Here is a 70,596-nt window from a genome sequence, read left to right as displayed (position 1 = left end):
CACTGATTGTGGCAAAGAATTCTCTAAGAAGTTCTTAATTTAAAGAATAACGAATCCTTCGTTTTTATGAAGAAAATGCCATTACGATAACTCCAATTCATGGGGCTAAACTAGGCCAAACGAAGGGAACTCTAGCCTCTTCTACATGTTGCCTCGCTTTACAATAAAACGTCTATATTTGCATAAATTATACATAATTGATTATAACTCTAACTATGAAGTATAACTCTAAATTAAGTATGATTATGCATGATCATACATAATTATGCAATACATAACCTACCATACACAATCGTTGGAAGCTGAATGAGCGAAATTCTTCAAATGTGTGAAGCAACCCTCCGTCCTGGAGTTAGAGTGCATGCGTAACTATTACTTCGTTCCATTCACATGCTCAACCCACAGACGGAGGGGTGCCTTGCTTATTTATAGACTTCTCTTGCTTGCCTCCCCAACAAAAGCTAACATGAAATAATTGTAAGACTCCTTTTTTTCAAACTCACCGATTTGGCGACTTTTCCTGGTTTCATTCCTTCAACTAATCGTCCAACTATTTCACCAAGTTGATCTTTGCTATTTAGCACAAAAAGAAAATTACTAAAAATTCGTAACCATTTAAAGATGACATAAATATTTTGCTACTTTTTTCAAAGCCCAATCAATGAGATAAAAGTTGCATTAGAAGTTTAAAAGAATTTGAAGATAATTTTTGCTCGAAAAATCTGTGCTCCTCTTAGAAATCCGCTAGGAAGTCTTGGATATTCCTGCAGAGGATCACAGAATCAACGGGTCTGAGAAAGCAAAGTACAATTATTATATAAAGTGTACTTAAAAACATAAAATGAATAATCTTGTTCTCAGGATTTACCCCCGAAATGCTCGCATCCCCTCCCCCTCCCCCCTTAAAAATCTTTATAAGCTTAACAGTTTATTCTTAGATCCAAAGCGATAGGCAACAAGACTATAAGAAATTTTTATTATTAAGCAGCTAAATTCTCAAACCTTATACTGTGCATGTCCCAATTATTTTTAATCAGTTTCCAGGCAAAGTTTTGTTTGTTTGGTTTCGTTGATAACTCCTTTATTATGGAAGAAAGTTCCGAGCTTGTGTTTCCAAACTTGAATGAGTTTACTAAGAAGCTGGATAAAAAAGAATAGGCAAGGATAATTAGTACATTTTTACATTAGTACATTTAGTACAAATTTTGAATAAATAGCTTTGATTGATATATTTCCCCCAGAAATACTGGATGATATTTAGAAGTGGTTCTTGGTTGACAAAGAAAGTTATGTGATTCTTTCTTATGGAACGTACGTAATGAATTGAAAGAGAAATAGGGGCACCATAGAGATAGTAGAACGGAGGGGTACGAGGGTAATGGGGCAGTGGAAGAAGGGTAATGGGGAAATGAGATGAAGAAGATAATGTGTGATGGTGGCAGAAGGAGGTACATTCAAAGGTAATTAGGGTGCTCTTAGCAAAAATTGTAATGGACGGTGAGGGCTTTAGGAATGACTTAGGTGATGGGCGGAGTGTGGAGGGGGGGGGGGGGGGGTTGTTGGGTCTTTGGAAATAATTAAATGCTACCTTTCGACAGCGTCAGTTGACTTTGATGAAGCAATAGCTGACAAATACAGTCTCTTGTCCTCCTTTGAAAATTGCGATTTGTACAGATCAACTACAGCGTTCCATTCCTTTTGGCCACCGAATTCAATCGCAGTTTTGAAAACTAAACATTTCAATCCATATGGAAGACTTAATCTATGATAAAATATGATAAAATATAATGAAATTATGACAATGCATTTATGTTTTGCAACTTTTAGCAATAAAATGTCAGTGTAATCAATTCCTATCACAAATTAATGGTAGCAAGGTAAAATGATAAAGAAATCCCATCTTTCTGCAGCATTTTAAAACCAAGTCCTCCTAGTGGGCGGGACACTTCAAAGTTAAAAAAAGCTGGGCTTGCTCAAAGGTTATTTGGCAAAACTACCAGATAATCTATCCAAAAAGCAAAAGAGATAGTTCGTCAAACGTTTACCCTTTAAATATTCTCTAAATAAACTATATCCTCAGTCATCCATACGAATTATTCTAGCCAGCAAACAGCTATCGTCTAGATTAATATTATTGAAGAAAAAAAATGTTTTCACAGCCAAAATTTCTGACCCAGAGTTATCGAGTAAGCCTTTCGTGCTTTTAGACCAAGAGTGCGTGCGACCTTGGGATTTATGTCATGTAGTGAACACATTTTCCAACATTAATTCAATTTTACCTTTCTTTCGAGTTCAGTATTCTGTAGAACAGTTTTTTACTTTCTGCAATTGTTCTTTTGTCTCCAACTTCAACCGCAAATGATAAAATTTTATCTCTAAGCATCCTTAAGTAAAAGAGAAAATATTTAAGATGTCAAGTAAGAATAATTTTTCTAGATTTCAGATAAAACTATGCATGGACTTCGGTTTTTTGATGGATAAAATGGGACGGTTCTAAACTGCAACTCCGAGACTGCGCTTAATGCGATCATCAGATTACAATAGCAACTTAGAACCGTCCTGTTTAATACACTTCTCATTTTCTTTAAACTTTAAGGCAATCAGAACAGGAAACACCGAAAATCATAAGCCTTTACGAAACAAATACACGCAGCTAAATTCTCTATGTACTTTGAATTAAGAAATTGCCCTCGAAGTCATTCATTATTTTGCTGTGTTAATGATTCAATGATCAGGTGATTCACTAGAATAATACTTAAGTGATTCGATTAATCAGTGCTTCAGTGATTCATTAGTTCTTTGATACTTCGCCTCTGTAGTTCATTGATTCAATGATTAAGGGACTGTATCTTTTGATGGACCAGTGATTCAATGATTCGATTAATCGGCGAATCAATGAACAACAGTGAATCAATTAATGATCAGTGAATCAACGGTTTAGTGATTCTTTGATTCAGTGATTCAGCGACTAAACAAACTCATCGCTTTAACGATTCATTGATTAAGTGATTAAGTAAATGATTTCAAATCAAATTCTACATTACCTTTCAAGTAGACTGCCTTGGTTTAGCCAGCCAACAGAATTTGTCATGTGTATTGCTTGTCCAAAGAGATATTTCTGATGCGATCATAAATAAATAAACAAATTGATAAATAAACAAATAAAAAGAAAACCAATCATTTAATCAAAGGCATGTCAATTCCAAAGTACCTCTTGTAAAAATACGAATCTAATTTTTTCTTTCACAAAGATGAGAATTCACTGCCCCTTACAGATTATTTAGGACTTAAAGACACGTCTCCCAGGTTCTCAGCAAGATCACTTAGTAATTCGACTAAATTCGACGGGAATATGTTAGGGGAGGGGTAATATTTTGACAACATATATTTTGTGACTTAATCCTATTATTTTGAAACTGCATTTACGTTACCAAAAATTGGTGATTGATGTTTCTTTCAGGTAAAATTGGCGTTTCTTGTTGGTAAAGGGGCGTTTTCCGCCAGCAAAAATGGCATGGCCTAAAAAATCTTGTGTCCCTTCCCCCCTCTCGCAGAGTCTAGCTTTTCTGACAGCAAAAGGGACGTGTCTTAACAATTTTTGTTTTGTCAAAGAAAGCCTCATGGTTTGTGCCACCCATTTAGCAAATGCAATGCGAATGGCTCACCTTCACGCAATTAATTTGCTTATGGCCATGAAAGAGCTTCAAAAGATACTCAAAGTGTTCCAAAGCAATTCTCCAGACGACAGAACTCTTTTCGTCGCGCAAATGTGACGTCAGATCGAGTGGAATTTTAAATGTCAATTTATTAGCCCTAGAAATAAACAAAGAAAAAATCTTTATCAGAAAAAGCTGGATATTCTAATTAGCAATGAATAAAAGATTTGGGTTGAGGCTGAGTTGGATCACAGCTTTTTAAACTCTCAAGAATTTCTGTAAAATTGATAAAAATGTCTCCAAGTAGAAACTGAGGGTATTTCCCCACTAAACCCCTTATTTTATACGTGCCCCTTTGGAACGTTAGAAAGATTTCTCGTTTTTTGAGGCATATTACCCCTTGTTATCTCTCCCCGTTAACAGCGAAATGCTCTAAAACTTCCTAACTGTTTTGGTTCAAATGGAGCGACAGAAATTATTTTGGGTATGTGGCTATGGAATCTTTCGACAATCTGCAGATGCTGAAGTTCGATCTTGCACAGCCCCTGGGGTTGCATTGAGGGGCTGTGCAAGCGTCACAAAGTTGTGACTTCCCTTGACCTCTGCATAAAAAACTCGATTTAATAAGTAATCAATGTTTTCGACATGTTTCTGGTTTTTTACAAACCATGAAATTTGCCCGAACGAGCCCAAATTTAAGTAAAGTTCTAGCAAAACATATTGTCATGTTTATATAAAAAATTAATGTAAAGAAGAAATTCTAACGTATTAAACATTCTTCCATCATGCTAGCAAAGTTACTTACCTCAATTCCCCTAAATGTGAGAATATCGAAATCACAACCAATGACGAGAAACGAAACTTAGGCCCATTTTGATCTTCACTTTGAAGGCTTTGTTAAAACCGAAGACTTTGAAAATGACGTCACAAGGTGAAAACGCACTTCAAATTCTCCCGAAGGAGTTAAAGCTTTCTCAGATTTCAATACGATGGGTTCTTTGAAATGCCAAAACATGGCCGAACGAGATTTCAAGACCTGCAGCGCCAATAATGACAGCCACTCAGTTTTTGAAAGTGAACTAAGGAAGTTGGAAGGAGTTAGGGGGGGGGGGGGGGTTATATCAAGAAAAAATTATAGAACTAATAGCTAGTTCCATCATTTTATCTTTTTAAAATCTAAAATGTATCCTCAACCTATATCTTTGAATCGAAAGAAAACTGCCAGTAAAGGGGGGTAGGTTTGAATTTAGTGACTCCCAGAAACCAGCTCGTCAGTGATCAAAATCATTGTTAAATTATTTTAACTAAATGTTTTATTTACCTAAAAGTATTCCTTTTTTATTTTCGTTCCAATGGTGGAAATTGGCCAGTAGACTGTTAATTTTAATTTGTTTATTTCAATTGACTTTCTTGGGCAAAATTTCATACTGAGCTTCCACGAATAACCGTCAAGGAAGAGGTTTTTAACCTCCTAAATCCTCAGAGGTTAACGGACAAACTTTTAACTAATCTTTTCTCTAAAAATTTTTACTTAAGAGAATAAAAAACCTAAGTACGTGGCTATTATACAAACTTTAATCTTAAATTTCTTACCTTGCAAGTCGGAATGCATCGTCAATTATTCCTGCTCGATCAAGCTCCCCAAAGCTCTAGGAAGTAAAAAAAATTGAATTGAAAACCCTCTACAAGGGTTGAAGCCATGTTGAGGGGGTGGGTGGCATAGAAGTCATAAAGGCTAAGATGGCGCCCTCGGCAAAATTTATCGCAGTTCATTCCTCATTCAGGTAATTCTATCTCAATAAATCAACTCCTTAAACTAAGTCAGATTTGTAGAAGAATAAGAACACTTTTAGGCTTAAAAAATATATTTAGGCTTAAAACAAAAGATTTCTTAAGAATATCGAGGTTGGATGAAATTCTTAACATTCTTAAAAAAATCTGTCTGTGCCCCCATAACAAGGAAGTTATAACTGATTTCCAAGAAATCGTGAAGCCCTTGATGTTTCATACGGCTTCATGCTTTCAATGGAATCTTCAGTTTTTTTCGTAGAATCTTGCATTGTTCGTTCGAATTCTAAAATTTTTATTTAGAAGTCAAAATTCTAAAAAAGAATTCTGCGTTCTATAAATCGAATCGCAGGTTCCATTTTCGAATATTCAGTTCTTTTAGGAATGACCTCAGGTTTGCAATTTGAAGCCTTGATTTTTTTGTTAAAAATTAAATCTTTGTCCATTCATTAAAAATAAAATGGCCTTAAACTGAATTAATATGAATTTCATACCGAATTGCTCCTGGAGAATTCGCGAATAATTTTCTTCCACATCAACGAATCGTAGTTTACACGATACAATCCTTTCTGTGCAACATTTGCTTTCAACCAGCCAAAGTTGGTTGGTAAATGAAAAGTTACTGAAATAAAAATAGAATATATAGTAAAGCTTTTTTGCTATTAAAAAAATGTTAAGGTTTTAGATCACGAATTGAAACTAATTTACAATATCGTCAAATTTGCGTAAAAGTTTAAAAAATATTCAAATTTACAGCAATTTTTTGCAAGAAGGATCTTTGGTAAATTCGACAGAAGTCTGAAAATGTAAATGTTCTTTCTCGTAGTTTCTCAAATTTATATTCATATTCCTCATAACTTATTTATAAGATCGTTACAAACTAAGTTATACTGTGTAATATATTATAGCAAGCGATATTTGTATAAGCAGACTCGAATTGAAATGCTAAATATTATTTGGATTTTATCAAATATTACAAAAAACATATCTTGCCTGTTCGTCTTGCCATTCTCAAAAGTCTCGTTCTTCGCTTTGGCAGTTTTATAGTCAACGGAATTTGCCAGATCGGACTAGAATATTAAATAATATAAGTTTACAATTTTCATAGATATTATTTTTGATATCTTAGCAGAAATATTTTTGTTTTGGTTTGACATTTTACCCAATTAGTAAAAGTTTACTTTTTTGATTTTTTTTAAGACAATTATTGATAAGAAAAATGTCTACTTGATAAAGCATAGAAGATTAATGGCATATATTTAGAATTGAAGGGATAACGTATTGAATGATTGATAACAAAAATTTCTATCTAAAAAATAAAAAAGGGCGGAGGGAATACTGATAAAACAGGCCTGATTTTCAAATCAATTCAATCTTGCAATTTATGAGATCGTAATTGTAGAAACATACTGTAAATAAATGGTATTTTTACTTATCGAAATAATCTGTAAAAAACAGGAGCTGAAAACTTGGTACCATAATCTAAAACTTACATATTTTTTGAGGCCTGGTTACACAAAAGAATATTGAACAGGAATAATACTATTTTGAGCACAAACGTTTATTCTTTGAATATTCTTCCTGGTATTTCGATGAAGAAATTTTTAACCAAATAATTCATTATCCAACATGATTCATAAAACATCATCCAATAGTTGGAATATTCTTTTCCAGGCTAATTTTACATTCGTTGAATTGTTTTGCTCCAAAATTCAAAATTTCAGAAGTGCTACTGAAATTTCTCGAATAATATTAACACAACAAGCAAATTTAAGAGTATAGGCCTACATACTTTTAGTAAGAAAAGGCTCAAAATTCAACGTCGACCCTCATTAAATATATCTTACGTACCTCAATAAATTTTTTTCTCCCACTTGATGGCGGATAGAAAAAAATCTTGACTGGGTAAAGTAGCATTTGTGCCTTCTTTTAGAATATTTCAGTCTGACATAAGGATAACCTGGCTCTTGAACCCAGGTTTTCATAAAAAGAGTCATATTCAGCGATTTTTTATGCTAGTGAGAAAAAAAGAATTAAAAATTGGTTTCCCGAGAAATCCGAGGAAGAATGTAGATTAAGTGGCTCAAAAAGGAAGTGAGAGGTAAAATGGCACGTTTTATTGGTTCATGTTTTTATTTCAATAAATGATAAAAAATCGAAATTTCTTACCTTTGGAAATGAATCAAAGAATTCCCCGATTGATACTGTTTTTCCATGGTAACTTTTCAAAAACGACTGAATGAAAATAAATAAAAAATTGCCTTTAGAGTATCATTTATTATCAAGTATTTATCTTAATTCAATATTTCTCTGAACGATAGGAAGCTTTCCTTTTTGCTTGTAAAGGTCTAAATTTAACTGAGTTAACCAATTTAACAAATGCCAAGGTCTAGGGACCCCATGATGCCCCTTGCACGCATTTGGCACCAATAACGTGGTGCTTGGGGGCTTAATCCCCCCTGGGAACTACTAAGAGGGGGTTCAGCGATGCTTCTACATGTAGAAAATCTTTTTGGAATATAAGACTAAAAAATAAATTAATAGTATATTTTCTCTATTTAAGAAACAGCAAATCAAAACTACGTTTAGAGATTTCCTATCAAAAGACCTTTTTGACATGGTTGTTTCTCAATTGCTAAGTTCGAGATGACACTGTGCATATAAAATGAGCCCTTGGTGTTTGCTGGCCCTTTTATTTTACTCAGGGTGGCAGCAAAAAATGAATCATTTTCTGTTTCATTCATAAATATTTGTCTATCTTTATGCTAAAGATCCCCTCTTCTCATCAAATCTGTCATTAATCTTGGTACGACATATGTAAGACTCCGTTTACACTGTCCCCTGTGCAAATATGGAACCGTGACAAAACTGTCCCTATTCTGTTTACACTGGCACTCTGGAACCGCGACGATTTTGCTCTGCTATTCAGAACAGTTTTTACCCTGCTATGAAAGAGAACGAACTTTGTACCGTCCATGGCTCCGCTTATGAACGGGACAGTGTAAGCGGGACTTTCTACGTTTACGAAAAAGCTTGGGAATATTTTGGGGTGCTTTGAGCTGTTACATTGGGGCCAATTGGCGGGCAACAGCCTAGTTAGTATCTTCAATGCAGCTTCACAGAAAATTTATAGTAAATGTCCAACTCTTTATGCTCACCTGCACAGTTTTGTAAAACATTTTTGTGCCAAAAAGTACCCTTACCATGCGAATCAAAGATGCACCCTAAAAAAGTAATTGAGTAAAAAGTCAATTTTCGAATCTAAACCTAAGATAAAAGAAAACTTGATTGCGTGTTGTGGAGTCACTAAAAAGAAAACACCTGCGAATATACGCAGGCATCTGCGGGTACCTGCGGGTACCCGCGGGAATCTGGGTATGACATGCTTGAGATAAAAGTCGATGTTTAGGGTCCGTTTACAAAAGTTTTAAGGAAAATTTTGTGCTGAGATTTTTATTTCAGTTTACTTATCAAGATCAATGTTTTTAGTTTAAGGCACTGTTAAGTATTCCAGTGTTTTTAGGTGTGGTATTGTTTCGTTTCGTGTCCTTTCGTGTCGTGTTATTTTCTGTTCTGTTGCATAAGGTATCGTATCGTATCGTATCAAATCGTATCGTATCGTATCGTATCGTATCGTATCGTATCGTATCGTATCTTATCGTATCGTATCGTATCGTATCGTATTGTATTGTATTGTATTGTATTGTATTGTATTGTATCATATCGTATTGTATCGTATCGTATCGTATCGGATCGTATCGTATCTTATCGTATCGTATCGTATCGTATCGTATCATATCGTATCGCATCGTATCGTATCTTATCGTATCGTATCGTATTGTATTGTATCGTATCGTATTATATTGCATTGTATCATATCGTAACGTATCGTATCGTATCTTATCGTATCGTATCGTATCGTATTGTATCGTATCGTATCGTATCGTATGGCATCGTATCGTATGGCATCGTATCGTATTGTATCGTATCGTATCGTATCGTATCGTATCGTATCGTATCATATCGTATCGTATCGTATCGTATCTTATCGTATCGTATCTTATCGTATTGTATCGTATCGTATCGTATCGTATCGTATCATATCGTATTGTATGGCATCGTATCGTATCGTATCTTATCGTATCGTATCGTATCGTATCGTATCGTATCGTATCGTATCGCATCGTATCTTATCGTATCGTATCGTATTGTATTGTATCGTATCGTATTATATTGCATCGTATCATATCGTAACGTAACGTATCGTATCGTATCGTATTGTATCGTATCGTATCGTATCGTATCGTATCGTATCGTATCGTATTGTATTGTATCGTATCGTATTATATTGCATCATATCGTATCGTATCGTATCGTATTGTAACGTATCGTATCGTATCGCATTGTATCGTATCGTATCGTATCGTATCGTGTCGTGTCGTGTCGTGTCGTATCGTATCGTATCGTATTGTATTGTATTGTATTGTATTGTATTGTATTGTATTGTATTGTATCGTATCGTATCGTATCGTATCGTATCGTATCGTATCGTATCGGATCGTATCGTATCGTATCGTATCGTATCGTATTGTATTGTATTGTATTGTATCGTTTCATGTCATGATGTGTCATATGGTGACGTGTTATTTAGTCTTGCGTCATGCCGTGTAGATTCATACCGTATCGTATCTTTTCATATCATGTACGATTGTATTGCAAGGATACATAATCGGATCAAATTGCTTAAAGTGATACCTTTTTCTCATAACAGCTATTCAAACTTTTCTCGATACTTTTAGTCGAGTTCAGGACATCATTCAAAGTGATAGCACCCATTATGTCCTGGCCTCGTTTTAACGTTGGATGGGTATACTCCATATAAAAGAAATGGCCAATATTTAGGCCAGGCTCCATATGCCTAAGCACTGCATGATGGGAAACGTGCACTGCGAGGCTCCTCATAAGCCAACCATCCGACCACCATTTCATGCCAACAATTCCTTGAAACCACTAAAAGAAAGGTCAACATAAAAATCATCAGAGAGACAGAATATCGAATGACTTTGAAGATATCGTTCACTCCTTTCCCGCTCAAAATGATGCAAAAAATCCATTCTCCTATTGTACAACAGTTTAGATGGCCCCGACGATATGTGACGCAACTTTATAGGCTTGCTAAAAATTGTTCAAAACTTCAAGTTTACAAGATTCAATGGCAACCGCTGAAACTTTGCCTCATTGCGGGGCCATAGGAAACTGGCCATCGGAGGCAGGAGCCCCCCTCCCCATAATTTTCAAACTGTACTATATTTCCTTTTTAACTGTGTACTGAATGGGAACAATACAATGGGCAGCCCCCCCCCCCTTCCAAATTAACTACGTTCCGACGGCATTGCTTTGGTTTGCCAATCCAATTCATATTATCCTAAAGTAACAGCATGACAAATGGTTTGGCTATTCTTTCTTTTTAAGTGTATTCTCCACGACTACTCTACCTTGAACAAAAATCTCTGTCTTGCTTTTTACTGTGATCTTAAAATACTACAATAGAATCGGTACTTACGCATTTCCCAAGCTGTTCTGCCAAACTTTGCAGAAATCGAAACTTCTGCAATGGTTCCCCGACATCGATGATAGGTAATATGACTTGACCAAAGCCATTCGTTTGACTTGAAGCGTGCTTTTCCATGAGGAAAATGTCTAGAATACACAAAATGAAACAATTATGTACGGGAACGAGAAAGGGAAACTAGATACGGCGAAAGTGGCCAAAAGATTTGAAGCTCATGCTACTGTAATTAGGAAATTTGAGTGATCAAAGACTTTCTTTGATGTAATTTGCAAGTACACATACCAACTTTTTGATAGAGAAAATTGATCAAAAATTATTTTCGGTGTAATTCGCAAATATACATGCCAACTTTTGTTAGAGAAAATTGATCAAAAATTATTTCGGTGTAATTTGCAAATATACGTACCAACTTTTGGAAGAGGAAACTTTATCTTTGACTCTCTTTCAATCAGCTGGATGGCTTTGTCGACAGCGCCATTTGCAAAAGTAGTAAGTTTTTTATCCGTTGCAGGAGAAAACGTATTGATCTTAAAAATAGAAAAATCCAGTATATGAAAAAGAAGAAATTAAGGCTGAAGTAAGGGCCAGAACAGCCATAAATTGAAAGTAGAACAACTAAGAAAAATACAATGAACGTTGCCAGCATGGAGGTTTTATTTTCCATTGCGAAGGAGTAGAAGTTCCGTCTTGGCACTCCTTCGCAACGGAAAGTAAAGTCTGTGCGCAGGCAAAAGTGAAAGAGGATTGAATCGATTTTTTTGTGTAAATAAACAGGAACAATTGGTAATATAGACGGTCGTGGTAGTACAAAAAAGATTTGTTAGAAAGATTATTTGATTATTCCGTTTGGCAATTTTTGAAGAACTTGGCTTTTGAAAAAGGCAGTTTTAAAAGGCCTGAGTCATGTTTTCTCAAGACCAATGTTGTTGTGTTCAAGGCGGTAGATGAGTAAATTCACTACCCCAAATTTTATCATGGTAGTAAAACATTGCAACAAAAATTTCATTTTGGGATTATACCAGCTAAAATCACTCAAGCAAGGATTCAATCAATTATCCATTTAAAAATTGATTTGATGTTTTGTCTTTTGGCTTCTCTATTCGAATGCTTTCTTCATTGAATATTCTAAGATATCCATGCAAGCAATACCCCCCTTTAAAACATTCTCCTGACAAAGTCTTTAGGTTTTAATTTTGACTTCCATTGCAAAGTTTCTAATTTTTTTTAATTCATAATATGTAAATGTGGCCCGGTTCGAGTGCAAATCAATTAGCTTCAAGTAATAAACATACAAAACACGACATAGTTTTCCAACGCAAACCTTTATAAAAACCAAATACTCTTTACAACTCCTCAACGTAATTCGAACAGTCCCTCTCTCCAACTAACTAAAAGTCCTCTTTTTCCCGGGGGTTAGTCAGTTCTTGTAATATGGTTAAAAGGGGGTCTTTGGAGAGGTCCTCACATAAATATTAATTAGATTTTACTGTGAAAAACTTAAGCATACCGAAATTCCTTGTTTCGAAACCAAACCAGTTCTTCGCATATTGCATATCACTAAGGAAAGTAAATAGGGTGGAATGGATGGCGTCTCTTGAAACTCAACCTCTCTCAGTCCATTTTTATCAATCACCTAAAAGTAAATCAATAAAACGTGAGGTCAGCAGTGAAAGATCCAGAATGGGCACTTGTGGGACACCTCCGAGTTACGTTGTTTTTTGCAGGTAGGTTCCCGTTGCAGGGAGAATTTTGTTTAAGAGAGGTCTCGGTAACAAGTATGTTTCCGTTTGAGAGAGATGTCAACTGCTACGGGGAAAACTGTTGTAAGGAAGTGTTCTCGGTAGAGAGGTGCATGGGCTTTTTCTTCCTGGCAGGCAAAAAAGAAAGTCAAGATTTCCTGCGAAGCTTCGACAACGTTTCCAGCCACTGAAAGTGATATTTTCAGTCGCTTGATTTTCTTAAACATTTGTTCAAAAATAAACTGCCATTCTAAAAACGAACTCATTGTTGGTCCTTGATTTTTGATCATAGCTATTCGAACAGCAATCATTTTTTTTACTCTATTAGATGATCAAGGAGAACGCGACCAAGCACAATACTCATAGTTAGTTTTCAAGGTTAAAACTAGCAGATCTTAAAATCGGTAATAACTTTGATTTATACTTAGGTTACCCGGTACATTTATAAACCATTATTTAAAAACACACATACACGATCAAAAATTCTAAGAGAAAAACAACCTTTTGATCGTGTATGTCTGTTTTTTAATTATGGTTTATAAATGTACCGAGTTACCTAAGTATAATTTGTCATACAACACACGGGATCGCTTAAAATCATTGGCCCAAAAATCCAGTGACCGAAAACATGAACTTTGATTTAAATTCATATCAGTACTAGCAAACTAGATACTATTACTAGCAAACTATCGTACATAATACTCTGGGATTCATGTTTCTTGCTCATTTTTATCATCAAAGCTAGTAGTTCATACAACATGGAAGAATACAATTTTATTTTTCAATGTTTCTGTAGGGATGTGTTCTTTTCAGGGAGACGTCTGTGGTAGGAGGGAGGGAGGTGTCTTTTGTAGGCAACTTTCCATTGTGTGGATATCACTTCTGCAATGAAACCACAAGATGTTGGACACCTTTTGGTCATCAGATGGAGTATGTGTAAAAAAATTAATAAGGTACTGCTAAAGGCAATTTAAATTAAGAATTAACAAGATTGGACCAAGGTACGATGCTTGGGGCATTCTCGATTGAAAGACAGGTAGTGGAACATATGGAAGAGGGAAGAGGGAATGATAGAACATATGTGCCAAAAATAAGGTGAAAGGTAGATGAAGAGACTCACAGATCTTGAGACAGGCATCGTGCTGCTTGACTTCCACGTGTCAGAATGTGTAACTTTGACCTTGAACTTTGACCTCATTGCTGGTTCGTCAAAACACGGAAAGAATCTTCTTGCGTACACAGGCTCAAGATTGGTCATGAAGAAGTTTCTAGAAAGACAAAGTGAAGGAAACGTCAAGAAGCTATCTCGCGGCATAAAATTATGTAAAATACTAGGTACACAGTACAGAAAAGCATATTAGATGGTAAACACTTTCATTTGTCACTATCGATTATGTAAAGGTAATTTTTGAGACACTGAAAAGCTATGCTTATCGAGTAGTGTCCTGGTCATTCTTCTCGATGTGGCCACATGTCGCGAGCAGGCCAGTCCCCTCACTATGGGTGAAAGTTAAGTCATGTCTGGACCCGAACCATTGACCCTTGGACCTAGTCTGTCACCCTAGCCATTAAACAAATGAAGACACCTCGTGATTCCTTTGTTTCTAATAACAGAGAGCTGATAACTCTCCTCGTTCTGAGTCAAAGTATGGTCATGGCGATAGACTTGAGCCTCCGATTTGTAATCCATAAGTCCAACCGCTAAGCCATCCTTGCTTATGCTCAGAGAATGCTGGTTCATTTTCGATCTATGTTCTGACGTTTTAAACTCTGAAAAGTGTCAGACAAAAAGCTTTAGTTTACTCAAATTTTTGCTTTTTTCAAAGCCATTTTCAAGTTTTGTACCACCAAAAGATTGAATGCTGGTTCCATAATTAAACTGGGGACCACAAAAGGTTTCCCAAGAAACAATACAAGAGGTAGGGAGTATTACTTTACAGAGGTTGGCAGAAGGCTGTTAACCTCTGGCATCCTTCTCGACTTCACTAAAGGCATCTTTTAATTATCAGACGTACCCTTTTTTTTCTCCTAAAGCCCTCTACAAACTCCTTTAATGATTCAGTTATTTTATTTGATAACTTTCATCTACTTTCTTACCTATCCTCTCCCTTCTTCGACACGTGCGTCATCCTGTAAAAACCACGCGGCTCGTTCGAAATTGTCCCATTAAATCCAATCTTTATTTCATATTTCTTTCCCACCAACAGTGGCTCCGCGAGATGCAAGATCAGAAATTCTTTCTCCGGGTCCATTTTTACATTTTTCAAAATTATATCTACAAAATGAAAATTTGCGTTAAGGAGAAATAAAATGAGCGAAAAATATTCTTGCTTCCACTTGTTACTTCAAAGTAAATTTTGAAGTAGCAGGAAATGATCTGGAAGACATATTTATTGCAAAGTATCTCATTAACGATCAAGGAATCTTCTTTCTAAAACAATACGTGACGTCATCGAAAATCAATCTTTAGAAGTTTCAAGATTTCGACCACACAAACTGAAAAAAATATCTTAAAATATGTAAATTTTGAATATTAAAATTTTGAATCTCTATTGTTACAGGGAGAGGGGGGGCCTTTCATATTTATGAAAAATATAATGCTTGTAATTGCAACAATATTCAGAAAAGCTTCCATTTGCAACAGGTCCAGCTTTAAATGAGTGGAGATAATTTTGCCTTCCCATTGAACCTTCCCCAATAGGCTCGAACCCCAAAAACAGTTTATGTTAGAGAAAGTTCGAGATTATTTGTAACCTGTGTGCAGACTCTATCTAAAAATAGAATGGGGGTAAAGAAAGTAGAATAATAGTTTTCCATTTTCTCCCTATTCAACTTTTTCCAACGATTCTGCACCAAGCTAAAAATAATCTCGAACTTTCTCTGACACAAACTGTTCTTGTATATTTCTTGAACCTCTCAAAAAACTTGAACTTTCGATAACTCGAGCTTTGTTTAACTCGAACAATTTTCATCGTTTCCATAAAGATTCGAGCAATCGTTATTTTAATTTAGGTTCTGCAAACTTTCAAACGAATTTAAGGAATCTTTTGGGCAATTTTATATAAAATATTTTCTGAGTATGTTTCCGGTATTGAAAAAGAAAAAGAGAAAAAGAAAAGCAACTTTTTTATCAGACGAATTAGATATCGAATTATATCAGTACCAGATGATGAGGCACCCCCGGCTAGAACTTCAAAATGCATATAAATAAATAAGAAAACAAATACCTTCACGGTGGTCAGATGTCCATACTCTCGTTGAATTTATTGTATTCTTTGAAGAGTGCAGTATAATTGTGTGAGTCGAGATTCTGCATAACGCTGTTATAACCACGTGACCTGTACATGTCAATCTTTCTGTGTCAACATTTAGTGACAATACATAACGTTGCGGGGTAAGACTACTAGGCAGGCGATAGTCTCGAACTGATTCTACAGAATCTCGTTCTGAATTTGAATTCACGTTTGCTTCTTGATCTTTGCTTTGCTGTACAATCGGGTGGAAACCACCAGCTTTGAGCTGTTCCTTAAACTCACCAAGTGCTGCCATAGAAACGAGCATCACCATGCCAACTAGCGATAGCATCACCAAGAAGGCGATAAAGGCCCGGCATCTGCGTGTGAATGAATCTTAGAGTAATAAAATCCCTTTATCCAATCGCAGGGTAAATTGTACGGCAGATGAAAACACCAAGGTCTTGTAATAAGTGGATCAACCCTCATCCTTGTGCCAAAGTACATGATCAACAAACATGCTCTTTTGAGAGCCTTGTTTCACTAATTGCTAGATATGTTCATGGCAGTATTGGCTCTGTTTTGGGGCTACCCTGGATCCCAGAGCCTAAGAAATCGGGAAGGGAAGTCTCTCATATCCATTCTTCTCCAGATTTCTTGAGCTCTAGTACCCAGAGTACGTTGGGGCCAAAAGTTGGCTGTGCTTTAAGCCAAAAGTCGTTATCTTATGTGAACGTCCACTGGTTCATTTGGACAAAAATTGAATACGTTTAAACCAAAACTGAAACAAAGTTTTTGTTCCTTCACTTAAAAGTTACGATTGTGCCCATAAAGTGGTTTTTGGAGAACAGCAAACCAACTCACCTTGGGCCGATATTGATTTGATCAACTCCGTTTAGCTTTGGAGATACCATCTGCTTTTGTTTTCTGTTGCTCGGCAACAGATTCGCAACCTCATTTTCACTATCCGATTCGGCAAATATTGATTTTTTTTTCCGTGAAGACTTGCCTATTTCGAGGCTGTCGACTGTTTTTGAAGCGAGGAGGCCAATCATCTTGAAGGTGAAAGGTCACAAATCCTTATCAGGTCAAAGGTCGAGTTTCCTTTTCTGGTCAAAGGTCATTGCATTCTCGCTACAAAAATGAAATTTTTAAGTGAATTATAAATATTTCATCGTGTAGATTTCATATAACAAATTCTAAGAAAAAACCCCGGAATTAAATCATGATAAAGAGGGTTACAGGAAAAGAACCGAGGATATAAAGATTGGTGCAACTGCTTTCATTCGATGGTCATCAGGCTTGAATACCGAAGCTGATGCTCCATATGGCATCAGCATCAATTTCATGACGTCACAAACCATGACTTCGCAGTCATATTTGTTTGCCGGTCAGCAGTGGTCAGTGCATGGGGGCAAGGACTGAGATATCGGGGGCGGGGGCCTTGGTCCACCAAAAAACATATGTACCATAGGTAAAACATTTGTATTATGTAAAGTATAGGCTTTTGTTACATTTTCTTGTCAGGGCTGGCCCCCCAAACAAAAAGTTTATCGGCATTTGCGTGAGGGGGGGGGGGGGGGGGTGGTGCAGCAGGGAAAAAGTCCCAAAATCTCAGGGCTTGCAATTGAAAAAAATGTGTATAGTCATCAACAATGCCTATAACAGCCAGCTCTAAACAGTAACTTCAGCTGTAAAACCCCATTAAAAAGCTCTAAAGAGATCCTTGCACCCGACCCTATCAGTTACCCTCCAAGGGTAACACCTTCCAACCACTATGCCCCTTGGGATCCTGCAGTTCTGAGTTCCCCTTGAGAGCCAGAAGTTTCAAATGAATATACGGGATAAATGAATACAGGGAATTATAATAGTTGGGGTAATATTTCCTCACCTATTCTAGAATTTTGCCATTTTGTTTCCCAAACAGGGGCGTAGATAGAGGGGGCAAAAACCCTAACATTTACATAGAAAATAGACGATCATATCGGAATTCTAACACGACTGTTTATTTCAAATCTAAATGTTACAATTTGAGAGAAAGATCTCAAAGCTGAATGGAACTTAAATATATCCGAATATATCGGAAGATTTTCTTTTTTTAAGTCGTTAAGCTATGTCCAAGGTAATGAAAAATAAAGTTTCTCATTAGATTTTTGTCGCAAAAATTAGATTTATTTGTTTTTTCCTCGCCCTCTTTATGAATATCCTTATTTACGCCACTGCTCCAGAACGCTAAAGTTTTACACAGTCTGCTGACTGTGGTTCATAAACATATTGTTTTAACTCCAAAGGACCTTTTCTTTAATATCAAACAATTATATCGTAGTAACTTTCTTTTAAAAGATGACCATCGCTTGATTGCGTCTCCATTTTTACCGCAGAAATCTGCAAAGCATGAATTCATAATTGTGGTTGAATACTTTTACGCAGGGCACGATTGACCTAATGGCCTGTTTCATGGGCCTGGCTTTAATATATGGTCTGTTTAAATGCCTAGCGGCGGATTTCAAAACAACATTTCAACTTTGTTACACTTTTGGGCACATGGCCTAAAGGGCATTTGTCGCATTAGCAGTTGGCTAATAAAACAAAATCGTTTGGAGTGGAATTCCATTGTTTCGTGACATTTCATTACTTCTTACTTCATTTTTACTGCCGAAGAAATTCACCTTCGGTTCCATGCTTTGTACTAAACAAAAGAGATAATTGTATTGCATTAGCCAATCATGTTCACGACACATGCCCTTTTATAGAGTGACATAGCAAGAAGAAAGCTTTTGAGATCACCACTGTCTGAATACAAAAGGAACGAAGCGGTGGTTAATTGAAAACAAAGAATTGCTACAAATCATTTTGGGGTGGGGGGCATAGCCTGAAATGACAAACACTCTCCTCTCACATCACTGCAACAATTTGCTGACGGAAAACCCTTAAAGGCGTCAAAATGTTCCCTTTTTTCTACTAATCTATGTTTGCAGATGGCAACAGATAAGGCAAGAAAATTAATAAACAGGCAATCTTTTAAATGGGTGTTATGCTACATTCTTTTTAGTAAAAATACTTTAAAATTTCCCCTCAGCCTTGATATTTTAAGGAGATTTTCGTTTTAAGCCTGAAAATATCTTTAAAGAAAATTTACGTTTTTAAAATCTGATATAGCTTAAGTAGGACATCGCCCATCTTGGAATAGAAACCACGCTTTTTAATAAAACGAGATCAATCAATTCTGCGATCTTTTGTTATGATTCACAAAGCAGCCAACCGCAGGAAAATGAGACAAAAATATGTACTGAGAAATATTTTACAAGATTTTTCGGAAATTGAGTCATTCTGAGCCTGTTTCTTCTTAAAAACAATATTCTTGAAAAACAATGCAATTCAGTAGAAAAAACTAAACGTTCACTAAAAATGGACGTCACAATTTTTTGACTCGTTTTGTGTGAATGTCTTGAAAACTGGTTTTTCGAACGATCCAGTTTAAAGAAACTGGTACCTTATTCGCTGTGTTTGATCAGATATCTAAACTTCTAAATAATTTCCATGGATGTGTTGGATAAAACGGAGAACAAGCTTTGAAGCTATCAGAAAAAAATCCTGAGGAAATTTAAATTTTGACTTCATCATCGAACAGAGCATCATTAAATACCTTTAAAGGTTTAAATCTGTTAAATGTGTTAAAAATAAGGTGATATATGGTAAATGAAAGTTTGAAGTTTGCAAATGGTTTTCTCTTTTCAAAATGCTACGAAATGTTAATCACAAAACTCTTTTGAATGAAAAATATCTTCTGCTTCTGATAAATTTTGAAAGTCGATTCCATCTATATACAATCGATACTCTATTAGCTTAAGTGTGTCGAACAGGACACATGGCTCGATAGCTCATCGTGAGGTTTTTCGTGTGTCTTTCAGCATGATAAAAACCAATTGACTTTTTTGAACTTATTTATTATTCTAATTTTTGGAATTTATACAAATTTTATTTCATGTCAGTATATTGTTATTAATATTTCTGTTTACTGGCTTTGAATTTGAAAATATTTATTAAAAAGGGCTGACTGTGGTTTTTTTCGAATCAGTAAAACTGTCGTTGCTCTACATAAAAATGAATAAATCTTGGTGGCTATTTGGACTTAAAGCATCAACAAGCATTTTATTAAACTTTAAGATCTAAATTCAGTCAAAATTTGTAAAAACATAACACGATTTTGTTTTGCCATTTAAAAAAAAATTATCTCTGTTACCCTCTTTCAAAGCTTCTCTGCTAACATCTAGAGTTAATATATCTTCAACAAACTTAGGACGTAAAACTTTTAGAGCTAAAATCATTAAAAATTTCGAAAATATAAGACATCGAAAATTGGATACTGGTAAGAATGTGGAATCGCAGTAATGGGAGAAATGAATTCTTTGGCAAATTTGTTGCTGATAAAAGGGTTAAGTAGATGTTAAGAGAAGTAAAATAAAGTAGAGTGAAAGTAGAGGCACCAAAATAACACTTACATTCTTTGAAATTTGGAATTACAATCCAACAGTTTTCTGTTTTAAACTTCACAATGTCGCGAGTTTTGAATTTCACAATGTCGCGAACTGCAACTTGTTCCGGTGTTTGGCTGCTTCAACGATTCATCTCAAACGAAATCTTCTTTACAATAGATTTTGAATTGGTTATTTGAATGGAGCTTGACCACTGTGAAATCTAAAACAGAAACGCAGACAAAAGCTGGTAGTGGCTGCTGCGCTTGGTGAAAACTGAATAATACGGAGAGATTAGGGTTATGGTGAGAGTAAGGAGGGGGGGGGTTAAAAGGGGGTATCAAAAGGAAAATATCACACAGGGAGGTATTAGAGATGGGCATCCTGAAGGGTGAGGTGCAGCGGAATGAAGAGGGTGAATCGCAAAGGAGGGGCAGCATCGCAAAAAGATGCATGGATAAAAGGGGGAATCGCAGAGGGGTATTGCAAAGAGGGCTGCCGCATATAGAGGAATCGCAAGGGACATCAACAAGGTTTGGGAAAGGCATCGCAAAGAAGGGGGAGCAAAGCCAATGGGGCTTCTCTGCCTCACATGCCCCACCAAAAATACCCCGCCTCAAGAACCCCCGCCTCAAAGGCCCTCTGAAATAGTCCCTTTTGCGTTAAGGAAATTGTTGACAAATCAAAATCATCAAGAATAAATAAAGACAAATCAAAATCATTAATAACCACTTATGATAGACTAGCACACGTTAAAGCAGAGAAGCTTTCTTCTACGCTCTAATATAAAACCTCTTTGTTGTGAGTAACCAACCAAATTCTCTCTTTAGTTATGCGAGAAAACAAACCTGTTTTCTCATAAACCTTTAGAGAGAAAAAACGAGAAATTTTCATAGCTTGAAACTTTGGAGTCTTGCCTCGACCTGTTTCTTTAATAAATTCTTTAAAGACTGAAACAGTGAAAGAATTAAGCACTATGACCCGTCAGTCAACTGCTCAGAATTAACAATAGATTTTGCAGCGCGTTTTTATCAAGAGAACAATTAGAATTGGCTGATTGGATACTTAACAATAGGTCTATTGTGTAATCCAGCCAATGGGAAATTTAAACGACCAGCGAAATTTGTCGGGACATTTTAAACATCGCAGACACAGAAAAAGATACCAGTGTATTCAAGGGAAATTCACTCATCGAAGATTTTATTTGTGATCAGAAGAATGGACAGTTACTACGCTCTGATGTTTTTATTGATTTTTGGAAGAATCTAATTTTCTGTTTTTGCTCTGTCACAGCCCTGAAATAATTTGTCACCCTTGTTCTTTTGGTGTCATAGCATTGCATACCTTAGACGGACCATGCTGGTGCTTCCTCCTTCCAACTTCTTTTTCTCTTGCAATCTCGCCTCTTTGTTTTTTAATTTCTAACGCCCAAATTCTACTACTTTGATAAATTCAGATCAAGCTCAAGTTTTTTTTCGATTTCTATCTTATAAGCTTATAAACAAACGTTCCCAAATAAGTCGTTCGATTCAAACTAGATTGAAAATTGTTGAAAGAAAGAAAATAGTTTGATTAATAATTGCTAGATTCGGAAATCTGTCTATCGTTTCAAACTGGTATTCAGCTATCAGCATAGAGTTCATAGAAAACAAGTTGGTGAAAATTGGTAAGTTAACAAATGTGTATTGTACAAGTGATTTTCTTCTTTGAAGTTATCTCTCAAAATACAAAATTCTAGATGGGAAACAAAAGAAAGCGTATCTAAATTTCTTTGAGCTTAAATATAAAAATTGATAGACAAAAATCTGACTATTAAATATACCAGATCAAAATGATGACGTGAAAACATACAAAAACAACAAAACAACATCACTTTAAAAACACAAACTTTCTACAGTTCATCCCTTTTTTGGGCATTCCCCATTTTACCACCGTCTCTTTTCGCGGCATCTCCCTCTGTGTCACCATCTCCAACTGGCGATTCTTCATCAGAATCTTCTTCATTCTTGCCATCCCCTTCATCCTCGGAATCCCCTTCATTCTCGGAATCCCCTTCATTCCTGGAATCCCCTTCCTTTTCATCTTTACCGTCATCTTCATCTTCATTCGGGGATTCCTCCTCATCTTCTTCCACCATTTCCTTGACTGCATTCTCTTCTTCACTTTCAGGGGTATCCTCATCTTCACCACCGTCATCCCCCTGCGACTCTGATACAAGGTCTTCTAAAGATCTCAGCAGATCTTTATCGGGTTCCAGTCCTTGCAAGTCTTTCTTCACAAAAATATAGGCATCCCCTCGGTCTTCCTTTTCGTTGTGTTTGGATTCAGGGTTATATTCCTCAATGCCATCATCACCAACATAGCTAAAAAACAAATTCAACAGCTGATATACTAGAAACAGATGACTCGTTAGGTACCAGAATTTCACTCCTAGTGCTAGTGGTTGGCTATTCCCAGAAGTGGGGATTCTCCTTATGGTAAAGATCACTCATGTAGAGGATTTCTGTTGATGGGGATACCTATTTTAATGGGGATACTTAGATTAAACAGATGACTCGTTAGGTACCAGAATTTCACTCCTAGTGCTAGTGGTTGGCGATTCCCAGAAATGGGGATTCTCCTTAAGGTAAAGGTCACTCATGTAGAGGATTTATGATGGGGATACCTATTTTAATGGGGAGACTTGGGTTCGAAATTTTAATGGTAAGTGGCTGCTTATGACAAGAATTACTGAAAGGGGATAGAGATTCCTTGTTGTGGTATGAACTTGTGATGATGGAAACTCCTTGTTGTGGAGACTTCTAATGACTCCTTGCTGTGGAGAGCGGACGCCTTTGACTGTTGTGGAGATTCCTTGTTGTGGAGAGCGGACGCCTTGGGGGGGGGCGTAGAGTGCGGTTGCCCCCAATATTTTGCAATTGAAAACGATGGAAGAGTGTGATGCTATCTTATCAAAACAATTGGCTTGTAGGCTTGTACTCCCCCAATATTTGCCCAAATGTCCGCCTCTCCTGGGGGACTCCTCGTGGTGGAAGAACTTAGATCGACTGTTGAAATATAATTCATGGCAGAGAATTTCTATCAAACATATTCAAAGAAACTCGGATACTGTTGGGAAAAACTTTGCAGAAATAATACTAAGACAGGCGTCATCTATAATTATTAAGGCCTTGCCTTCTAGCTGTATTGTCAAAAGCTTTGTCAAAATTACACTAGGACAATTGTTAGAAAAAGTTGTTTAGGCCTTGCCTTCGAGTTGCCTCGCTGAAGCTTTTCAGGACAGTTTCTTTCGGGACTTGGTCAGAATCTTTGCCAGCAATGTGCTCGAATAGTTTATCACCATACAATTTTGTGCCGTAGAGCTTCTTCACGTACCTATGGAAAATAATTTGATTGGTTAGATATGACAGCAAGATTCCATAAGGATGAAAGAAGCTTGAACACGTGCGTCTCTATCACATGTGCTTGTTTGTGATTCTGATTGGTCCACAATGTAACCTTTCTATCGATTGGTCAACAGGTGATTGACAGGTGAATTCCGGCCAATCAAATCTCAGATTTTATATGCTAATGAAAAATTCAATAATTTCATGCAGGCAAAATATATTTTATCCTTACGAATATTATTTTTAGACATTCGAGTAATGAACTACGACATATCCTGAAAAAGCACGATGAAAATACTTCTGAAAGTGCAAAACAAGTAAAAATATGTTATCATTTGGGAGAGGTATTGCCAAGAAAAGATCTAAGGCTCGCTGATGGATTAAAATTATTTTGGCTTGGTTCATAAGGTTATGAACAGAGACGAAATTTCAGTGATTTTGTGGATAAATGGCCTTTGCTTATGTGGACACATCTAATTTGGAACTTTCTACCCAATTTCGCATAATTAGAAGAAAGCTCGCATAATTAGAAAAAAGCTCGCATAATTAGAAGAAAGCTCGCATAATTATAAGAAAGCTCGCATAATTAGAAGAAAGCTCGCATAATTAGAAGAAAGCTCGCATAATTAGAAGAAAGCTCACATAATTAGAAGAAAGCTCGCATAATTAGAAGAAAGCTCACATAATTAGAAGAAAGCTCACATAATTAGAAGAAAGCTCGCATAACTAGAAGAAAGCTCACATAATTAGAAGAAAGCTCGCATAATTAGAAGAAAGCTCACATAATTAGAAGAAAGCTCGCATAATTAGAAGAAAGCTCGCATAATTAGAAGAAAGCTCACATAATTAGAAGAAAGCTCGCATAACTAGAAGAAAGCTCACATAATTAGAAGAAAGCTCGCATAATTAGAAGAAAGCTCGCATAATTAGAAGAAAGCTCGCATAATTAGAAGAAAGCTCGCATAATTGGAAGAAAGCTCACATAATTAGAAGAAAGCTCGCATAATTAGAAGAAAGCTCACATAATTAGAAGAAAGCTCACATAATTAGAAGAAAGCTCGCATAACTAGAAGAAAGCTCACATAATTAGAAGAAAGCTCGCATAATTAGAAGAAAGCTCACATAATTAGAAGAAAGCTCGCACAATTAGAAGAAAGCTCGCATAATTAGAAGAAAGCTCACATAATTAGAAGAAAGCTCGCATAACTAGAAGAAAGCTCACATAATTAGAAGAAAGCTCGCATAATTAGAAGAAAGCTCACATCATTAGAAGAAAGCTCGCATAATTAGAAGAAAACTCGCATAATTAGAAGAAAACTCGCATAATTAGAAGAAAGCTCACATCATTAGAAGAAAACTTGCTAACGAATTACTGTTACTTTGGCTTAGTTCATAAAGTTATGAACAGAGAACCAATTTCAGTGAATAGATAAAGAAAGAGGCTTTGCTCATGTAGCCATTTCTCAGCCAATTCGTAACACATCTAACTAATTAATACATTCAATGGTAGGTTTTAAAAGATCGGCACTTCAAATCTCATTGTTTTGTTATCGCCGGGTCAAAGGTCGAAATCAGGTCTCAAAGTTCAAAGTTCACTTACCAATCAACAAAAGAATCTTTTCGCAAAGCACCATCCCTTTTGACAAGAACTGCGACCAATCTGGCGATATCTCTTGGCGAAATCTTATAATACTCGTAATCATAAGAATTGGACGCCATGACACCTTGGATCGCAACACCGATCTTTCGTAATTGCGACTTTTTCAGCTTCATTACGTGGGCTTTCGTAATAACGTCATTAGGAGCAATCCCAAAAAGCTTTGCAACATAATTTCTGTCGATTTTCTCACCTTATAAAAACAAAATAGATAAAAACAAAAAGTGCTTATAAGACGTTTTGAGCTTATTCCAGTCTGCATTTGTGTCGGCCATCTTTTCCTCAACCTCTTCCTTCAGTAACAACATCTATTTTCCCTTGTCACCAAAGTACCCGGAGCGAGGGGTAACTTCTACATACAATGGTACGGGATGATCCATTTTTCCGGGGTACTTTTCTACAACTAGAAACTAAATTTTAGGGTGTCGACTTTGGTGAAATCGAACGTGGTCGTAAATCTTAAGATTGATTTCTAGCATGTCCTTAAAGTTTGGGGTATCATTTTTATAAGAAATGCGACATGTTTTTATTTAGTCGATTGAGTTTTTAGATTTTTGCTGATCTTAATTTAAGGTAAAGTCCAAATGTGTCCAAATTGTGAAGAAGGGGTTTTGGAAAAGTTATAGATTTTAGGGTGTGTTTTCACACTTCAAAATGGCACACCCCGTCCTCGGCCTATTGAAGACACACCTCCGGACAAAAGTACACATCCATGTTGTAAGATAAAACACATGGCATACACTTCATTTTAGGTCTTGCAAATGGACGATTTTATCGTTTTGAAGCGGGAGACTTTTATTGCATTGTGTTCTCTCGATGGCATTATTGGAACATTTCATATAGTGAAAAAAATACAAAAATTGGAAAGACTTTACTGGGCAACAACATGCTTCAATTATTATTGGACCAGCTCTCCATACCTGTGAAAAGATCCTCTGAACTGGAAAATGTTTCTAAAACATCATCGACTTTTAGCTTCCTTCGCTTTGCATCTTGGAACAGGGATGACTTTGTCCCGAACAGTTCTGAGTACCCCATTGTCATATAGCCTCGTCCTGGATACTGCCAATCGATGTCAAAATGATTCAGAGGCGTGAATTTCTCATTGGTGGAGTTGCAATCTTTAAAGTTTGTTGGCCGGTCGAAGTCGAATCGGGAAAAGAGAATGGTAACTGCGAGATTGAAGCCTGGCAGGGAGTTGACCTGAAACGGGATTTCACGCATATAATTAGAGTTAAAACAGAGAGAAAAAAGTACCACATCTTATCAATTGATGGATCTGTCACTTTGTAATATGCAACATGGTGTATGCCTAACCTGGGCGGACATAAAGAATCTGAAGGAGTATCATGTTTTGCTAGATGTCATATTCTTAGGAGAGCGTTCCCTGACCCTAGGTGACCTGTCATTCGTTGATGCCGTTGAAAAACTCCTCCACGTGTATGACACGAGGTTGATCGGATTATCCGAACCAGATTCTTCACCTTCGCCCCTAACCTGTCTAGCCGTATTCATCTGAGATCACCAAGCGCTACTCATTTCAGTTCACTACGAAGGCATAATCATTTGCGACCATGCTAAGAGTTTGCTGTCGTTTTGTTTGGTTTATAGAAATTTGAACCAAGAGCAAAATGCAGTGGTCCTTTATTCTTACACGTGACTGAAGGGACTTAGCTCGATTGGTGTTTTTGCTGAAAGCCTATTTTCCATGAAAGAAAAAACGTACCACATCTTGTCACTTGAGTGACAGACGAATGGTAAAAGTTAGAAAAATGGAACCAAAGATAAAATACTTCTGCAATCATGTAATTGCTATTCATGAAGGGGCTGGAGGTACCAGCTATGGTTGTGCCAATTGGTAACCAAAAAATGGGACATTGGTCAAAAATGGAGCATGTAAAATAGGTTTTCTCGTGTTCATTCGAGGTGTCAAAAACAGTATTTCATAAGCGACAAAGTTTCGTCTGCAATAGAGTAAAGAAGTGTGGCGCCAAAATAGTGTGACTAATGAAAAATTTGGAGTTTGCTAAGAGACTACTGTGGTTTTGTTTGGTTTATAGAAATCTGAGCCAAGAACAAAACGCAGTGGTCCTTTATTCTTGCACGTGACTGACGAGACCTAGCTTGATTGGTGTTTTTGCTGAAAGCCTATTTTGCGGATATTTTCAAAATAAAACAGGATGTGTTTGATTGGCTCTGAATAGACCAATCAGGTTCCTCTATCCTCTGATGCTGAAACAGCCCAAGTGAGGACGAGATATCGTTGCAGATGTTTGCACAAATCATTGGACAGAAGAAAAGCCAACGGTATTGAGAGAGATCGCAGGAAATTTCAAAAAACATTTTTGAACATACCTGGTGATAAGTGCTCTTCGGCAAAAACAGACAGTCACCGCCATGTACCGTGATATTGTAATATGGCAACGTCGATATTTTGGGATATTTTTTCATATCCACACTCCGGACATTGATCTTGGAATACCCTCCACCTGGGTTTCCCTCTTCGTAGGCCTTGTAAAGATCCTTTTCATACTTATACAGGACGATTTTCCAGTCTTTGGTTCCGTTTATTAGACAGTTCATTGTATGGAATGCATCCTTGTGTAGAATACTTTGACTTGAACCTGAGCTCATCCACAAGTCGATTTCGACCATACGCTTCTTTATTGGTCCACAGGACATGCAGGGCAAAGCCTAAAATACAGAACACTGAATTCAATACTGAAATAAGTCTACCGTTGTATGAAAAAGAGCTAAATTGCGAACAACTGAACTGAAGAATCAAATAGGGCTATCGTTGTAGAGAAAATCATTAACTTGGACCATTGGATTGAAGAATGACATAGGATTTTTGTAGAGGAAAGCTAAAACATGGAACATTGAATGGAAGAATTGCATTTGCTAGTGTGGTAGAGCGAAGCTAAAACATGGAACGTTGAATTGAAGAATGGCATTTGCTAGTGTGGTAGAGCAAAGCTAAAACATGGAAAATTGGATGGAAGAATTTCATATGCTAGTGTGGTAGAGCGAAGCTAAAACATGGAACGTTGAATTGAAGAATAGCATTTGCTAGTGTGGTAGAGCAAAGCTAAAACATGGAAAATTGGATGGAAGAATTTCATATGCTAGTGTGGTAGAGCTAAGCTAAAACATGGAACGTTGAATTGAAGAATGGTATTTGCTAGTGTGGTAGAGCAAAGCTAAAACATGGAAAATTGGATGGAAGAATTTCATATGCTAGTGTGGTAGAGAGAAGCTAAAACATGGAACGTTGAATGGAAGAATGGCATTTGCTAGTGTGGTAGAGCAAAGCTAAAACATGGAAAATTGGATGGGAGAATGGCATTTACTAGTGTGGTAGAGCAAAGCTAAAACATGGAAAATTGGATGGGAGAATGGCATTTGCTAGTGTGGTAGAGCAAAGCTAAAACATGGAAAATTGGATGGGAGAATGGCATTTGCTAGTGTGGTAGAGCAAAGCTAAAACATGGAAAATTGGATGGGAGAATGGCATTTGCTAGTGTGGTAGAGCAAAGCTAAAACATGGAAAATTGGATGGGAGAATGGCATTTGCTAGTGTGGCAGAGCAAAGCTAAAACATGGAAAATTGGATGGGAGAATGGCATTTGCTAGTGTGGTAGAGCAAAGCTAAAACATGGAACATTGAATTGAAGAATGGCATTTGCTAGTGTGGTAGAGCAAAGCTAAAACATGGAAAATTGGATGGGAGAATGGCATTTGCTAGTGTGGTAGAGCAAAGCTAAAACATGGAACATTGAATTGAAGAATGGCATTTGCTAGTGTGGTAGAGCAAAGCTAAAACATGGAACATTGAATTGAAGAATAGCATTTGCTAGTGTGGTAGAGCAAAGCTAAAACATGGAACATTGAATTGAAGAATGGCATTTGCTAGTGTGGTAGAGCAAAGCTAAAACATGGAAAATTGGATGGAAGAATAGCATTTGCTAGTGTGGTAGAGTGAAGCTAAAACATGGAAAATTGGATGGGAGAATGGCATTTGCTAGTGTGGTAGAGCAAACTAAAAAACTTTGGACATTCAATCAAAAATAAGATGGGCTGTTGTTGTAGAGCAGAACTTAAATACATGAGCCACTGAATTTCATTTTCTATATCTGAAATACATAACTTTCCATTGAATATACTAACAAAAGAAAAGTTATCCATACCATCATATCTTGGTACATTGGGGATGGCAGTTCTGATACAATGTATTTTGGTGCTGATTTGTATGTATTGATAAATTCTCTAACTGTATCTCTTCCAATGCCTAAAATAATCAGGATATATAAAAGAATTTAAAAACAGTAATATATTTGAATGTAATATATTAAACCTTACTGGGGAGTTAAGTTTTCTTCATCCAATGAAAACTTGCAAACAGGGCCCACCTCACCAAAGGGGCCAGGGTGGCCATTGCCCCCCACTCTTTTGCAAAGCAAGTAGATTTAAATCTGCAGTAAAAGGGGAAAGAAGCCTTGCCCCCCTACTTTTCAATTTTTGGCATGGGCCCTGGCATAAAGCAATCATCAGTTGGTCACGAACAAGGAACCAATCCAATAACCATTTCTCCTTTCACATTACTCTCAACCAGCATTTAAAAATAAGTTTTGGCTTTTCTAAGTCATTATCTGACGTGTTTACTTCAAGGAGTGCAAATCTTGAAGCATAATATGCAGTGGGCACCTGGGGATCAATGAGGGGGGCATTTGGAGGACAATGGTCCTTTGTTCTAAAACAATTAGGAAAACTAGACATCATCTTATTAAAACAATAGGCTTGCCTTCCAATATTTGATGCCCCTGATCATATGCTTGGTGACGCCAGGGCCATATATGAAATTGTTTCATTAAAGTGATCTGAAATGACCCTTGAACCACACATCTTCTGCAAGAAATTGTCTGATATGCCTCCTTGTATCCAATATATCATGCAAAAGACCACTTGTTACTTAAGATATAGGCTCGTCACTATAGGGGGTGGGGCAAATGGGGTGTGACACTACTTTTGAAAAATAATTCCATTTCAAAAACAAGGGGGGTTTTGCCCCCTAGGGGTGCTTAGTCAGCATATTTCCAAAGTTGTCACCAAATACAGGATGACTCAACCACTTTGTGAGAAAATGGGACTTGGAAACCCCCCTTGAGAACAAAAGCTAGCGACGGACTCGTGAAGGTAAACAGCTCCTTAACAATTTATTTTGATTCCTATTCGCTCATTCCATTTCTATAAAAACAAGTTACACTGTGACATAACATCGTCCAAAAGAATAAAAAATTTGCAAACCTTTTGCACCTGACGGAGTGTAGCCTTCCTTCTCTAATTTGTTTTCCAGCCTCACTTCTAAGTCTCCATACTTCTCTATCAGATATTCCTCTGTCCACAGTTTATAAGCTGGGAATTTTTTTGCAGCATTCCGAAATACAATTGGACGCATTGGCAAGACATATTTCTCAAAGAAGGTTTTTGCATCAGGGATATTTTCAGTTTCCTCTAATGGCATTGGGTCCATGTGTGAGCCGAATGGCTCCAAGTGCCCTGGAGGGATGACATTTTCAATACCAGCATGGGCCAACCTGTTTAGATAAAATTCAAAACTTGTTTTCAAAAAGTTAAAATCTTCTGAAATAACACATGTAAAAAATTGCTTTGTTTCCTGGACCAGCTTCATTTTCTTTCACTTTCTGTTTCTGTGTTTGAACAGAGACAGGTTAAAACTTTTTAGCCATGTAAAAACGAGAAAAAAACAGGATCTCCTTTCTTAATATAACAAAATCTTCAACAATTAAGTATTTGGTACTTTTCGTCTGACACTCTATGAGTTTAAATGTCTGGTAATGACTTGGAAATGGGGGTTTCCAAAGTGGTTTAATATATGGCCCTGGCTGACACTCTATGAGTTTAAATGTCTGGTAATGACTGAAAGCAAGTTGAAAATTTATACCCTAGTGTAGACTGAAAGTAGCACCAGAGGAAGAAAAATGTGTTTGAATGGTTAGAAAGACGATCTTTAACACATGAAAATTTCAAGTTATCACAGAATTCCTTATTTGCAATGATAATTATGCATAAACAGCCTTTAAGTTTCCATTCTCACTGTCATGGGAGAGAATCTGTCATGGGCAGAAAACTTAACAGACTTATAAGACAGCTTAAGAAACTAAACAGACTTATAAGACAGCATATAGTCTGTTGAAGAAGTGTGGGGATGCTGCCCCCTCCTTTCCATGCCCCCACTATCTCATATTATGATGCCATTATACCCCCAGTCTTAAACAGCAACCACAAACAGTGCAAATTGCCCCTTTCCAAGTTACTAGGCCTTTGTTTCAATAGAATAAAATAAATTTGCACAATCCTTAATGAAAACATAAATTATTCTAAAAGAAAAGCTCGATTATTAATGCGTTATATCTATTTTCTAACATTCGTCCTCAGTCAATGAATGAGATTCAGAACCATCTTAAAAAAGGGGGTGCTTTCTCCTCGATTAGTTTATCTATTGAGAGAGAGCTCCTCCTAGAGAAATTCCCCTGCATGCAACACCTTATAAAAATTGTTATTTTGTGTGTTATTATTAGTAAGTTTATTTTATTTGTAGTCATTGTATGTAATTAGTGTTTTTATTAGGATGTTGTATGTAGAGGAATTTTAACTGAACTGAACTGTTTTAGCTCAAATACGAAAAGTCTTTGGCTGATATCCAGATAAAACATATTAAAAATTGCACTTACCCAATAGCTGCAATAATCAATGATATAATGAATTTCCCGGCCATTATTTGCGATCTTTCCCGCCACGAATTGCTGGCCGGAAAACTTTAGGGGAAGAGGAAGAAATCACTGGAAGAAATCCTAAATTCCGCTTTGCCTCACTTTCGCCTCATGAGCCTCGATTTAAAAATGTCATAGCAACAATGTTTATCAATGAAAATTAAATTGTTTAAAATTTAACAGACAAATCTCATTATTATGAAAACAAATTTAAAAGTATGATTTTATCAAATTTCTTTGTCTATAGTCTGACTTTTCAATGTTCAATTCAAATGTGAATTGAATTCCGACATTTTTAGAAACCATTTAATTTTTACTCTAAGAGCGATTCATTTAAGTATTGTTTAATGAACTGAAACGGACCAAAAATATTGTTAAAAAATCTTTTTTGTTAAAGAGCATTATTTTAGCCAAAATTTAATCTTAGAAAAGGGCTTTTATTTAAATGATTAAAGATAGTTCCAACTTCTTTCTTCCCATGTTCGCTCACGTTCAAAAAGGTATGTTGGGACACTTAGATGTTGGACATATTTTTGAATGCAGTTTAAAGTTGTTAATTTGTCCTATTTTCTCTTGCAACGTTTTGGCTGATTTTTCCAAATTTAGCATTTTTAAAGGAGAACTGACACGCAAAAATAACTTTGGCTTATTCGATGCAAAATTTGTCGCTGATTTCAAATCTGGAAAAAGTTTTCTTCTTAGATTCGCCGTTTTTCTGATATTTGCACTTTTATCCGTCAAATACGTCACAGCCAGGACTCGGGAATTTCCCGAAGCGGAAACAAGATTATCGCCAGGAGTTGTTAAAATTCTCGGTTGACGTCACAAGTGACATGTTAACAATGCCGTTGTAAAGGCTTTCACCGCAACGGTGAAAGTACAAGTGAAGTTTCGTGTTTTATTGAAAAAAGTCCGCGGTGAAAAGACAAAAAATTGTCAGGCATTTCATTTATAAGTATATAGAGGCTAGAAAATCCTAGCTTCATGTCTGCTAAGACGCTTATATCCACATAAAATTTATTTTCATGCCATGATATCTTCGAACCAGCATGCTTTGAAACATTGAAAGAACCTCTAAGCTTGTGAAAAAAGGAGTCGACTTTGTTTGAAAAATGATACGGTTTCTTCAAAGTTTTTATTTTTACAATTACAAAAAAATCGCAACATGGGGGGTGGGGGGTTGAAGCAGTAGCCAAAAGACAAACGAAATCTAGTGGAGACAGCGGTAAAAGCGATCCTGCAACCTGCTTTGGGTGCAGAAATATGAATTCAAGAAAAAACCTTGGTTGATGGGAGCTGCGAGTGTGACTAAATAATAATTTCACTGAACTTGATTATTGTATTTTAACAGAGGTTGAGATACTAGGGAATAACCTAGTCTTGCAAAAAGCCCATCCCCCACCCAAGTCAAAATTGCTTGCAAAATAATATAATGCGCCAGTTGATATTCCTATGACAGCTAAACAGCATTTTCTTCGACTAAGAAATCAAGTTTTTGACTAAGAGCTAAGAGCCTATTTCGTAAATCCAGATTTTTCGACTGCCAGGTAACTTATCAGTTCCCGAAACCCTTCACGCCGGGTGAAAATGGCATAAAATCCGCACAAGTCGACTTTTAACCCGCCTTTACTATTCAATATCACTATACAGTTAACGCGTTTAAAACATTGAAAAACAATAATAGAATGTTACATTAACAATTAATAACTTGCAGTTCCGTTTAGGGCATCATGGGCATTTTAGCCAATTTAGGCCATACAGACAAAGCAGTGTGGCCAAAGACGCCTCAATCTGAAATAAAATTCTAGTTTTACGATACCTGATCTCATTTAGATTGTAGCAATAGCATTATTTTTAATAGAAATTCCATATCAGTTTGTACTTCCAGTCTGTTCTTTGTTTACAATATCGTCACTGTTGAGCTATGGGACGACTGTCTGCCCAAGCGGCAGCGCTGGTTGGTAGCAAAAACTCAGACGGCTGAAACTCTCCATTTGTTTCGAAATCAGTGTAATAAAACTCCGATTCAGAGTCCCAAACTATTGAAAAAGTCAATTATGTGTCAAAAATGCAAAATTAGCTCCTTTCACATGCACAAAATAAACATTTGTCCGCAGCATTTTGTTAAAGGTTTCTATAGAGAAACACAATACGTGCTGAGAACATGTCACTTGTGACGTCAAAGATGATCGTCTACTCGTGACGATTTTCGCCTCGAGTCTCAAGTTGTCGGAACAATTGTCGTTTCTCAACTTAAAACGCCTGTATTTCAAAAACGGTAACTGTGATTTAAAAAATTTTTCCTATCCTGGAATTTGCTTGTCACAAACTACCGTTTTAGCCAAACTTATTTTTGCGTGTCAGTTCTCCTTTAAACGATATTTTTCTTTTGCAGAAAATTTGCACGCAAAAACTGCACTCATCGGAGCAGTAAAGAACTGATGTAATTTTCCCGTTTCCGAATAGAGGACGGTTTTCAATATTTCCTTGCCGCGTCCCCAAACACCCAGCTACTCAGATCCTACTTCGCTCCTGATGAGACATGGGGGCTTAAGTCACATCCCCGCATCGGGCCATTTTTGTTTTGTTTGAGCACTTAAATGAAAAAAATTTCTTCGACAGGGCCATCGAAAGACAACTGGGGCCCAGGTTTATTCACAAAACTGGACCCCTTAGAAAGTGGCCACGCCCTTCAGTCTTTTTACAAGATGTGCACAAATATTTGACATGAATCAAGGACATGAGGACTTTCCCTACCCCCTATCGGAGCACAGACCCCGGACATTTTGCCCATCCTCCCCTGCCCTTTGACTTCAATCAACTGTTCCAAAATTGTTCAGTCAAATTCTAACACCATTGAAATTGCTTCTCTTTTGAAGTGCATATTTAGCAGTTATGGATAGATTCAGAAATTCTCGAAGGACTCTGCTAGACACCACCTCTAAATTTTCCAAAGAGTACCAAAACTTGTATCTTCCATAATACACTGAATTTTGGCAGAAATTAACCCCTCTGACCCAAACCTTCTTAAACATACCATTGGAAAACACATTTTATACACCATATTGAGGAGAGAAGGAAATGAGAAGACAAAAGCATTTTGTAAGGCAATCTTGATATAAATTTGTATCCTCAATGACAGAACAAAACAAAACAGTTTCCAGTGTAAGATCATAAGTTTTTCTTCAGAACATTACACCTCAAATCTTTCACGGAAGAGTGAAAACTATCCTTTAAACTTAATTTACATCAAACTATTATTATTAAATTTGATACGAAAATTAAGCTCAAAATGTCCCTGGCATGTTGCTCACTGCTCCCTGGCACAAATAATCCCAATGACACAAAATCTGGAACTAAAGATATAATATTTGTATCATAAGATGGTATCAAGATTTGTAGCGGGTGCACAAATTGCTCTTGGGATACAATTTTTCTGAATAGGAGAACTTTTTTTTGGCAAATAGAATTGATTGGCCTAGTTCCAAATTTCTGTGACATTGGGATTATGGGAGGCAGACATTACAAATGGCAGATGTGTCTCGACAGGTTGAATGAATTGAGGCATTTTAGTCGACTTCTTCCATTTTCTGTTGGTCAGCATCTTCTTCGTCAGCTTCTAATGGTGGCATATCTTCAGTTGATACATCAGCAACTCCTGAAAATTGACATTTTGTTTCATTAGGTTCGGCATAATTTTTTTTCAAGGAAGTATGAGCAAGAAAGGCCAAGACTCTAGCTCAGAAGAAACATTTTCTTTGGGGATTTTCTGCTTTCTTATTGAAATCATTACCAGCAAAAACAACGCAGGAGCATAGAAAATCACTTAGGTTGCACTGAAGAAATTTCCCTTAACACAATGTCATCCCAAAACAATAGACTTGTCCCCCAATATTTGACCAAGTGTCTGCCCCTGAGTAGAATGTATGCATGCCAAACTGGAATAGAGAAGGAAAGAGTAACACAAACCTGCAACATCTTCTTCGATGCCCAAACCAAGTTTGATCATCCTGTGGATTCTACTTGCGTGCGTGAATGGATCTTCTAATCCAAATCCAGAAGACAGTAACGATGTTTCAAAGAGCAACATCACGAGATCCTTGACGGAAATGTCATGTTTATCTGCTTCAATTCGCAGTCTCAAAGACTCCATTATGGCATGGTCAGGATTAATTTCCAGGTGCTTCTTGGCTGCCATGTATCCAAGGGTGCTTGTGTCACGGAGTGCTTGGGCCTTCATGATTCGTTCCATGTTTGCGGACCAACCATACTGACTTGTGACAATGCAACAGGGGGAATCAACAAGTCTGTTTGAAACGACTACCTTTTCCACTTTCTTGTCCAAAATCTCTTTCATGACCTGATAAAAAATTCAAAAAAGAGCGATGTCATTAGGTTTATATTTTTAGCAAAAATCTGTATTTAAAGGTTTTAAAGTAAATTAAAAAAATTTCAGAGGAATCTGTGGAAAGATGAAACTTTGCTATCCATCATTCTGTGTTGCCCCCTACAGTTCTTGCATGCGTTTCCAGAGTAGTAACAGATGGGGTGCAGTTACTACTAGGATAGATGCATGCTACGATTAAATATTTAAATAAATAACATTTTAATATTATTGTAAACAGGAACTGGTATAAAAACAACTGGGCCTGAAAATTTGGCAGAAATGCGAGCTTTGATTCTGGGATATATTCACAACTGCAAAATCATGGCAATGCCAAGCATTTCTGAAAATAAATGATAAGTACATTTTTGAGATTTTCAATGTTTTCCATTCTTTAAACGTCCCATTCAAACCTCTCATTTAAACCTTTCTTTTTCTGTTATTTCAGCAACCTTTCAGTAATATTGAAAGCTGTAAAATCCCAGGCCTAACAAGAAAATTTTCTGTCTGTAAACACCCTTCTTACCTTGCAAAGATCTTCGAACTTAGCCTTCAATTCTTCCTGTCTTTTCTTCTCATCTTCGTCTTCGGGTAGCTCAAGTCCTTCCTTTGTAACACAAACCAACTTCTTTCCATCATATTCCTTCAGCTGTTGGACAGCATACTCGTCAATTGGATCAACCATGTACAAAACTTCAAATCCTCTCTTTTTGACTCTCTCAACAAAGGCTGAATTTGCGACAATGTCCTTGCTTTCACCTGTGATATAATAGATATCCTTTTGGTTCTCCTTCATCCTTGAGACGTAATCCTTGAAAGATGTCATGTCATCACCAGATGAGGAACTTGAATACCTCAAAAGATCTGCAATCTTGTTTCGGTTTTGAGTGTCTTCATGGATGCCAAGTTTCAGGTTCTTTGCAAACTGCTCATACAACTTTTTGTAGTTATCTTTATCTTCTGAGATCTCAATGAACAACTCGAGGCATTTCTTCACCAAGTTCTTCCTAATGACTTTCAGAATCTTGCTTTGTTGTAGTGTCTCTCTTGAGATGTTCAACGGAAGATCTTCCGAGTCGACAATTCCCTTAATAAAGTTCAAATAATCTGGAATGAGTTCTTCACAATTCTCCATAATAAAAACTCGTCTCACATAGAGCTTGATGTTGTTCTTGGTCTTCTTATTCTCAAACAGATCAAATGGTGCACGTTTTGGCACAAACAGCAATGCTCTGAATTCAAGTTGTCCTTCAACAGAAAAATGCTTCACAGCCATATGATCTTCCCAGTCATTTGTCAAACTCTTGTAGAATTCAGCATATTCGTCATTGGTGATATCATCTGGGTTTCTGGTCCAAAGTGGTTTAGTTTTGTTTAGTTGTTCCATTTCATTGTAGTTTTCCTTAATTGTCTTCTTCTTTTTCTTATCCTTCTTGTCTCCTTCTTCATCTTCATCATCCGGCACATCTTCAACCTTGGGCTTATCATCTTCTTCATCTTCCTTTTTCTCTTCCTTCTTGTCTTCCTCTTCATCAGCTTCATCGTCACTGATTTCCTTGTCACGGGTCTTCTGAACCTAAAATCAAATACGTTACAGTCAAACACAAGTACCTCAAATCTGCAAACAATCTTTTGGTGGTACAAAACTTGAAAATGAACCAAGGTATCATTCTTTAGCCCCATGACAAACTATAAAGTTGCTACATTTATATCATTGATTCGACAAACAATCAGCATGATTCACACAGTCAATAGTGAGACTAGTCTTTGTGGCAAAACTGAGCAATTGGGACACTAGTATTTTTGATGTTTCAGTTGGAAAATGAGCAATTGGGAAACTAGCTTATTTAGCCAACCATTGTTGAGAAATGAACACAAGAAAGACAAGGTTTTAACACCCACCTGAAGGTTGATGGGATATCCAATGAACTGACTGTGTTTCTTCACAATTTCTTTAACTTTTTTCTCTTCAATAAAGTCAGTTTGGTCTTCCTTGAGGTGCAAGATGATCTTTGTTCCACGCCCCAGTGGCTCATTTTCAGTGTCCCTTTTGACAGTGAATGAACCACCAGCAGCTGACTCCCAGATGTACTGCTCATCATCATTGTGCTAAACAAAAAATTATTTCACTTAACAGATGGACAAAAAACAAAACTTTCTTTCAATTACAAGGAATTCACACAGAAAGTCCCTATTTGAATACATTTCACATTGTTAATAATACAAATTACTCAAAAGTGTGTGAGGTAAAAGGAACCCACTCAATCCTAATGTCGCTACCGTGGGCAAAGTCAGCTAGGACAACATTTGCCATCAGACATCCATGGAAGGTTGGGCCATCATCGGACACTCGTGTCCTTTGGTGGAAACTGCGAATTGGGATTCATCATCATATGGCAAAATGTCCTTTAACTTTCTTATCCTAAAGCAACAGCAGGACAGATAAAGTTTTTTAAACTTGGATAAAAGATTATGTACCTGTGTATTCTGGGGCCTTTATAAAGGAACAAAGCCAAATAATTACGAGGGTGATGTAATAAGGAGACAAAATAAAGAAGTGGAAGCCATGGATGAGATGGGGGTTATTCAGCAGTTTGTTGGAAGCAGGGAAAGGTGAGAGCAGGCAGGGGCATGGAAAAGGGGTAGAATGGGGTGGAAGAGGGGCAAGATGTAAGTACAGGCACAAGAAAAACGGATGGGGTAGAGAAGGAGAGCTGAGGGCACAGAGTTCATTGTAGGGAGAGGGACCGTGGAAGGAGGTTGGTGAGAGAGAGGACAAGGTAGGAAGGGGGGTGAGAGAGAGGGGAGAGAATAAAGTTGTAGAGGGATAGAAAGAAATAGGATTTAGAGATAGGGGCTTGAAAAAGAGAGAACAACAGAGGGGTAGTGTATAAGAGGAGTAGTGTATAACTTGAGTATGTGTTAGTTTATTCAATTTAGAAGGCAACAAGGAGGCTGGGAAATTACCTTGGTGATGACAGTGACTCGCTCTGCTACCAAGTAAGCTGAATAGAAACCGACACCAAATTGTCCAATCATAGAAATATCAGCACCAGCAGTCAGGGCTTCCATGAACGCTTTCGTTCCGGACTTCGCAATTGTTCCGAGGTTGTTGACCAGGTCAGCTTTGGTCATTCCGATTCCGGTATCACGGAGGATGAGGACCTTCTCGTCCTTCATTGGGATAATTTCAACTTGCAGCTCCTTGCCTGTGTCAAGGACAGTTGGATCTGTCAAGGATTGGTATCTGATTTTGTCCAATGCCTGTTAAAAGCAAAATATACTTCTAGATAGTGGAAAAAAGCACGCACTTAACGTGATTTCACTACAAAATCCGAGTTCTTCGAAATTTGAAGCGGGAACTTGTTGAAAAGATAGAAGGCGTTGCTTTTATATCTACTTGTACCCAACCTTTCGTTTTTAAACCCGAGAAAATAATTTTCTTACATAAATTAATTGCGGCTGGGTGTACTGAACTGGGCCTATTTTCCCCATAACTGAATCTGAATTTCTATTGGAATTTGACAGATTTACCAAAGTTTTCTACTGTTAGTAGAGGCACAGAGCTGAGAAGGACATAAAAGAATTCAAGCTAATTGTAATTAAGAAATTAAATAAGCCTGCCAAGAAATATCTTTCTGTGAATGAGTTCATTGCGCAAGTCCTTCGAGCAAATGTGAAAAAAGCACATGGCCTGGTCAGGAAAGGTAACGTTGCGGACAGTGGCCAAGATGTTTCATTGACAAAACATGACTAAAGAAAGAAACTTCAAAATTCCGTAACACAAACTAAATTTATACGTATAGAAGGACATAAAACCATGCTTTACTCACATCAGATGAGTTTGAGATCAACTCTCGAAGGAATATTTCCTTGTTTGAGTAAAAGGTGTTGATGATGAGGCTCATAAGTTGAGCAATTTCAGCCTGAAAGGCGAAGGTTTCGACTTCTTCATCTGCCATTTTGTTTGTGTTCTTAGTTCTCGTCGATGAGGAACAATTTCTGAGAGTTTGTGAGCTGCTGAGGCTTTAAATGCCCGTTCAAGTCAGCGTCCACGCGAAAGAGAAACTTCTAGTCGCTTCGGCAGAATTTCCACATGCTGCAAAAGAGATGACGATCCTGATTGGTTGATTTAAACAATGTTCTTTCTCTTGATTGGTTGGTTTGAAAAATACTGCACTGTAATTGGTCAGTTTCTAAGAATGCAGCCGTGACTGTAATTTCCAGAATGTTCCATAGAAGCACAGGGAGCATGTGCTCTCGAAGCGGAAGGAGATGTCTAGGCCAATCGGGGGAATCACCTTTTAGAAAATTCTAGAATGCACACTCATCTTCCAGCTGTCAATTTGGCAGAAATTGTTTCTCGGAAACACTGAAATTGTATTTTTAAGTACTAAATGTTATTAGCAAGAAATCAACTTATCTCTTCTTTGAAATTCTATAATCTTTTTATGCTATCATGATGAAAACATAAAAAACTCACCTTTTCGGGAAAAAACATCAAAATTACAAGCTGACAATTTTGAAATTGCCCATCGGATTCTAAAGTGAACTTTTTCGATTATAGTTATTTTCACATATAACCACTTTTTCGCAAAAAATGCGTTGATTCTTTGAAAAACGATTGAAAATACAAATGAAAAAATTGAGAAAAACAGGGGGAAAGTACAATTCTTGACAAAAATTATCCCAAATAAGCCCTCCCTTAAAGACAAATTCATGAAGTTTGAACCCGGGGTGTAGCTACATCTCCCGCTAGCTACACCCCGGGTTCAAACTACACCCAAATTAATTGAAGAGTAGGGTCTGCTTCAATCTCATATGAGATTGCTATATATAGCACTTAGAAGGGCAGCTTGTGAAAAACTTCTTGCTAAAACTTTTTTCAACCTTCTTGCTAAAACTTCTTGCTATAAAAATTGACTTAATTATAACAAAGATTATAACATCACCAGCAAGCCATGAAATCGATAGCAGAGGATTAGATGACGCATCTGTTACCTCTTACAACACTCTCAAACTCAAGGCTATACCAACTCGTAAACCCTTGCAATGTGCCCCCTTAAATCCAACCTCATCAACTCAATACCGTCGACCGAGCCCCATCAAGCCAACCCCGTCAAGAAAGCCCCCTCAACCCCATCCCCCATCCAATCCACAACAGAACCCTCATGAAACCTACCCGCTCGACCCAGCCCCGTCAACCCAACCCCTTTAACCCCATACCCTCAACCCAATTCCCATCAAACCAGCCACCACAATTACCCAGCCCCTGACAACCCGATCCTGGCAACCAGCCCCCATGAACCCAATCAGCTCAACCCAACCCTTGTCAACCCAAGACCCTTAACCCTAAACTAACTCCCTCAGCCCAACCTTTCACACAGAGGGGGCGCCAGAAATCTTCCGACAGAGGGGTTGGAGCTTCCAACAGGGGGCTAAAATGACTAAAATAAGCCGTTTTCGTACGTTATTTTGTCAAATTTGCTCCATCAATAACCTGAAATTTCCTCCGATGGGGGCTAGATGCTTCCGACGGAGGGGCTATAGCCCCCCCTAGCCCTCCCCTAACACAGCCACTGCTTTCACGGACCAATTTCTCTGCGCAGCCCCCTAGAAATCCCCTCCCAACCAACTGAACCCCCTCGACCACTGCCCTCAGTGCTTCAACCCAATCCCCCTCAAACCAACCCCCTCATTTCCAACCTTGAGACTGTTCGATAACGAGGCAATGTTGCGAAACTCGTTTTGGCTGCAAACTTCCGCATTTATTTTGAAAGGGCTGACTTTTGATCTCTCGGATGGATTTGTAGGAGTTTATCAAAACTCGCCATGGATAAACTTATACTTTCGTTACTTCTTGTATTTATTTCTGCTAGAAGTAGCGACGGAAACTGTCCAGCGCCACCAAACCAGCCCTCAGGAAACCATGTTTGTCCAACACAGTTCAGGTAAAATTATTACAATTCATTAAGAACATATCATGTTGCAATTAACAACACATTGGCCTTAGCTTGTTTTTTCAAGTATTTCGCTTTCGTTATTGTAGAAGTAAATGCAAAAATTATTTTTACTGACAAAAACATGTCATTTGTTGAATTTTGCCAGGCAAATGGTAAAGCTATATTTTATTTATTGTCATTAGAATCTGATCGGGATATTTTAAGTTTTGGGCAGTGTATCCTGAACAAAGATCATAAAAACTAGGTATATTTCATATTTCATGCATATCGCTGTATCTTGGACTGCAGAGTATGGAAGATAAAGATCTTTTGGCCTAAGTAAGAATCGCATAAAATTCCTCTAAAGAATGGCATAAAATACCTTTAAGAAAAGCAACACAGGAGCCAGTGAAGCCTGTTGCTATTTTTTTATTTATTGACCAAAAATAATAAAGCAAAACCCTTGCAGGGAAAAAAGGGAGGGCTCTGGAAAAGAGGGAGAAAAGATCTAAGCTAGTTAGCTTTAGTTTTCATTTAGGCAGTTTACAAGATTCCGGCAGCTAGGAAGATAGTAGATCATTTTAAGAATTACAAGGTGCTTGGGAGAAAGGTCGAATTGTGGAACAAAGCTGTGAATTTGGAAAAAAGACTTGGTAAGGGTGAGAGCTAGAAGAGTATCTAACATTACATAAATGTTTCATAGGACCAGGGATGATATCTAATAGAGGGCAATTGAAGCGATTGGAAGCAATTAGAGAATCTAAAAGACATACCCCAAGAATTAACACAACTACCAAGTAAAAGGAAGGGTTGCTTGCAGCCAGTTCTTGTTCCATGCTGCCATTTAAGTGATTTCAGGTGATGTCAAGAGTTGCTGTTTTCATGGCTTGCTTTTCAGGATTACACCCTGTTTTGTTCTTTTTCAGTTGCCTAGTATCATACACTGCTCAAGTAAGTGTCAGGACAACAAAGCCTACAACTACGCAATGTGGCTGGTGGTTTGTTCGAAAGAGATGCGGAGCAAGAAGGTTTGTTGTTGATCATGGTTGGTTTTATTTGGGGGTTTACTTCAAGGGTGATGAAGATTTAACCCTAGATAATGGCAGGCTATCAGCTGTTTATTTATCAATTGATTCCCAACAATGCACTTAGATTTTGCCGAGGGGTACAAAATCTCAATCTCTCTGCTTAGGGTTGTAGTTTTGTCCCAGAGTTTGATTTTGTGCAAGCAGAAATCAACCAAGATCCTTGGTAAATTGTTATAAGATAGGTGCAAAATCAGATGGTTACCAACCTACAACATTTTTGGCTTTTTGTATGATTGCTATCTCCTCTGCCTCCACTCTTTGTCTAGAAAAGATGTGCAGAGCTCCTAGAATGATAATTGTATAAGGTAGAAATATTTTGTGTATTTGAAGGAATGAGAAACTTGTTGATGAAATTCTGACATCCTTTTAGTCCCATACTTTATATTATTTTATTTAGTGCAATACCAAGGGGATGTTATGCCCGTCTATTTGCTACAATTCTTTTAAAAGGTTGTGTCAATAGAAGATAGATAGTTGAAAAAATGTCTTTGTTGGCTACATCAACGCCCAGATCTTTCCAAATTTCTTTATTATTTGACTTAAAGGCATTGAGTCATGATAAATAGATGAGTATATCCTAAGTGCCAAAATTCGCTGAGTCATGATTTCCATGACTGCGATGCTATTGGTTGACCTTGAACTGGTTACATGAACTCACCTCCTACTGATTAACATAACAGTTTCCATCAATAGCAAGTTGTCAACAACGGATGCCAATATCACATGAAACAGCAGCAAACAGGCGGAAACCAAATTACCCCCTTTAGAGAAAGCATATTTACCATGACTCAATGCCTTTAAAGATAGTGATAATTCTTCTGGACTCCTTATTTGTATTGAAACTTGGCTTTTGCTTTAAGAACAATTTATGTGATGAGGACACAAACAAGACAAAGGACAGAAACATCAAACAAAAATATATGTTGTCAGGGATATGAACAAAAGTCAACCAAATGTCACCGTGAGTTTATTAATTGAAATATATTTTCTATAGTACTCTTAATGGTCAATTTTCACTACAGGTTCTAGCTACTTTAAAGGTAATGTGTCCAGCTATAGCAAGTGACTCTGCGGGGGTTTTTAGAAACATGTGATTTTTCATGTCATCGCCCCAGTCATTACGATCCTTCTGTTTATTTATCCTGCTGCGAGGTTAGCTTTTCATGTGAGCAGTTTTGCATCACAAGAACACTAACCAATCGCAAACTGTTATTTTGATAGGTAGCTTGACAGGTTGGGTATACGCAGTCCTTTTATATGGACACATTACCTTTAAGTTTTAATTTCACTTACTCAAATTTTTGAACAATTTATAATATCATTGTAACTGTTGCCCAAGGGTGCCATTCTAAAAAGTTAAGAAGAGGCTATGTCAGAAACGCCTGGAACAGATCCAAGACCGCACCCATGGTGTCACCCTGTTTTCTTGCATTTATGTTAAAGATTAGTATGAAAATTTTCAAACTATCCCCCGATTTTTAAAGGCTGATAAAATTTAATTCACATTGCCAATTGAAGAGAGGTTTTGGCCCAAATTAACCTCTACTGGCTCTAAGGGAGAGGGGTGAGCCCCCAAAATCTCTCTTAATTTTAACAAGGGGGCCCAGCTCCTCTGAGCCCCCCTGCTGTTGCCCCACCATAACCCTGCAATTTCTGCCACTGTTCAATTCAAAAAGCAAAGCGATCAGCTGAATTGCTAGAATAACCATGCCTTTATTTCTAGACTTTTAGCCTGCAAAGGTTTGGCAAGTTTGACACTGTTTAACTAGTTCAATATAATTTAAATCCAACTTTTGTTTTGATTTTAACCATGTCTTTTTCTAATTTTCAGCAAAATGTGAACACGGTTGTGTAGATGGTACCTGTGTCTCCCCAAATAAATGTAACTGTAATGTTGGATATCGTGGTATCGATTGCAGTTTAAGTGAGTAACAGGAATTCTATATTTTTGTTGTCCTTGTAGACATTAGGTATATTTAGAATATTCCTGGCTGTGGCAAACTTTATGCCCTGTTTACAGGTTTCTCTTTTGTACAGAGCTTTCACTTTAAATAGTATTTTGACTATTTGGAACATAATTATCAGCCCTTTGTTGTTGACTGGTGTCCACTGTATAAGTGTTGTCTGTTAGGGGAGGTTCCAGTGTATAAAATAGGGCACAAATCTAAGGGTTGAGGAAAAATTATGTTAAGCTGTTTGTTCCCAGTCAAGCTCCCCCAAAAGCAAACTAACAGTTGTTTTTTAGATACAATGAGCCCCCACTATGAACTCTTTGCCTTGGCCTTATTAATACTTTTTGATGAAAATTACTGTTTACTGGTCTGTCATACTGTCATGTTTGTTGCTGTTTAGTAATATAGAACAGGATGGTTCTAAGTTGCTACTCCGAGACTCAGGCTTAATACAATCACCAGGATAGAACTTAATACAATGTCCCAACGACTACAAATGCAAATGCAATTTGCTACCTCAGTTTGTTACGCAGTTTGATTTTTTACTTTTATCATGTTTTGTCATGCTTATGCTGTTTGATTCCATTTTTGTAGAATGTGATAGAGGAACATTTGGTCCTAGCTGCAGCAAACGATGTGACTGTCACAACAATGCGAAGTGTGACCATGTCACTGGAAAATGTACCTGTACCAATGGTTGGACTGGTACCAAATGTGACACAAAATGTCCCAGTGGGTCCTATGGCAAGAACTGTACCGAAAAATGTCAGTGTCAGAATGGAGGCACATGTAATCATGTTGATGGGACTTGTACTTGCATAGAAGGATACATTGGTACAAGGTTTGTGACATCATTCAGTCCCAGACCTCTATTTGATGATTCTTAAGAAGGGAATGCATTTTTGTGCAGGGTTAATTCTTATGGGCAATAACGTCATGATGGGACCCCAAGTTTTGCTGTGGGTTGCAATTTGCCAATGTATGTTTGTTTTTTTTTTGTATTTTTGTACTGCATGGCTTGCCATCTTTTTTGTACATGCTTTTTCAGCATTACTTTTCGTGGGGGTAATCTCACTCCCAACCCTTTCCGAGTTTGAAAGGTAACACAGTTATCTAGAAAAGTGTTGCTCCTGTTGAGATGGTGGTACCTTTTTTGTACTCACAGCAGTTTTATGATTAATTTATTGTCCAAAAAATACATGCAAAGTAAACACAACAAACATTTTACTTAAACTGTGTTACACAGTCATTGAAACGAGACCACAGAAAGAACAGCGGTATCTTGACCCCTGCCATATCGGTATTTTGCCCCCCTTGAATGTGGCTTCACTGACTTTGTTTCACAGTCGGCTGCTGCGCGAATCCAGGGGGGTGTGTCACCTGGCAGCGGGACGATAAACTTTTTGAAAGGTGATCTGTAGGGAAAAATTGGGTGAAAAGGACACTCAAATTGCTATACCAAGCAATTTGCCATTATCCCTATTTTATGGTTTGTATTTTATTCGTGAGGGTGATAACACGATTTCTGATTTCACAGCTGTGAAAAGATATGTCCCCTCGGGCAATATGGTTACAAATGTGAAAGTGTCTGCGCTTGCCTCAATAATGCCACTTGTTCCAATGTTGATGGCAGCTGCAACTGCTCAGCAGGTTGGCAGGTAAACATTTAATCTATGTTTTATAATATATATCTTTCTTAATCATTTTATCAAGATGAATTATCATTATCAGTCGTGATCATCAATCATCACAATCATAATCAATAATCAATCATCAGCATCGTGATCAAGGTGAATCATGATTATCATCAATCATTCATCGTGATCAACAATTGGCATTGTGATCATGATGAATCATGATTATCAAGAATCATGATTATGATCAATCATGAATCATGATCAACAATCAACATCGTGATCACGATGAATCATGATTATCATCAATCATGATTATGATCAATCATGAATCATGATCAACAATCAACATCGTGGTCATGATGAATCATGATTAATAAGAATCACGATCATCATCAATCATCAATCGTGATCAACAATCATCAGTCAAAATCACTTGATACCAGCCATTCTCGTAAACAATCCTAATAATCAAAATCGATTTACATTTACGTTATCTTACATTACATCAATATCAAATGTACCCTATTGGACATCGGCTTTGAAATAGCGAATACCCCCCTTTTTGTTTCTGTTTAGGGTAACATTTGCAGTAAGCCGTGCGATGAAGGATCCTTCGGCAAAGGATGCAGTCAAGGATGCGATTGTTTAAACGCAATAGGCTGCAATCCTATTACCGGAAAATGCATCTGCAAACCTGGATTTACCGGAATTCAGTGAGTTTTAATTCTTTTAAGTTAGAGAAAATCAGGATTGCTGAATCTAATGCTGTAATAGTAATCCAGATTGCAGAATCTAACATCCATTGATAATCTGAAGTAATCTTAAACTGACCTTTTGCTATTTCTTAAATTTTGACATTTAATCACATAAGATTTTGCTGTTTAGATTATTCTCAAATTATTTGAATATGATACTTTTAAATGTTTGTCAAATCGATTAACCTCCAGTTATTTGATATTTAAAATCCTTAAAAATTTAAATTTCTGCTTTTGTCCGAAGCCCTTGCTTCACCGATTGGCTGCGTCGAATCCTTTAATCGAATTTCGAATCCTGTAAATTCGAAGATCGAATGCTGTAAACTATTTTTCGAATTCGAATTTTCCATAATCGAACTTGTTCTGTTCTATCTAGAAAGGTTTCACAAAAATTGATTTCTCTTCCCGAAATTTCGATTTTTTATGTTACTCTAAAAAACTATCGCATTTCCTTTAATTTTTTTGTTGTGTTTATGAATCGTTACAGCTTTTCATTAATTATTACAAACAGTGCTTGGAAAATAGTTAGTATCTAAAGATAACCATGAATTTATGTGCAACAGCCTTCATCATATGTGTTTTTAGAATTAATAGAGAAGGTTTTTAGAGAGAGGAACTAGCATTTGCTCGAAGGTCTCTCAGCTTTCAAAATTCTGCATCATATGTACAGTTATTTAAGCGAACTGCTTGTAAAAGAGTAACTGACATCACATAATCTCATTTTTTATTAAATGCTGCAAAGTACAACAAAATGCAAATTTCTTCCCATGCTTTTGCCCAAATGGCCATGTCCATATAATGCTCTTTTCTCATTGGTTGGGACAAATGGATAGCCCCTAAACACAACAGAAAGTCTTCACCCCAGCAAAGTCTTGCGCCTTTTTCATCAACCCTACCGACTACCAACCACCTGTCATCAAAGTTCATATCGTCATCAAATGTCATTTTGTTTCAGATGTGAAGATCCCTGTCGCAATGGCACTTATGGTGACCATTGTAAGAGCGTTTGTCGTTGTAACGCGAATAATAGCGTGTGCAGTAACGTGGATGGAACGTGTAATTGCACGGTGAAAGGTTGGACTGGAGAACTATGCAACACGCGATGTGGTGTTAAGGACCCCAACACGAATATAACGGTTCCATGCGAAAGAACGTGTAATTGCACGATAAATGGCGTGTGTCAGAAATCAACAGGACACTGCATGTAGGTAGAAAAATAAAGAAAATTCCATCACAATTAACCCAATTTTTTTTACACATATTTTATTGGTTTTGAACCCCAAACCCCCTTTAAAATACATCTGGCGCAAATGAAAGGACCTCTCTAGCCTATGAGCCGGATTATCGCAAATATTTTGTCTAGTTTTGGTTGAAATTTGCTTGATTGGAAAATTGGTGAATTCGTATGAATTTCACCTGTTTAAAACTAAAGCCAAAAATCGCGAATTATATTTTTGGCCGATGCAATCTAAAGCACGTGACCAAAATTTTCAAATTCCTTTCTCTTTTTGTTTGACTGCATAATGTTCTTCCGCTTCTACGGCAAAAGTTTTTTAATCTTTCGTTAGTTTTTCAATTGTTTCTTTTGTCACACAGATGCAACTCTGGTTTTAATGGCACAAGATGCGAGAAGATCTGTCCCGATGAAACTTTTGGTCCACATTGCGTTCACAAGTGCCAATGTAAGAATGGTGCAGCATGTTCAAAGACTGATGGACGCTGTAACTGCACCAGTGGCTGGACTGGTACTAATTGTGGAGAAAAGTGCCCAAATGGTTACTATGGACCAAATTGTGCCATGCAGTGCAAGTGCTCAAGAAATGCGGTGTGTGACAGATTCAATGGCAAATGTAACTGCACAGGCGACTTCCAAGGAGAGTTTTGTGATATCAGTAAGTGCTTACACTTGTTTCCATGTTACCCAATTACTTGGCGTTGTTATAGTGATGGTCTCTCTTTCAACCTGCTCATTAAGAGGCAACGAGGCATGGTACGGGCCTAGATTCTTTGTTTCATTGTTATGATCAATGGTATCCCATTTTACAAATTTCTGATAATTTAAAAACTCTGCAACTCTCATTTAACAAAGAATTTATAGCTTTCCTTTTCAATCCAAGACGTTTCAAACATTCTGCTAAATGGTCTGCAGTTAAACTAGTATATGATTGGCAACCAACGAGCAGACAAAGTTTTTCAATAATTGAGTTAACCCCCACCCCCCCCCCCCCCCCCTTCATCTTCACCATTTTGTCCGTTTCCTTGGTCCCCTGACTACTATAAAGATCTTGCACGTTTGTCAGATTATGAAATTTAAAAATTGCAGTTTGAAAACATCATGTTTAAACTCTTTAATCCGAGGCCCATTGAATCGTCAACAAATATGAAATTCTAGATCATTGGGGGAGGGGGTAAGGTGGCCTCTCTTGATTTGAAAGCATTTTTTGTCTTCTTTCTTCTAGCGTGTACGAACTGGACTTTTGGTATTGGTTGCAAACAAAGTTGCGTTTGTAACAGAACTACGACTGATAGGTATGGTTAATATTCGTTGCCAATAAGCCTAACACAAACTAAACGTCATTTGGCTGTCTTCCCTCCATACCCAGCTAATTTGTGTCTGCTACTCGCCCTCCCCCACCAAGAGTGAGGATGGCTGAGGGAGCGGATGACAGATCCAAGGGTCTGTGCTTCCAGTCCCTGTCATGATGAAATTTTCATTTAGAGTTGAAAAAGTCGCCATTTCTAAGCATAGAGGCAAGGGGTGTGGTAGCATTCGGGTTGCATAAGTTGAGCAACAACTAAACCCCCGTCCGCTTCGTATTGTTGTTTTTTTGCTTACATTGAAACCTGTACTATGTTAATTGCCAAAACAATCACGGCTAACGAATTTCCGGGGGCTCGGTCGGGTTAAGGAAGGTTCGGGGGGAAAAGCAAAAGCAGCTTGAGTTTGAATTCGAGATTTCCAGGGCTTGAGGTAGCGGGTTCAAAACCTTTTTTCTCTTTTGCAGGTGTAACCCAATGACTGGAAACTGCACTTGTAAACCTGGGTGGATATCACGTGACTGCTCTTCATTGAGAAGTACGAATTTGGATGTAGATTCCCAGGTTTTTATTAATCTTTGATGAAGAAGAATCACATTTAGAAGTAGGCATCTAGGATAGGTTCACTAACGTTTGTGTAGTCTTTCAAAGCGAGGGTGGAAGTAGGAGGCAAAGGTTTGATAAAAAGTAAACGGCGGACTTTCGCCCGTTGTTGGCTTCTAATGAAACGCTGGATTCCTTTTGCGCATCCCAAACGCGTATAAAGCGCGTATAAAGCGCGTTAATTAGCTTATTGCATGAAAAAGTTTATTTTTTCACAAATAAGGATATATTTTTTTGGGATGACATCACCAAAATCTATAATGATATTTTTTTGGATAAGAATTAACTGTGTAAAAACTTGTTGCCAAATTTTGAATTCCCAACTTTGATCACCCATAAAAAAATGACATTTATCTGTTGTTCCTTTGTCAAGTTAAACATTAAAGGAAAAAAATGTTGAAAGTTAAAACGGCCTAATGATATTTTTGTTAACAGTTTTTCGGCGGTACAGAACTTAAAAATGGCTTTGAAAACAGCAAACATGTGCAATTTTTATATTACAACTTGCTCTAATATTGCAGAATGCCCGGCGGAAAAGTATGGGCCTTATTGCAAGCAGACATGCACGTGCAAGAACAATGCGACATGTGGACATTTTGATGGGCTTTGCACATGCAAGCCAGGATTTACTGGGGACATTTGTGATTTAAGTAGGTATCATTTATCAAACTGTACTTTGTACCTTGTACTTTGTACTCTGTACTTTGTACCTTGTATTTGGTACTCTGTACTCTGTACCTTATACTTTGTACTCTGTACTTTGTACCCTGTACTTTGTACTCTGTACTTTGTACTCTGTACTCTGTACTTTGTACTTTGTACCCTGTACTTTGTACCCTGTACTTTGTACCCTGTACTTTGTACTCTGTACTTTGTACTCTGCACTTTCCACTCTGCAGGGGCGAAACACTCCAGCCACTAGACTCTGGGGGAGGGGGAGCGAGACAAGTGTTTTTAGTCCACGCCCTTTTTGCTGACGGAAACGCCCCTTTACCAACAAGAAACGCCAATTCTACCTGAAGAAAACACCAGTCACAATTTTTGGTTATGTGAATGCAGTTTCAAAATCATAGAATTACATCACAAATAATACGTTGCCAAAATATTACCCCTCCTCTTACATTTTCTCATCCACTTAAGGCGAAATACAAATTTGATCCTGCCAAAAACTGGGGGGGGGGGCGTGTCCGCTACTGGTACTTTGTTCTCTGTACTTTGTACATGGCATTTTTTCTCTGTACTCTGTACTCGTTAATCTGTACTCTGTACCCTGCTCTCTATCCTTTCACGCTGTATTGCATTCTGAATTGTATTGTATGATATTGCATTATATTGTGTTGTGTGTGTATTGTATTTAATTGTATTGTATTGCATTCTATTGCATTATATTGTATGGCATTGCGTTATATTGTGTTTTGTGTGTATTGTATTTTATTGTATTGTATTGCATTGCATTGCATTGTATTGTGTTGTGTGTGTGTTGTATTTTATTGTATTGTATTGCATTGCATTGCATTGTATTGTATTGTATTGTATTCTGAGCTCAATTGTTTTCCGTTATAACCAAACAGAATGTCCAAGTGGAAGTTTTGGTACCCAGTGCAGACAACCTTGTACATGTTCCAATGGAGCAACTTGTGATCATGTGACAGGAAAATGCTTTTGTCGACCAGGCTGGAAGGGAGAAATTTGTAACGAAGGTCAGTTTTTCAACTTCATGAGATTTATGGAATGATGGTATTTTAAGGTAACTTCAATAGATATCTAAAGAGACTTCAGGATTTATTAGGTATGAAAAATGGTGATTGAATATTGTGGTTCTTTAATTGGATATTTTCAAATATGTCTATATATTTTTATCGAATATTATTTTTTTACTGATATGTCTGGTTTTTAGGCAATAAATTTGACTGTTGACTGTTGAAGTATTCAATAAAAAAGTTTTTTTGATTGGCTGCTAAGTCTAGGCCCATATTCTAGATCGATGGTTTTCTTTTCAGCGTGTGATGGCTCCACGTTTGGGGAATACTGCTCAAAACCGTGTGACTGCCAGAACGAGGCCAAATGTGAACCTGTTGATGGAAAATGCGTATGTACAAAAGGCTGGCATGGAGACAAGTGTAAAAGACGTATGTTTGACCTTAGACCTTAAACATATTTGACTTTGATCTTTTGGATGTTTGACCTTTGAAATTTTCAGATGTTCAAGAGACCCCAATTTTTTAAAGGGGAATATTTGTCGGCTTGGGTTGTGAGCAAAGGCATATGTCTTGCCCAAAAGTGTTTTCAAGAATTTGTATTCTCCTGCGAAGCCTCCCAACCCATTTAATCCACATCCGATCCTTATTTCGATCAACCAAAGATCTTTTTAAGATTGCTTCAGATTATGTTAGATTAATCAATCGTTTTCCATTCTAGCCTGTGATGCATGGTTCTATGGCGAAGGTTGTCAAATGCTGTGCTCCTGTGTCCAGAATAACTCACTTTCATGCAATCCAGCGACGGGGGTTTGCGCTTGCAATAATGGTTCTCGTGGAGAGAACTGTGGCAATGGTATGCTAAATTCTTTTTGTAAAAAATTGCATTGATCTTATTGGTTTGGAGGCGACACAGGAGGAAAACTTCTTCTCCTTTAAGTAGTAGTTTTATTCTTGTATAGACGGGGGATGAATCAGTCACTGGAAGGTCTACAACTCTAGATGCTGATTGTGTAATTTTGAACTTACTTATGCTTTCAACTGTCCTTGTTTTGCTATGAAATAAGCATTTGCTTAGTCTACTCAAATTTTAGTTTGTGTCAATGGAACTTATGGTAGAGGCTGCTCACAAAATTGCAAGTGCGATGAAACAAATTCCAAGAATTCATTGACATGTGATGCAGTTAGTGGTCAATGCCCATGCAAAAGAGGCTGGAAGGGGATATCCTGCACTGAACGTAAGGGGATTCCACTTTTCACCATTACTTTTGATTTTTATATTTATTATTTTCTTTGGATATTATTCTTTTCTATACATATTTATACTTATACTTATTCTTATATATACTTATATATACTTATACTTATTCTTTTCTTTCTTCAGTCTTTTGTCCTTGCTAGTCGCGTTTGTAAATGTCAAGTACAAACGTAGCCTCCGTCACAGATTATACCATAACATTGTAGAAGACATCTGCTTAACTGCGTATATCTAAACATCAAGACTTTAATCATTGCTTATTCTTACACGTGGTTCTGACATTAAATGTCTTATTAATCACATTGTTCAAAAACCAATCTGGAAAACTGATGGCTGCAACTTATGAGCCCCAATTGTAATCAGCAAGTTCACTGGATCTGCTTTTGTTGACTTCATTGACTGTTTGTATGTAGGCCCTCTTTAATAAGCCCGAAGAAAAGCTTCCCTAAGCAAGCTTCCCTAAGATATCAAAGAGAAAAAAAAGTAATATTTATACGACTACTGAACTGGACACACAGAGAAACATATAGAGAAGGGAATTGGGTGTTTTATCTAGGAAAATAAGTTACCATTAGCCAAGGCCTATTTTCTTTTAACTATGATCAAAATTGAGCTTCCCGTTGCCATAATCCAAAATTATTTTTTGTTTTGATACCAGAATGCAATAAAGGTTTCTTTGGTGATAATTGCATATCTGCTTGCCCATGCGACAAACAACATATGTCACGTGACTGTCACCATGTGGATGGCTCATGCTTCTGTGATCCTGGGTACCAAGGCTACATTTGCAATGAAAGTATGTATAACAAGTTATAACAAGTTGTAAACAGTTTGTAACCAGTTGTAATCAGTTCGTAACAAGGCGTAACTAGTTGTAACCAGCTTTAATTAGTTGTTACAAGCTTTAACTATTTGTAACCAGTTGTAACTAGTTCGTAACAAGTTGTAATTAGTTGTAACTAGTTGTAACCAGTTATAAACAGTTCTATCTATATGTAACTAGTTTGTAACCAGTTCGTAACAAGTTGTAATTAGTTGTAACTAGTTGTAACCAGTTGTAACCAGTTATAAACAGTTCTATCTATATGTAACTAGTTTGTAACCAGTTGTAACCAGTTGTATCCATAGCTTTACAGAGTAACAAGACAGGAAAACAGGTCTTCATTGAGTGGAAATATGATGAAGTCATAGAAATTTATTTTTAGACTTTTTGAATTTTGACTCGTTCTTGGAGAAGTTGTCGATTTATCTGTTTATCTGTTGACTGTATTTTATGCTTTCAATCTTCGACGTCTTTTCTCTTCAACAGCCTGCGCCGATGGTTTTTTTGGCAAGGACTGTCTCTTTAAATGCAAGTGTCCTGGATGCGACCACGTGACTGGCCTATGCAAAGGTTTGTCATTTTTTTCTGTCTCATTTTCGAATGACAATTTGTTTTTTGTGACTATTTTCCGCATAAAAACTATGCACCCGTCGTTTCTTACATTCGATTCCCCGCTTTAGTTGTCTTTTGGCTCCATTTCGATCAATTACAGCAAATTTTCCAATGTTGTGTTATAAAAAACTTTCTAAACATTGTGTAGCCTATCATTGCAAAGGTTGGGGGGGGCTATAGCCCAATGGCTGCGCAGTGCCTATGTTTACCCGTTTGCTCTCAGGCAGCTCAGCCCTACACCCTTAAGAACCCCCAACTGTCATGTAACGCTTGTATCACCCAAGTAACTCCAATCAACCCCAACAATCAATCACCAGTCAAGCAACTTTTTTCGGTTTTAGTCCCCCCCCCCATACTTTTCGTAGACCCCCACTTTTCTCAACGCTCCGTGGGGCCTGCATTACATTACATCCTTAAGAACCCAAATTGACTTGTAACGCTGAAATCACCAAAATCACTTTGATCCGCTCCCACACAACCCCAATCACCGCGGCCCACCCCATTCGCTGCAATTCACGTTTAACCATAGTAGCCACCTGTTGTGTATCCGCGCGCGATGCCTAAGATCCGCTGCGACCTAGCGCTAGACCGAGAGAGTAAACGAGACAAAATGCCATGTTTTAACTCCAACTCTTGATCTTATCTCCACTCCCAGAATTTCAATCCGAGGCTAACACATAATGGTTTATGCCTAATGCAATACATAACCCTAGAATTCTGTACCAACCCTTATCTTTCGTGGCCTCTAAAGACCTTTCAAACATCTAAAATGCTTGTGTTTCTTTCATGCTTGAAACAAATCACGCAGAGATTTTCAATTACGTCATTTCAAAATACTAAGCATAATACAACTCATTGAAGGGGCTGGGATAACGTGACCGCAAGCAAACATTTTGTGCGGGACAGTCTGCGTGTTAGAAGGATTTTGTTTAACTATCATCATAGCGAAGTGTTTGACAAAATGGCAGGGCGTGAAATCTTATGTTGTAGCAATGCTACCAAGTCTGAATCGTTCATATCTTTAAGTGATGCTTATTGTTCGTGAATCTGGCCTTTTACAGAGAGATGTCTCTGTTGCTATGAAATGGCCAGTTAAACTAGAACCAACATGATTGCTCTCTAGTCTCAGGCACACGGCCAGGTCCCAAGATGGACGCTGCAATGTGGAATCAACACTGGGCTGGAGAAGCTCGATCCAGTCTTTTTTGAGATCACTGGTCGTATTGCTCATAAGGTCCAGCCTTTTCTTCTAGGCGCCTCCTCAGCTTCAGGAAAAAAGCCAGTTGCAGCAATAGCAGTCCCCATTGTCGTTGTATTCCTGGCGCTTGTTTTCATTGTACTGGGGTTTCTGTATTGGAGAAAGCGAACAGGGAGGAAACACGTGGAATCGAAAGGAGCGATAACCAAAGACAGGTATTTGCTTACTCGGGTTGAATTGAATTGTATTGTTTTGTGCATTCTTGCCGGTGCCTTTGCCCTTTGTCCTTTGCCCTTTCTTTCTTCGCTGCTCTTTGGCACCCCCAGTGCTTTTTTGCCCTTTGACGTCTTGTCCCTTTCTTTCTTTTTGCCTTTTAGACTCCCCCCTAGTTTTCTCCTTTGGCCCGCTGTTATTGATATGAAACTGTTCCCAATGGCCTCTTTTTTCCTTTCAGTGTTTCTATGCGAGGCCTTGTTAACAACTTACATGACGAAACAAAGGACTTTGATTCTATACCAAGCTCCAACACTCCTTATGAGACACCGTCTCCAAATCCAATTTATGACGTCACAAAACCATCTCCTGGCGGAAATCCAGTATATTTCAAGAATCTTCAGTTGAATGCGTCCCCCGGAAATGAAGAGTGCTATGACACTTTGCAAAGAAACACTATTAGTACTAACAAAGCCCCCGTGCAAGCAGCTGCAAATGGTAATGGTTACAGTAACCTTACCAGCTGGACCGGGGGTGAATACAGTCACCTTGGACAAGCTATGCCGAAAACTGGTATGAAATTGAAAATTCGTTGCCGAACTTCAAAATGGTTATGATAATCATAATCTTACTTGATGACGGTTTGCTAAAAGTGATGGTATTTAATGAAAACTTTAATTATAATATTTTGACTTTTCATACTGAATTTGTTTGTATTAGCTATATTCGATTGCTTCTCCTCGTTTAGCTGCGTTCCTTTTTATCGTTTAAAAACTAACATTAGCTAAAGTTATCATCATCTAACCATCTTACATTTTTAATGATCTTAAATTTTAGTATCGAAAATTCTTTCTGATGCTAGATATTTCGTTACAGAAGAGGCCTATGACCACTTGGGGGTACAAGTTGGTGCCAATCGGGGGACAGAGACCGAAGGCTATGCGCATCTTGATTTTAGTGACGTTCCAAAATCGAATGTTCACCTCAACTCTCTTTATGATTCTCGCAAAAATGTCGTTGACCAGATGGAGGTTGACAGTCCAACATACGGGAACTTAGAAGACGATGGTGCTGGGGTCAAGGAACCAATGAACAAGAAGGACACAGTCCCGTATGTGAATTTGGATCCGTCACAACAACTCGATGATGATTTCGATATCAACGGTCCTATGGTATCTTTAGACCCAGCAACGTAAGTTATCAATTTTTTTAGATTGTTGTCAAAATTTGGTGCTTGCAGCCAATGACCATCGGGGAATATGACCGTTAGATTGAGAGGGGGTGCGGCTAGTACGTTTACATTAAGGCAAAAGGCAGCAGCAAATCATTCGGTTGTTGAAATTACTTTAAAGATGTGCATTGGATGGAAAGTGTACTGCCTTCCAGAACCCAGATGTCCTCCGCTACCCCAGATGCCCTCTGCAAACCAAAAGATAACCTCAGCTACCCCAGATGTCCTGTGCTACCCCAATATAACCTCAGCTACCCCCAGATGTCCTCTGCTACCCCAAGATACATCAGCTATCCCAGATGTCCTCTGCTACCCCAATATAACCTCAGCTACCCCAGATGTCCTCTGCTACCCCAAGATAACCTCAGCTACCCCAGATGTCCTCTGCTACCCCAATATAACCTCAGCTACCCCAGATGTCCTCTGCTACCCCAATATAACCTCAGCTACCCCAGATGTCCTTAGCTAACCCCAAGATACATCAGCTACCCCAGATGTCCTCAGCTACCCCCAATATAACCTCACTTACCCCAGATATCTCATGTTGCCCCCTGATGCCCCATTGTCCCGCTACTCCGCTGACACCACTTTCTCCCTTCACCTTAGTCAGCCCCACTACCCTTAATCCGCTCTTCAACCCTATTCTATAACAAAATATCTCATCATGGTGGTGAATTTTGGAATTCATGCCTAATTATGGACAGTTGCTGATCACAACCCCCCCCCCTCCCCCCAAACGATCACGATATCATACACTACATGTGCTCTTGAAGCGGTCGCTCCTTTCCCAAACATTTGTGAAAATTAAATCTTCTAGTTTTTTTATTTCTATTGAGTTTCATTTTCTTTTCGTTTTTAGGTTTTATGCAAAAGTTGACAAATCGAAAAAGAGAAAGATATGAGTTAAAAGTTCCATTCTTGTAATAAAAATTATAGCTCTTTAAAATTTTCATCGTGACGAAGTCAAGTAAAATTAAATACTCTTTTTGACCTGAACGGCTGACTTTCGACCTTTGGTTTATTTTTGGCCTTCGACTGTTGGCCTTGCAGTGATGACCTTTGGCTGCAACCTTTCGCTGATCTTTCACTTTCACTCTCTTTTCTAATACAGTAATATGAAATTTTATTTTTATTTTTTTCTTTCAAAAAGCTTAGTAGTTTAAGGCCAGGTGCCGAAATCTAATCATTGAATGGTTATCGCCAATACTTCTGGTGCTATTTAGAAGTAAATGTGGAAATGCTGTAAATTTTGTTTGAATATCGTTTGTAACTTAGACCAGACGGCGCCATGTAATTGACAAAGAAACCAAAGGGGTACGGAGATTAAATTATGAGTAGGGTGATCACAGGCCCCGCGGAGCGTTGAGAGAAGTGGGGGGTCTAAAAAAAGTGGGGGGGGGGCTAAAACCGTATAAAAAGAGGCTTTTCTGGTAGTTTGATACTTAATATTTTGTATTTTCTGCAAAAAGTGGAGGGCTAATCCCCCCTCTAGCCCCCCTGCTCTGCGGTACTTGGTTCAACCTCTGTAGAAATCACTAGTCGAAAATTTGAACCGTCATCGAACCGGATCGAAAATAGTTTAGGAAAGACACTCATAACGAAGAGTATTTGAGGGAAATATCTAGAAGTTTTCTGGTGCATACAGCAACACCACCCCACACCACCCCACACCACCCTTCAAGCGCAAATTTTGACATGTTAGGATGGGGGCTAATTCGAAGGTGTGGGCTTATTAAGACTTTTAACGTCTAGGGTGAGGGCGTATTCGAAAGGGGGGCGTATACGGGTTGAAAATTCGAAGGTTTACGGTATGTAATACAATTTTTATTGATTCTAAACTTCGACCATTTGAATCAATTCGATGCCTCTCAAGAGACCGTTAAGTGTTGAGTACTTAGTCACTAAACTCTACCCTCTTTCAAAAGTGAGACTACAGTTTTCCCTCATTAATATTTTTTATTATCAAATAAAGTCTTATTGCCGCTGTTAATTTTGTTCAAATAGGCTTATTTAGGAAACACTGTCTGCTTCCCGAATAGATTCTTCCCATAGATGAATTATGATGGCTTCTTCAATAGAAAATTGCTTCGGCGTAGGTAATCCAAACCCTCGCAGTTTTCCCGCGTGTTTCATGTCTTCCTTTGTGATCTGTAGTGTCATCAATTCTCCCCGTAGATTCATCTTCGACCTTCAGTTTCAGAGAAAAATTTAACCCCATCAGCCTTTGGAAGTTTTGGAAATTTTTTTGGTGGGCAAGATCCCTCAGCCCCTCCCCCCTGCTTCCAAAGCTTCTGCTTGTTCCTAATATGAGTTCGACGTCATGCTTTGATCAGAACACTTCCACCCCTTTTCACTCCAACGTACACCACCCTTGGAGCCGTGGGGGGGGGGGGGGCTTAAACAAACCCATTTTTTCTAGAACTTATGTAAATTTTTATAGATAACATAATAGTTAAGATGCAGTTTAATCTTTACGGATACAGATTTTTCTAAAACTTTTATAGATGTTTTTGATCGTGATTCGATTTTTAATTTGATTATAATGTTGATATTTTTGATACTGTATTTTTTTGGAGTATTATAATTTTCTTTAAGAAAATTTCATCGCCGTCAAATTCCTAAAAATCAAATGATATTTCTGAAAACGTGTCTTTTATCATGCAGTTCTTCGGTCTCATTTTCTCAAAATCCGAAATGAAGACAGAAGGATTAATTTGATGTGAAAACGCTTTTTCCAAATCGTCCATGTAGAAAATTTTCAAGAATATTTCTAGTTATTAACACGAAAGAAATATCAACTCATTGCTGAAGACTAAAGCCAGGGGCGCCATCCAAAAAAGCTGGGGAAGGGGGCTGTGCTGTAAGCAACTTCTAGATTCTTTCTTTCGTTTATGAACAATTGGTTAAAACGTTTCTTTGTAATTGATCATAAAAATTTGTGATTTTTAAACATTAAACATTTCTCGAAATTTGTGATTTCTGATAAATACCTCTGATAATTATTTATCATAAACTATTTATCAAATATTTCTGATAAACTTTTGTGGTTGCTTGTCAATAAAAGCTTTCCAAACGAGCTCAAGATATCTGATTTTCTTTCACAACGTGCCACAATTTTTCGTTTCTCATTCCCTAATGCGAGCACAAAAATAAGGGGCAGAAATCAGGACCGGGGTGGGGTGTGGCACACCCTTGGAAAAAATTTCATTGTAAAAGTGATAGGTTTTTCATCAACTAGCGGTTCTTCGCCCGCAACTTTTAAGATTTGTCGTCAGATAAAAGTTGTTCACCATCGTTGCTGGCAAATGAGATTGCAGCACCCCCCTCCCCCCCTTGAGCATAATAGCCAGCGACGGTTAGAGCTAGACTCTGAACCGTTTTCGTAAGGGCAAAGCTACACTATCAAACCCTATAGAATTTTAAACTGTTATTTTCAATATGTTACCTTATTAAGCAAAATACTTCTTGGACTGCCAAAACCACGTAAGCTTTACGGAACAAAATTGCTTCTAATAAAAGCAATTTATTTATGGCCACTTTTGTGAACAAAATCATTTGATGGCAATTGAAAAAGTTTTTATTTTCCTTGTTTCGAAATTAGATGGACATTATCGTTCGCAAACCGTCCTCGTTGAGACCGCAAGTGGCCTAAAATTGTGTCATTAATTACAACGAGGTACAATTTAGAAATAACAAACTACCTTTTCTAGAAGTTGTTTCTAAGATACATCTGGCTTAATTTCCCGAATTAAAATTACGGTCAAGTACCGGCCTCTGCATTTTCTCTCCACGTTTTCAAGTTATTTTTATGTTCCTTTCACAATATTCAAAACCATCTAAGCATTGGTCATATAAGCATTCGTAATATTAAAGTTACTGTCCAATAGCTAAAAATAGCTTGTCCTAAGCTTTGTAATCAAAGTTATGTAATCAACCCTAATTCTAATACGCCTTAATTATAATCTAAATTTGGATGAAATTAAACCCTCACTCTAATCTTACCTTGACACTGACCAATTCCTACCCATGATCTGTCCCTCGCTAAAATCCAACCCTATCGTTAATCTAACCCTGTCCTTAATCCAAGGGGTAGAGAACCAAGGACCAAGGGAGAGTTTTACCCCCTCCTAATATTCTAGAGGATCCCCAAACAAAATCGTTGGCAGATCGTAACGTGTTCGAAAATGAGCACATGCCACCTCTTAACCCTCTCTTCTATGAGCACATGTGTTGGTTTGTACATGTTTGTTGTGCATTACCCACGTACTTTATTTTTGAAATAATCATTTCTTTATGTTGCCTAAATCTCACCCTTACCTTACTCTGATATTACTCTGATCAAACCCTAATTCTTATTTATCCCTATTCAAGTTTTTGCGTTACAAGAATCATTTGGATGTTTGAGCGAATTCAAGCATTGATTACAACATTTCAAATCCGTAGCTCTTTGTCTGGTTTTCTGCCTTCTTACTTGTAGCATCTTTGTGTAGCCTCCAATGAGCATTCAAATAATTTGGATAAAGTCTATTGCCCCAGTTTCCCTCAGGTGCCCTAGCTACCCCTAGCTGCCCCTAGCTGCCCCTAGCTGCCCCTAGCTGCCCAATTCTGCCTCTTCTGCCCAAGCTACTCTCAGGTACCCTAGCACTGACAGGTATTGAATTAAAACATTTAGTTTTCACTAAAAGGCGGGCATTTCCAATTTCAATTTGACCATTGACAGACAAGCACTTGCAAGTTATTCCGTCTATTTTCGTTAGATTTTTAAAGTTTATCAAATTTTCTTCTTCAACGCATTTGGTAGGCGGTCCCAAGTTGGGTGTCTGATAGACATAAAGACTTTTAGACCAGAATGTTCTTAAATTAGGCCTAAAGTGGCCTGTTTTTACTTCTTAGTGGAACATGCTTTGACCGTATTGTGAAGGTATTTTTTACAAACTTTGTATCAGACTTTTTTGACCTTTTGAAGAGCAAATCGTTTTACGAACACTTATGATAATTACGCTGTTCCTTCACCCAGAGCATGTTCTTTTAATTTTCCAATTCTCTCCAGAGATTTAGAAGATGGAAAATATTAGACCAAGTGACAAACATTGAAATAAGAATGTACAAAGTTATGAGAACAACATCTTTCTTCTTTAAGCCAAGAAACCTCACCATTCTGCCTTGAAGCTCCAACTGTTTTTAAATAACCCAACACATAAAAGCCCCTAATAACAGGGTTATTCGCTGACTAGAAGTGCTTTGCGTTCCCCTTAACCCTTTCCAAATACATTTAACCCCCTCCCCCCAATAATGTACTCATTTGCTAACTCGAATAATCTTTATCTCTCTTTATAAGACCTAGAGTTTTGAGGGTTACTCTATATCTTCGATCGATTTGCCTACCGTTATAAACAAGTCTCGATTTCATTACAACATGGAAATTAACTGCAATATGAACATCCGTGTTTCGAAATCTTTATCCACGATTATCACACGTAGCATCTCTCCCCTAACAAACCCCAATAAAACAAATTAATTAGTTACAAAAGTAATTATTACAAAGTAATAAATTGTTGATTATCGCGCGGTTGTGGGTTGAGGTGATTTTCAGACCCGTTGCTACCGTTGCTGACCCTTAAGTATGCACTCTCACTGCTCTAATGACGGCCCATTAATTTCGTGAAAAGTATAAAAGCTCATTTCTGAGAGAGAGAGGACATTCGAACAGCAGAGCTGTCAAGATGGCTAGGCCTGTTTTTGTCTTCGCATTGGTCGTCGCTGCAGTTGTGCCTTTTATCTTAGCTGATGAGTCAGGTATGTTTAGAATTTCTTTATTTAAACTTTAATTTCAACACTTTTATTTCAATTGCTAATTTTTTGACTCTCGATCATCGCACTGTATTTGTTTATATCAAGTTTGCTCATCTTTGGTCTGACTTTTCACATTTGAAATTTGACCCCGAAGCATACTATATCGTTTTCACCTTTGACGTTTGAAGTTTGACCCCGAAGCATACTATATCGTTTTCACTTTTGACGTTTGAAATTTGACCCCGAAGCATACTATATCGTTTTCACCTTTTGAAGTTTGGAATTCGACTCCGAAGTTTGCTTTATCGCTTGCCCAACTTGTTTGTACATTTTATCGCTAAAAATGCCCAAAAGAATTATGTGTTTGTAACTCGTGATTTGGGGCTGATTGCTGTAAGCTGAGTAACTAAGATTCTGCTTTTCACTTTTGCTATTTGAAATTTGACCGCAAAATAACACCTCATCGTTGGTGCAACTCACTCGCCAATCGGCTTTTAAAGATTAGTTTCTAAAACATTTTCTACCTGAAAAATTAAAGCCAGTATTACAGACAGACGTACGTACTGAAATTTGATTATCGAAAATTTGATTCTGTTTTCCAACATCTATCCTTAAGTGAAAAGTATTTACTTTCTCCCTTTTTCATTTAGAGAAGAAAACGAAAAATCTCGTAAATTTTTCACAGCCAAGAGACTCTTAAGGAATTAAAGATTGTAGTTGCACGACAAAGCTGGGGCACTCTAGATTGAACTTTTGTTAAAAAATAGATACATTTTGTTGTGGCCTTTGCGCTGGTTAGCCTATTGCTAAATTTGCGAAAAGTTACTTGTCACCTTGACCTTTGCCTTTCGAAATTTGACCCAGAACTCGCACGATCTCTTAGGCCAGGTTTAACATATCACCCTCGCACCCTACCATCTCTAGGCCTCTCCTCTCCATTCCTCTTGGCCTCTCCATTCCATTAAGCATTTATGGCTTATTTTATTTCCTTTACATTCTAGTTTCTGATGACAAGTTAAGCGAAGATTGGGGTCATGGCTACCCCCCGTTATCCGCCATAAAAATCATCAACAAAAGCTATTACCCTGGATACAAATGCATTGGCCTGCCAAGTGGCCCCTACTATCAATACAAACCCCATCTTTGCTGGAAACTTGGATACCGCAACCCATACTGGAAGATCTCTAGATATGGTAAGTTAATTGCGTCATGTCCTACTTTAGTAGCCTTTGTCGTTCGACAAGGATCTTTCCTCGCTGCAGATAATGTTTATATTGCCTGTTGTGACGTTTCAACAAGCGCATCTGTAGTGGAAATTGAGCTTTTTGACATTTTTGGCTAAACACTATTTAAAATTGTTATTTAAAAGGACCCTGTTTTGAAAACTGAGCTTTTTTTAAAAATCAGCGCATCTTATGAATGAACTGTTTCAGCAGCATTTCATCCGTAGGCAAAATATTCCCATTTTTTTATATAATTTTTAGATAATGTCTCATTGCAAGTCGCATTAAATTGGGGCGCCATCTGTCTCGTCTTTTCAACTCTCCATCAATTCATCTCAAAACTGCAATGTTTTTGTGTTGACAGATGCCTAGCGCATTTACATTCTGCGTTCGGATGAAGTTGTCACAAATCGTCGAATGCTAGAAACACGTGTTCGAAACAAACAATTGCTACGACCAGGCAAACTAGAACGTCGCGCGTGGTAAAGATGGATTTAAAAAAGACCATCAAAACCATGTTTGAAGTATTCATTAACCGTCATTCTAATCCACATAAAAATCATTATAATTATAATTTGTTGGTCTTGTCTTTGAATAACACGTGTTTTCTTTTTAGGAGCAATTTCCGGATACAGGTGCACCAAAATCTGGGGTCACGCTCACCTCTGTGTTAGCGCCGCAGCCGGCTATTATTTGAAGTGGTACAAATATGGACTGAGTCACAAGCACTGCAAATACTGCATTGGAGGACGCCCATGGGGATATCTCTGCAGTCACTGCGGTATGTTTGATTAATATCATTGATTCGTTTGATTACTTATTGATTAGAATCGCTTGGAATCATCGACACAATTGATACATCTGTCTGTTCATTGTTTGATCCATTGATCGCTTGTGGATTAGTCATTGATTGGATTGATTCCTGAATGATTTTATACGCTCGGAATCATTTATTCGAATGATTTTTTCTGTTCATTTTTTGATTGATTGATCGCTCGTTGATTATAGTTATTGATCAGCTTGCCTGTTGATTGACTAGAATCACTCTGAATCGTCGACTCAATTGATAGATTCTGGTTTTGATAACTCGACTGATAGATTTACTTGATGGTAAATTAGAGTCACAAGAATCACTGATCCGGCTGATTTTTCAATCTATAATTGATTGTTTGATTGATCGCCTAGATCGCTTGCCTCTTAACTTGACTGAAAGGTTGATTGACTCGATCGCTAATCATGTAGAATCGCTAAGAATCATTCAATCGAGTTGATCTTTTGTACCAGCAGATGATTACGAACATCAAGTAACTTTTTGTCATAAGAACAAAATATGAACAGTTTTTCTTTTCCTAGGAATCTCTGGACCAAGAGGACCCCCAGGACCAAGAGGACCACGTGGACCAAGAGGATTTCCCGGCAGAAAGGGACAAAAAGGACAACGAGGACCAAGAGGACCACAAGGCCCTAGGGGTCCAAGAGGCCCGAGAGGACCAAGGTAAAGAAGTCTATTGTCATTGCCCCAATTCCTTGATTGGACGTGTACGAAATCACAAAGCTTTCATAAAGTTCTAAGTAGCTAAAGATAGGTATTAAACAGGGACAGACATATAAAAGACTATATTTTGCCAATGAAGCACTAATCATCAAAAATATTTTTTTGTTAGTTTCTTAAAAAGCTAAACTATCAATTCCAGCCTTAGCCTAAGACTTGACAAAAGCATTTCCAGCATTTACACTGTCTGCTGAAGGATAATTTTAATTCATTTAATTTCTTATACCATCGTTGTATTCACACCAAACTTACGCCTTGCAGAGGCCCACGTGGACCAAGAGGATTCCGTGGACCACGAGGATTCCCTGGACAAAAAGGACAAAAAGGAATGAAGGGAAAGACAGGCGCAAGAGGTCCAAGAGGGCCGAGAGGACCAAGAGGTTTTAGAGGACCACCTGGTCCCCGAGGACCACGTGGATTGAAAGGAATGAAAGGACAAAAGGGAATGAAAGGAAATACTGGACCACGTGGACCAAGAGGATTCCGTGGCCCTAGGGGACCACGAGGGCCAAGAGGATTCCGTGGCCTACGAGGACCAAGGGGATACCCAGGACGACCAGGCGCCAAGGGACAAAAGGGTTAGTGTCATTTCACGCCAATTCACTGTCTATTTTTATCTAAAATTTGATATTATCAAATAGCATTGTTTATACGAACAGTTTCAGTTTGATGGCTAATCAGGGATAATTCTAACGACAAAATTTTCTTTTGCAAGCACCAGATATGATGTACCGGCCTAAGATAGAGATTTTCTTGTCTTTCATTTTCTTAAAGCAAGCTTTAATGCAAAAAATCGCACCTTTGTTTAGACTGTTGTCCAAGACACATCATTGATGTTTACTTCGATATTTCATTGATGAGATCTGACCTTTTGTCTCTCATTTTTGTCTTTTGTTTTTTGATAAACCAAAAGCAGCTTACCAAAAGAATAACACTGACGCCTTCTTCTAACCTCTATCCAATTACCCCTTGTTTGAAAAAGTTTCTCAAGTTATTTTGGCTCTTAGGTCAAAAAGGAGCAAGAGGACCAAGGGGATTCAGAGGACCACGTGGACTAAGAGGACCAAGAGGACCACGCGGACCAAGAGGCTTCCCTGGCCGCCCAGGAGCACCCGGACAAAAAGGACAAAAGGGACAGAAGGTGTGTATTGTGTTTTTTCGACCTTTTGTATGCCTTGCCTGTGGTAGCATCATACTACTTTTTGCTTGACCTTTGCTGTTTGACCTTTTTAAACTTCTTGACCTTTTGACGGTCAAAATACTTTGTAATATTTGACTCTCTTCAATATCCACAGGGCGCTAGAGGACCAAGGGGACTACGAGGGCCACGTGGGCCAAGAGGACTAAGAGGACTCCGTGGACCAAGAGGACCACGTGGATTAAGAGGACCCAGAGGACCTCGCGGACCAAGAGGGCTACGAGGACCAAGAGGACCACGAGGACCCCGGGGACTTCGCGGACCAAGAGGACCACGAGGACCAAGAGGACTACAAGGACCACGGGGACTTCGCGGACCAAGAGGACCAAGAGGACCACGAGGACCACGAGGACCAAGAGTAAGTCGCCCCTGTTGTTATCACGTATGTTTTTAGTCTTTAAATGAAATTCAATGATTCTCTTTACTTCAATTTTTGAACCTTATTTTTAAAAGCTTTTCTTTGTTCTTACAGGGATTAAGAGGCCTGCGCGGACCAAGAGGTTTCCCAGGACAAAAGGGACAGAAGGGAATGAAAGGTGCACCAGGTCCCCGTGGACCAAGAGGATTCCGTGGACCAAGAGGACCAAGAGGTTTGAGGGGACCAAGAGGACCCCGTGGACTAAGAGGACCACGTGGCCTCAGAGGACCAAGAGGATTCCCTGGACAAAAAGGAATGAAGGGACAGAAGGGAGCGCCAGGACCAAGAGGACCAAGAGGTCCACGAGGTCCACGAGGATTCAGAGGCCCACGTGGATTGAGGGGACCAAGAGGACCAAGGGGACCAAGAGGTCTTCGTGGACCACGTGGTTTCACAGGACCAAGAGGACCAAGAGGGCCACGCGGAATTAGAGGACCAAGAGGACCACGAGGACTACGTGGACCAAGAGGACTACGCGGACCTAGAGGACCACGTGGACCTAGAGGTATGTTCCATTCCTGTTCTTTTCATTAATACCACTTGCAAATGTTTGGTATTTGGCTTTTTTCTACGAAACCAAATTCGAGCCTGCCATTTTTCTTGAAATACAGCGAAGAAAAAAGTTACGGTCCAAAGTGTGTTTGTGGCACTTTTCGGCACCAGTGCCACTCTGTTTGTGCCAAATAACTCAGAACAGAAAGGTGGTACCCCGTGCAAACCAAAGTCCTCAGTTACCCCACTTAATTTGGCACAGTTTGAGCCAATTCGGGTGTTTGTACCTCTTGTCACTTTTTTGCCCCGTTAGTTTGAAAATCGGACCAGAGAATAACGCCTAGCTTATAATACGAAGAGCAGATTAATACTTTTTTCTGAACCCTCGAAATTAAGCTGACAATTAAATCTAACCTAATGCCATCTTTCGCCAGGATTCACAGGACCAGCCGGCCCACCCAGCAACTCAATCCTTGCCTGCACATTTGTATCATCAGCCGGATCTGTGGCAATTTGCCCGGTCGGTACTCAGGCTACTGGTTGCAGCTGCGGTAACGGATGTGCTTTTAAAGTTATTGGTGGAAGGAAGTGCATCTGCCAATGTAAACACGGATACAAATACCCAACATACCACCGCACTACCGGAGCTGTATGCTGTCGTGTGCGCAACATTCCGGGTCCAATTTACCCCAAGAAGTATTAAACCGACCGGACAATTCTTAGACCGTATTCCTTTAAATTGAACTAACAATCCGGACTTTAAATTATTACATGCAGGCATGTTATTTATTTAATGTTGTATAAATTTAGCTTGAATTTGAAATTTCACAAATCTAATCTTTGTCTAACCAATTTGTTCTGTCGTTGTTGTTCTGGTCTTGCTAGGCCCATGGCTAGGCCGGGGAAATTTTGCATCATTCGGTTTGTAACTAAATAAACATGGCGTACTAAGAATACAGCATTACATGGAGTATTAGTGTTGCCATAATGTTGCAAAGAGACGGTTGAAAACCTGGAGTTAATTTGCATGGGATAAAACATAACAAGGATTACATTTCTCTGACGAATAGCATTTTGAGGCCTGAAAGTAGAGCTTAAAACCCTAAAGACATTAAGAAAGAGAGCCCTGTGAAAAATGATAAGTTGATCGTGGAAATCTTATAGGTGAACGGCAACCCTTTATGCCCTACAACTTTCCCTGCAAGATTTCCTTTGCGAACCTTAACAAGGAAGCGAGCAACAAATTGCTCTCTTTACAAATACAAAATTTTTCATAGCAACAACTTTAGACTCGTTCTAAATGATGCAAATTTCGCTCTTCCTACATTACATGCGTGTCTTCCATAATATTTCGTTCCCTTCACCCTTAGTTTGTATTCTAATGACGTGTACTAATGTACTAATAAAGCTGTAGATGAAAAGATTGTTTCATTTCTTGAAATCTTTATGGGGTTTATGAAAAAGTTGGGGCGGATGACTTGCGAACAAGGGACATACATGCCTCCACTTAGTCTAGATGAAATCGCTTGCAAAAGGGTTATTTTTGCAGAAAGCAAACGTCGTTCTATTCCTAAAATTTTTTATCGAGAATACAAAAGCTGATCTAGCAACCAGGAAACACATTATTCCACACTCTTTCTCTAAAGCCCCGTTAAAACGCTCTCAACATTTCACTGAACATCGTTTTAACAC

At 37.9% G+C, this 70,596-nt stretch overlaps 5 protein-coding genes across 5 annotated transcripts in view; 2 read left to right on the top strand and 3 right to left on the bottom strand.

Annotated features, from left to right (window-relative positions):
* LOC135690180 (thyrotropin-releasing hormone-degrading ectoenzyme) overlaps positions 1-20,639 on the bottom strand; it is a 21,720-nt gene extending 1,081 nt beyond the window's left edge. The window contains exons 1-21 of the mRNA XM_065207647.2: positions 20,491-20,639; positions 16,853-17,122; positions 15,983-16,368; positions 14,853-15,030; positions 13,876-14,023; positions 12,524-12,649; positions 11,423-11,543; positions 11,008-11,144; positions 10,200-10,454; positions 8,603-8,668; positions 7,614-7,679; positions 7,296-7,459; positions 6,438-6,514; positions 5,939-6,066; positions 5,250-5,305; positions 3,666-3,813; positions 3,045-3,118; positions 2,280-2,384; positions 1,589-1,762; positions 1,003-1,140; positions 504-573 (exon numbers count right to left, since the gene is read on the bottom strand). Of these exons, the coding sequence (XP_065063719.2) occupies positions 504-573; positions 1,003-1,140; positions 1,589-1,762; positions 2,280-2,384; positions 3,045-3,118; positions 3,666-3,813; positions 5,250-5,305; positions 5,939-6,066; positions 6,438-6,514; positions 7,296-7,459; positions 7,614-7,679; positions 8,603-8,668; positions 10,200-10,454; positions 11,008-11,144; positions 11,423-11,543; positions 12,524-12,649; positions 13,876-14,023; positions 14,853-15,030; positions 15,983-16,368; positions 16,853-17,043 (2,808 nt within the window). The 5' untranslated portion in view covers positions 17,044-17,122; positions 20,491-20,639. The remainder of the gene's footprint in view (positions 1-503; positions 574-1,002; positions 1,141-1,588; positions 1,763-2,279; positions 2,385-3,044; positions 3,119-3,665; positions 3,814-5,249; positions 5,306-5,938; positions 6,067-6,437; positions 6,515-7,295; positions 7,460-7,613; positions 7,680-8,602; positions 8,669-10,199; positions 10,455-11,007; positions 11,145-11,422; positions 11,544-12,523; positions 12,650-13,875; positions 14,024-14,852; positions 15,031-15,982; positions 16,369-16,852; positions 17,123-20,490) is intronic.
* A 1,586-nt stretch (positions 20,640-22,225) lies between these two features.
* On the bottom strand, positions 22,226-32,414 carry LOC135690182 (uncharacterized). Its single transcript, XM_065207649.2, has 8 exons — positions 32,259-32,414; positions 30,811-31,100; positions 29,694-29,794; positions 27,862-28,200; positions 26,427-26,709; positions 25,450-25,699; positions 23,713-23,838; positions 22,226-22,826 (listed from the first exon to the last, which is right to left on the bottom strand). Exons 1-8 carry the CDS (start codon positions 32,300-32,302, stop codon positions 22,355-22,357), a joined length of 1,905 nt encoding a protein of 634 aa, XP_065063721.2. The 5' UTR covers positions 32,303-32,414; the 3' UTR covers positions 22,226-22,354.
* Positions 32,415-35,395: 2,981 nt separating this feature from the next.
* Positions 35,396-40,755, bottom strand: LOC135690181 (heat shock protein HSP 90-alpha). Its single transcript, XM_065207648.2, has 6 exons — positions 40,515-40,755; positions 39,649-39,945; positions 38,584-38,790; positions 37,208-38,257; positions 36,267-36,657; positions 35,396-35,955 (listed from the first exon to the last, which is right to left on the bottom strand). Exons 1-6 carry the CDS (start codon positions 40,641-40,643, stop codon positions 35,867-35,869), a joined length of 2,163 nt encoding a protein of 720 aa, XP_065063720.1. The 5' UTR covers positions 40,644-40,755; the 3' UTR covers positions 35,396-35,866.
* A 1,677-nt stretch (positions 40,756-42,432) lies between these two features.
* On the top strand, positions 42,433-59,592 carry LOC135690179 (uncharacterized). Its single transcript, XM_065207646.2, has 22 exons — positions 42,433-42,632; positions 43,550-43,651; positions 44,572-44,672; positions 45,543-45,635; positions 46,258-46,504; positions 47,201-47,321; positions 47,877-48,013; positions 49,011-49,259; positions 49,652-49,947; positions 50,515-50,584; positions 51,061-51,131; positions 51,718-51,846; positions 52,768-52,896; positions 53,197-53,325; positions 53,615-53,749; positions 53,988-54,131; positions 54,810-54,947; positions 55,461-55,544; positions 56,840-56,999; positions 57,239-57,570; positions 57,874-58,189; positions 59,088-59,592. Exons 1-22 carry the CDS (start codon positions 42,514-42,516, stop codon positions 59,128-59,130), a joined length of 3,345 nt encoding a protein of 1,114 aa, XP_065063718.2. The 5' UTR covers positions 42,433-42,513; the 3' UTR covers positions 59,131-59,592.
* A 4,287-nt stretch (positions 59,593-63,879) lies between these two features.
* On the top strand, positions 63,880-70,353 carry LOC135690353 (uncharacterized). The gene is made up of 9 exons (XM_065207870.2): positions 63,880-64,024; positions 65,023-65,214; positions 65,861-66,025; positions 66,598-66,739; positions 67,058-67,374; positions 67,804-67,937; positions 68,092-68,352; positions 68,467-68,917; positions 69,339-70,353. The coding sequence occupies exons 1-9, from the start codon at positions 63,952-63,954 to the stop codon at positions 69,605-69,607; spliced, it is 2,004 nt and encodes a 667-aa protein (XP_065063942.2). The 5' UTR covers positions 63,880-63,951; the 3' UTR covers positions 69,608-70,353.
* Positions 70,354-70,596: the final 243 nt, after the last annotated feature.

The sequence above is a fragment of the Rhopilema esculentum genome, chromosome 1 (genome assembly GCF_057945365.1).
Source record: "Rhopilema esculentum isolate cy_ngs chromosome 1, ASM5794536v1, whole genome shotgun sequence".
Taxonomy (NCBI): Eukaryota; Metazoa; Cnidaria; class Scyphozoa; order Rhizostomeae; family Rhizostomatidae; genus Rhopilema; species Rhopilema esculentum.
The sequence above is the reverse complement of the archived record's forward strand: the minus strand, read 5'-3'. Positions and strand labels throughout refer to the sequence as shown.

Bases quoted from the DNA above. Each gene is read 5' to 3' on its own strand.
- LOC135690179 (XM_065207646.2), top strand. From the start codon at position 42,514: ATGGATAAACTTATACTTTCGTTACTTCTTGTATTTATTTCTGCTAGA. The intron at 51,132-51,717 runs GTACGAATTTGG...CTAATATTGCAG, and splicing joins TGACTGCTCTTCATTGAGAA to AATGCCCGGCGGAAAAGTAT. The intron at 54,948-55,460 runs GTATGTATAACA...TCTCTTCAACAG, and splicing joins AGGCTACATTTGCAATGAAA to CCTGCGCCGATGGTTTTTTT.
- LOC135690182 (XM_065207649.2), bottom strand. From the start codon at position 32,302: ATGGCCGGGAAATTCATTATATCATTGATTATTGCAGCTATTGG. The intron at 26,710-27,861 runs GTATGTTCAAAA...ATCCCGTTTCAG, and splicing joins CGAAGAGCACTTATCACCAG to GTCAACTCCCTGCCAGGCTT. The intron at 22,827-23,712 runs GCAAGGCCTAAA...TTTGTTTTTTAG, and splicing joins TTCAGCGAGGCAACTCGAAG to CTATGTTGGTGATGATGGCA.
- LOC135690181 (XM_065207648.2), bottom strand. From the start codon at position 40,643: ATGGCAGATGAAGAAGTCGAAACCTTCGCCTTTCAGGCTGAAATTGCT. The intron at 38,258-38,583 runs GTGGGTGTTAAA...ATTTGATTTTAG, and splicing joins GATATCCCATCAACCTTCAG to GTTCAGAAGACCCGTGACAA. The intron at 36,658-37,207 runs GTAAGAAGGGTG...ATTTTTTATCAG, and splicing joins AGTTCGAAGATCTTTGCAAG to GTCATGAAAGAGATTTTGGA.
- LOC135690353 (XM_065207870.2), top strand. From the start codon at position 63,952: ATGGCTAGGCCTGTTTTTGTCTTCGCATTGGTCGTCGCTGCAGTTGTG. The intron at 66,026-66,597 runs GTATGTTTGATT...TTCTTTTCCTAG, and splicing joins ATATCTCTGCAGTCACTGCG to GAATCTCTGGACCAAGAGGA. The intron at 67,938-68,091 runs GTGTGTATTGTG...CAATATCCACAG, and splicing joins AAGGACAAAAGGGACAGAAG to GGCGCTAGAGGACCAAGGGG.